At 45.0% G+C, this 72,089-nt stretch overlaps 1 protein-coding gene across 1 annotated transcript; it reads left to right on the top strand.

The window, feature by feature from the left end:
- The first annotated feature begins 23,521 nt into the window (after positions 1–23,521).
- LOC311129933 (plexin-B2-like) lies at positions 23,522–71,229 on the top strand. The gene is made up of 37 exons (XM_084162505.1): positions 23,522–24,047; positions 24,607–24,771; positions 24,951–25,205; positions 25,468–25,665; positions 25,928–26,107; positions 28,163–28,297; positions 28,422–28,522; positions 30,955–31,078; positions 31,597–31,753; positions 32,040–32,151; positions 32,974–33,085; positions 33,381–33,482; positions 33,792–33,866; positions 35,213–35,300; positions 36,297–36,460; positions 37,793–37,941; positions 41,185–41,317; positions 46,062–46,198; positions 46,430–46,612; positions 47,521–47,632; positions 48,863–49,072; positions 49,365–49,544; positions 49,937–50,073; positions 51,599–51,699; positions 52,953–53,182; positions 53,428–53,609; positions 53,812–53,878; positions 54,670–54,816; positions 55,893–56,049; positions 56,209–56,309; positions 64,275–64,359; positions 64,640–64,791; positions 66,333–66,493; positions 68,186–68,398; positions 68,633–68,708; positions 68,829–68,903; positions 69,720–71,229. Exons 1-37 carry the CDS (start codon positions 23,541–23,543, stop codon positions 69,822–69,824), a joined length of 5,568 nt encoding a protein of 1,855 aa, XP_084018631.1. The 5' UTR covers positions 23,522–23,540; the 3' UTR covers positions 69,825–71,229.
- Positions 71,230–72,089: the final 860 nt, after the last annotated feature.

Raw genomic sequence — 72,089 nt, 5'->3', positions numbered from 1 at the left:
AGGAAGGTGTAGAGAGAGAGGTAAAGAACTGTACAGAGGAAGGTGTAGAGAGAGAGGTAAAGAGCTGTACAGAGGAAGGTGTAGAGAGAGAGAGGTAAAGAGCTGTACAGAGGAAGGTGTAGAGAGAGAGGTAAAGAGCTGTACAGAGGAAGGTGTAGAGAGAGAGAGGTAAAGAGCTGTACAGAGGAAGGTGTAGAGAGAGAGAGGTAAAGAGCTGTACAGAGGAAGCTGTAGAGAGAGAGAGGTAAAGAGCTATACAGAGGAAGCTGTAGAGAGAGAGGTAAAGAGCTGCACAGAGGAAGCTGTAGAGAGAGAGAGGTAAAGAGCTGTACAGAGGAAGGTGTAGAGAGAGAGAGGTAAAGAGCTGTACAGAGGAAGGTGTAGAGAGAGAGAGGTAAAGAGCTGTACAGAGGAAGGTGTAGAGAGAGAGGTAAAGAGCTGTACAGAGGAAGGTGTAGAGAGAGAGGTAAAGAGCTGTACAGAGGAAGGTGTAGAGAGAGAGAGGTAAAGAGCTGTACAGAGGAAGGTGTAGAGAGAGAGAGGTAAAGAGCTGTACAGAGGAAGCTGTAGAGAGAGAGAGGTAAAGAGCTGTACAGAGGAAGGTGTAGAGAGAGAGGTAAAGAGCTGTACAGAGGAAGGTGTAGAGAGAGAGAGAGGACAGGGCGAGAGTCATTGAGGTAGATAGAGGGGGAAGGAGAGTGAAAGAGAGACTGATATTTGTTTCTGTTTTGGCACGGAGCAGCCATTCGTGTGTTGTAATATGAGCCCCCACTACAGGACTGTTCCCCTCAGCAGAGAATGGCCTTTCATTCCCAGTTTCCTGTGAACTGAAATGGACTGTAAACCTCCCATTGAGTTATCAATGCATCACACACACACACAGTGTATGTTATCAGTGCATGAGACCCAGACGGTTGCTGGCTGCCCATCAGTTCAGCAGCAGTATTATGGCTGTGTTTGGGAACGCCATGAAAGGGATTTGGATTGTGAGAAATTTAAACTATGGAGATATGAGCCCGGATCGTTTCCTGTGTTTTCTCTTGATCTCTGAGAGAATGGAAGGTAGAGTGAAGTCCTCTCTGGAGTCTGGACCCGTAGCTTTATCAGTCTGATAACCTTCTCAATGATAACCTGTCTGATAAACTTCTCTATGATACTGATAACCTTCTCTATGATGACCTTCTCTATGATAACCTTCTCTATGATGACCTTCTCTATGATAACATGTCTGATAACCTTATCTATGATAACCTGTCTGATAACCTTCTCTATGATGACCTTCTCTATGATGAACTTCTCTATGATAACCTGTCTGATAACCTTCTCTATGATAACCTGTCTGAAAACCTTCTCTATGATAACCTGTCTGATAACCCTCTATGATAACCTGTGATAACATTCTCTATGATAACCTGTCTGATAACCTTCTCTATCATATCCTTCTCTATGATAACCTGTCTGATAACCCTCTATGATAACCTGTCTGATAACATTCTCTATGATAACCTGTCTGATAACCTTCTCTATGATAACCTGTCTGATAACCTTCTCTATGATAACCTGTCTGATAACCTTCTCTATGATAACCTGTCTGGACCAGTCCTTCCTGTTTTGTCCTGCCTCCATCCCTCATACACACACTCCCACAGGACAGAACACGCCCACAGGACAGAACACGCCCACAGGACAGAACACGCCCACAGGACAGAACACGCCCACAGGACAGATCAATGGATGTGTACACACACATACATACACACATCCTACGAAGATTACACACACATACACATCCCTACAAAGACTACACAAATACACACACACACACACACACACACACACACACACACAAAGAATAGACCAGCATACACTATAATCTCTTTCTCCCTCACACACACTGTAATTCCAGCACTCCTCCTCCTCTTACAGTGGAGGGATTTGATCAGGGTTTATATTGTGATGGAGATTAACTCTGAGAACCAAACCTAAACCAGCAGAGAGAACATCACAATGTGTGAGTCACATGAGCTAGCTAGCCCCGTATTACCTCAGTAGTCCTATAGCCGTGCAAAGGCCTCAGCTGAATTGTCTGTGTGTGAGACATAGTGATTCGCCCCATTTAGACAACCTTTTCAATGTCTACACAGACTTATCATCATAGTCTATACATTACCACTCACATAATGACTGGAATTCAATGTGTCCGTTTTCTTGACCGACGCACTGGTTGGGAGACCTTTGTGATTGTGTGACATGTCGGGGGTGGTGGTGTGGGTTGGCTGGTGTGTGTGGGGAATGAATGTCATTCAGAATGAATGAATGAACCACAGTGGGTAGGAACACTGGGGGTTTGTCTCAGGTTGCGTCTCAAATGGCACCCTATTCCCTACATAGTGCACAACTTTTGACCAGGGCTTATAGGGCTCTTTTTCAAAAGTAGTGCACTATGTAGGGAATAGGGTGGGTTCCATTTGGGACGTAGTCATGGTGTTGACTTACTGTCTAACCAGCAGCAGGTGAGAGGAGATTTTAAAGCTGATTTCCTCCATTACTACAGAGCCTCCACATTGGAGTTGAGAGCAGGAAAGAGGAGAAGAACTGGTTCTAGCTGGTTCTAGTCTAGGTTCTATTTCATGTAAAGACATGTCTCAGTCATTTGGCTGGCGACCAAGACACATCCAGTAACAGTTATGTTGCGGTGCCTCAAGTGGTGTGTAGGTGTAGGTGTGTGTGTGTGAGAGAGACTGAGGGGAAGGCTGGATGATGAAACGTGAGAGTCATCCCCTCTCCCGGCCCCACCCCACCCAGCCCGTCTACAGAGAGCCCTATCTCACCCTGCCATGGCACCAGGCAGGATGGGAGAGTGACTGAAACCCTTTGGATGCCTGGCAGCGAGTGGAACTCAGAGATGAAACACTGTTGTCTCTCTCCCTCTCTTTCTCTCTCTCTCTCTCTCTTTCTCTCTCTCTCTCTCTCTCTCTCTCTCTCTCTCTCTCTCTCCCTCTCTGTCTCTCTCTCTCTCTCCCTCTCTCTCTCTCTCTCTCTCTCTCTCTCTCTCTCTCTCTCTCTCTCTCTCTCTCTCTCTCCTCTTTGAAACACACACACGAACACAGGCACCTATATATGTACACCCACCCTCAGCGGGGACCCTGTTGTCAGACTGTAATACCTTTACCCCTGGAGGAGAGCTGTCCATGTTTCTGATGTCATCCATTGACACTCTTAACACCCTCTCTGCTCTCCTACAGACACTGTCTGTTTGGTTCAGGCTCATTTCTCTGACAATTTGTTCTTTTCTAGATTTTCAGTCAATACATGAACATAATGGGTTGTTGTCTTTTTAATGTTTTTGTGATTTGTGTATGGTGTGTAGACATGATTAATACCAATTCCGCAGCTTGTCAGTGAGCCAGCATTGACTTTAAAGTGTGTGTGTGTGTGTTGCCTGCATGTGTGTGTGTGTACCACATCCCAGATCTGGAAATAAGCACACAGAGAGCAGCATATTAGTGGGATTTTGATTATGGTTGTTGTAATGATCATAATCCTCATCAAAATGATGCTAACAGTCAATAGAGACGGGGTGGTGTGTGTGGCTGGTGGAGGTATGAACTAATCCCCCCAGTATAATCCCCCCGGTTTCCTCTTGTTAGACGAGGGCCACAAGCCTGGGGAATGTGGGTCATGGTCGGCACCAGCCTCTGGCCACCTCACCACCCTATGGTACTGTGTGTGTGTGTGTGTGTGTGTGTGTGTGTGTGTGTGTGTGTGATAAGCATTGCCTGCTGTAGACTAGGGCTGTGATGATAAGCATTGCCTGCTGTAGACTAGGGCTGTGATGATAAGCATTGCCTGCTGTAGACTAGGGCTGTGATGATAAGCATTGCCTGCTGTAGACTAGGGCTGTGATGATAAGCATTGCCTGCTGTAGACTAGGGCTGTGATGATAAGCATTGCCTGCTGTAGACTAGGGCTGTGATGATAAGCATTGCCTGCTGTAGACTAGGGCTGTGATGATAAGCATTGCCTGCTGTAGACTAGGGCTGTGATGATAAGCATTGCCTGCTGTAGACTAGGGCTGTGATGATAAGCATTGCCTGCTGTAGACTAGGGCTGTGATGATAAGCATTGCCTGCTGTAGACTAGGGCTGTGATGATAAGCATTGCCTGCTGTAGACTAGGGCTGTGATGATAAGCATTGCCTGCTGTAGACTAGGGCTGTGATGATAAGCATTGCCTGCTGTAGACTAGGGCTGTGATGATAAGCATTGCCTGCTGTAGACTAGGGCTGTGATGATAAGCATTGCCTGCTGTAGACTAGGGCTGTGATGATAAGCATTGCCTGCTGTAGACTAGGGCTGTGATGATAAGCATTGCCTGCTGTAGACTAGGGCTGTGATGATAAGCATTGCCTGCTGTAGACTAGGGCTGTGATGATAAGCATTGCCTGCTGTAGACTAGGGCTGTGATGATAAGCATTGCCTGCTGTAGACTAGGGCTGTGATGATAAGCATTGCCTGCTGTAGACTAGGGCTGTGATGATACCAGTATCGCAATATCTTTTCCATGGCAAAATGAAAACACGAAGCAGACCGAACTCTTTGGTCCTTTAAAACCTGCTGTATGTAACATATTGTGTGCTACAGCTTGGAAAATAAATAAATGTGACTCTGGATGACAACATAATGATGTTTGTTTCCAACATTAGGGCTGTTTTCCTAAAGAAGTTAAATCTGCTTGGTGTTTCGTTTCATTGCTACGATACTAAGGAGTATGGTGATACTGGTATCATCCCAGCCATACTATAGACTGGAGGCCTTTTGCACTCTATCAACACTGGCCAGTGGTTAGTGTCTGATAGGCTAGCACCTGGTTAGAGCAGTGTCTGATAGGCTAGCACCTGGTTAGAGCAGTGTCTGATAGGCTAGCACCTGGTTAGCGCAGTGTCTGATAGGCTAGCACCTGGTTAGAGCAGTGTCTGATAGGCTAGCACCTGGTTAGTACAGTGTCTGATAGGCTAGCACCTGGTTAGAGCAGTGTCTGATAGGCTAGCACCTGGTTAGCGCAGTGTCTGATAGGCTAGCACCTGGTTAGCGCAGTGTCTGATAGGCTAGCACCTGGTTAGAGCAGTGTCTGATAGGCTAGCACCTGGTTAGAGCAGTGTCTGATAGGCTAGCACCTGGTTAGCGCAGTGTCTGATAGGCTAGCACCTGGTTAGAGCAGTGTCTGATAGGCTAGCACCTGGTTAGCGCAGTGTCTGATAGGCTAGCACCTGGTTAGCGCAGTGTCTGATAGGCTAGCACCTGGTTAGAGCAGTGTCTGATAGGCTAGCACCTGGTTAGCGCAGTGTCTGATAGGCTAGCACCTGGTTAGAGCAGTGTCTGATAGGCTAGCACCTGGTTAGCGCAGTGTCTGATAGGCTAGCACCTGGTTGGCGCAGTGTCTGATAGGCTAGCACCTGGTTAGTGCTGTGCAGGGATCATCAACTAGATTCAGCCGTGGGCCGTTTTCTTCTTGAGCGGACGGTCGGGGGGCCGGAACATAATTACAAATAATTAGTAGACTGCAAATTGACCGAAAGAAGCCCAAACAGATATAATATTTGACTAAAACATAATCATTTACATTTACGTCATTTAGCAGACGCTCTTATCCAGAGCGACTTACAGGAGAAATTAGGGTTAAGTGCCTTGCTTAAGGGCACATCGACAGATTTTTCACCTAGTCGGCTCGGGGATTAGAACCAGCGACCTTTCGGTTACTGGCACAACGCTCTTAACCACTAAGCTACCTGCCGCCCTAATTTCAAACCTTTCTTACATTTGTATACGATCACGTGTCTGTTATGTGTGGGATTACCTGGGAACAGATTTCCAAAAGTAAAATAGAATTAAAATAACTTCTCCCTGTGTTTTTACAGTATTTTATCTCCAACCATGAACATTTTTCTGTTGTTTTTTTTTGCTCAGAAAACGTAACACTACAGACACTACACCAAATTGGGCCCGCGGGTCGCCAGTTGGGGAACCATGGTGTAGTGTCTGATAGGCTAGCAGTAGAGGGTTGGTTTAGTGCAGGGATGGGCAACTTTGATGGGGGTGAGGGCCACAGAATATCTGAACTCATCATGAGGGGCCGCAGTTGCAGTTTTACAGCTAATTTAATAGAGATAAGTAACTCGTTGGGACTTCCTATTGGTTAAGGAGTGGTAAACTAGGTGAGACTTCCTATTGGTTAAAGCGTAGTCAACTGGGTGGGACATCCTAATGGTTAAGGAGTAGTCAACTGGATGGGACTTCCTATTGGTTAAGGAGTAGTCAAGAGTAGTCAACTGGGTGGGATTTCCTATTGGTTAAGGGTTACATGCAGTAACTCCATCCAGGTCACCAGAAGGGATCAGCCAATGAATTATACCCGCGAGCAAACATTCCCTAACGCCAACCTTGGCTTTATACCTGTTCAAACAACACACTCCAGGTGGCAGTATGCACCCTTTCAGTTTGTTTACCAACTGATAGAAGAAGTAGTAGTAGAAGAAGAAAATGGACTACTTCAAAATGGAGATGGCCTCAGTGGCGCTACCCGTGCTCTCACAGACGTCATAAGGGGACAGATACAATGATGCCATGTCTATCTAAGTCTATGCTCACGCTCCAACTCTCCGACTTTCTGTCTCTCTCCTACGTTTGTGCGCGCACACACACACACACACACACTCTCCCTCTCTCTCGGCCTGTTTGAGTTGTGCTTAATAAGGTGTGTATTAGCCCTCTGGTAAAAGGATACAGATAATTACAGCCAATTGCTAATGATTTAAATCATGGTGTCTGGGATGATTCTGGGGGATTTTGAAGTGAGATCAATTAGAGAAAGTATCAGAAGTGTTATCTGGGTCTGGATCTAACACAGCCTGAGGCAGAGACTGCTATTTGTCTTAGCTCTCAGCCGGTGTCTCAGGGTAGCAGACAAATGTTCAGTAGGGACACTTTTCTTTCATTCATCCTGTCTCCTCTTCTCTCTCCTCCTCTCTTCTCTTTCCTCCTCTTCTCTCTCCTCCTCTCTTCTCTTTCCTCCTCTTCTCTCTCCTCCTCTCTTCTCTTTCCTCCTCTTCTCTCTCCTCCTCTCTTCTCTTTCCTCCTCTCTTCTCTTTCCTCCTCTCTTCTCTTTCCTCCTCTCTTCTCTTTCCTCCTCTCTTCTCTCTCCTCCTCTCTTCTCTTTCCTCCTCTCTTCTCTTTCCTCTCTTCTCTTTCCTCTCTTCTCTTTCCTCCTCTCTTCTCTTTCCTCCTCTCTTCTCTCTCCTCCTCTCTTCTCTTTCCTCCTCTCTTCTCTTTCCTCTCTTCTCTTTCCTCTCTTCTCTCTCCTCCTCTCTTCTCTCTTTCCCTCTTTCTTCTCCTCTCTTGTTTCTTTCTTCACCCTCTTGACTCCTTCAATAATTGTTTTCCTATTGTTCTCCAGTCTGTTCAGCCCTCCCAGTTCTAGACTGTCTATCTACAGTACAGCTGTGTTCCAGAGGTATGGTATCGCTGCGTGCTCTCTGTCTGTTGAGACAGATGGCTAGTTATCTCTATTGAATCCCCTAATAAGGATAGTTGGAGTAAATCATTTAATCTCTAGAGGAATGAGTTTTATATTTCTATCTGTGCTGGGCAACCTGGGGGAGCAGAGGAATGAGAGTTATATTTCTCCCTGTGCTGGGCTACATGGGGGAGCAGAGGAATGAGAGTTATATTTCTCCCTGTGCTGGGCTACATGGGGGAGCAGAGGAATGAGAGTTATATTTCTCCCTGTGCTGGGCTACACGGGGGAGCAGAGGAATGAGAGTTATATTTCTCCCTGTGCTGGGCTACATGGGGGAGCAGAGGAATGAGAGTTATATTTCTCCCTGTGCTGGGCTACACGGGGGAGCAGAGGAATGAGAGTTATATTTCTCCCTGTGCTGGGCTACACGGGGGAGCAGAGGAATGAGAGTTATATTTCTCCCTGTGCTGGGCTACATGGGGGAGCAGAGGAATGAGAGTTATATTTCTCCCTGTGCTGGGCTACTTGGGGGAGCAGAGGAATGAGAGTTATATTTCTCCCTGTGCTGGGCTACATGGGGGAGCAGAGGACCAATCACTCAAATGGCGAAACATAGACAGCCTTGTTAACGTAGTGCTGTGCAGAACTCTGCTCTCTCTGTGTATCCTCTCTCTCTCTCTCTTTCTCTCTGTCTACCCTCTCTCTCTCTTTCTCTCTGTGTACCCTCTCTCTCTCTCTTTCTCTCTGTGTACCCTCTCTCTCTCTCTTTCTCTCTGTGTACCCTCTCTCTCTCTTTCTCTCTGTGTACTCTCTCTTTATCTCTCTGTACCCTCTCGCTCGCTCTCTCTATCTCTCTCTCTCAATTAAATTTCAATTTAATTCAATTTCAATTTAAGGGCTTTATTGGCATGGGAAACGTGTGTTAACATTGCCAAAGCAAGGGAAGTAGATAGTAAACAAAAGTGAAATAAACAATAAATATTAACAGTAAACATTACACTCAGAAGTTTCAAAATAATAAAGACATTTCAAATGTCAAATTATGTATATATACAGTGTTGTAACAATGTGCAAATAGTTAAAGTACAAATGGGAAAATAAATAAACATAAATATGGGTTGTATTTACAATGGTGTTTGTTCTTCACTGGTTGCCCTTTTCTTGTGGCAACAGGTCACAAATCTTGCAGCTGTGATGGCACACTGTGGTTTTTCACCCAGTAGATAAGGGAGTTTATCAAAATTGGGTTTGTTTTTTCGAATTCTTTGTGGATCGCTGTAATCTCTCTCTCTCTCTCTCTCTCTCTCTCTCTCTCTCTCTCTCTCTCTCTCTCTCTCTCTCTCTCTCTCTCTCTCTCTCTCTGTCTCTGTGTACCCTCTCTTTCTCTCTGTGTACCCTCTCTCTCTCTCTCTCTTTCTCTCTGTGTACCCTCTCTCTCTCTCTTTCTCTCTGTGTACCCTCTCTCTTTCTCTCTGTGTACCCTCTCTCTCTCTCTCTTTCTCTCTGTGTACCCTCTCTCTCTCTCTTTATCTCTGTGTACCCTCTCTCTCTTTCTCTCTGTGTACCCTCTCTCTCTCTCTTTCTCTCTGTGTACCCTCTCTCTCTCTCTTTCTCTCTGTGTACCCTCTCTTTCTCGCTCTCTTTTTCTCTCTCGTTCTCTCCACTCATTCTCTCACTCACTTTCTCTCCTCTCGCTACTCTCTCGCATTAGGACTATCAAACACAGACACACACACTCTCTGTCTGGTTCTCTGACGATTCTCACAAATATTCGTTATGAATCAGACATATTCATATCCATGCTCACACATGCCTTTCTCAGGGAGAAACGATGCTCTATTGACTTAAGGTCACACACTTATCACTAGGGTGTGTGTATGTATGTGTTTAGGCACATTTGTGGTTCTCATGGCCTGTTAGCATACTGTAGGATTAGTTCAGTGTGTGTGTTTGACCTCCCAGCCTCTGCCCTCTCTCCATCTACCTCTCTCTCTTTCCCTCTCTCTCTACCTCTCTCTTTCTCTCTCTACCTCTCTCTTTCCCTCTCTACCTCTCTCTTTCCCTCTCTCTCTCTCTCTACCTCTCTCTTTCCCTCTCTCTTTCCCTCTCTCTCTACCTCTCTTTCCCTCTCTCTCTACCTCTCTCTTTCCCTCTCTCTCTACCTCTCTCTTTCCCTCTCTCTCTCTCTCTCTCTCTCTCTCTCTACCTCTCTCTCTACCTCTCTCTTTCCCCCTCTCTCTACCTCTCTTTCCCTCTCTCTCTACCTCTCTTTCCCTCTCTCTCTCTCTCTCTCTCTCTCTCTCTCTCTTTCCCTCTCTCTCTACCTCTCTCTCTACCTCTCTCTTTCCCTCTCTCTCTACCTCTCTTTCCCTCTCTCTCTACCTCTCTTTCCCTCTCTCTTTCCCTCTCTCTCTACCTCTCTTTCCCTCTCTCTCTACCTCTCTTTCCCTCTCTCTTTCCCTCTCTCTCTACCTCTCTCTCTACCTCTCTCTTTTCCTTTCTCTCTACCTCTCTCTTTCCCTCTCTCTCTCCCTCTCTCTCTACCTCTCTTTCCCTCTCTCTCTACCTCTCTTTCCCTCTCTCTTTCCCTCTCTCTACCTCTCTTTCCCTCTCTCTCTACCTCTCTTTCCCTCTCTCTCTACCTCTCTCTCTACCTCTCTCTCTACCTCTCTCTACCTCTCTCTCTACCTCTCTCTTTCCCTCTCTCTCTCCCTCTCTCTCTCCCTCTCTTTCCCTCTCTCTCTACCTCTCTTTCCCTCTCTCTTTCCCTCTCTCTCTACCTCTTTCCCTCTCTCTCTACCTCTCTTTCCCTCTCTCTTTCCCTCTCTTTCCCTCTCTCTTTCCCTCTCTCTCTACCTCTCTCTCTACCTCTCTCTTTCCCTCTCTCTCTACCTCTCTCTTTCCCTCTCTCTCTACCTCTCTCTTTCCCTCTCTCTCTCCCTCTCTCTCTACCTCTCTTTCCCTCTCTCTCTACCTCTCTTTCCCTCTCTCTTTCCCTCTCTCTACCTCTCTTTCCCTCTCTCTCTACCCCTCTTTCCCTCTCTCTTTCCCTCTCTCTCTACCTCTCTCTCTACCTCTCTCTACCTCTCTCTCTACCTCTCTCTACCTCTCTCTCTACCTCTCTCTTTCCCTCTCTCTCTACCTCTCTCTTTCCCTCTCTCTCTACCTCTCTCTTTCCCTCTCCCCCGGTCTACCTCTCTCTCTGTCTTGTTCCTTTCTCTCTTCTTGTCTTAGTCACTGGAACAGAATTATGAACTCTGCACAATGAATAGATTAAAGTTTAATCTACACGTTTGGCTGGCTGTGGCAGTAATATCACACCTCTGAGTGGAGCGGAGTGGGAACACACACACACACACACACACACACAGGTCTATCTGGGCTGGGTTAATAGAAGGGGTGTTGCTCCAAAGTGCAGTTATTAAGCATCCATGCGTGGAGCGACAGAAAGCAATACACCAGAGAAAATTACATTTGCATAACACAGCCTTTTAATCACAGTGTGTTCTTTGTTTGCGTGTGTGTGTTAGGGATGTAACGGTTCACCAAACCCACGGTTTGGTACAAATTGCGGTTTTGGAGTCACTGTTTAGTTTTGGTACAGTGTAAAATTTAATGCCAACAGTTACTGTAGTTATTTTTTGTTTTAGAAAATCCAAAGTTGGTATTCCTGATTCCATATATGATCATGACTCATATAATACCTGATGACAGCACCATCAGGAATAACAACACTTTGGATTCTCTTAAATCAAAACACACGATTACTCATCAACAAAAACACTTAAAGTGCAATATGTGTGTGAAATCAATATGTAAACATTACTTAGACATTGTTTAGGACTATGGTATAATGTTGTGAACATGGCTTAGACATTGTTTAGGACTATGCTATAATGTTGTGAACATGGCTTAGACATTGTTTAGGACTATGCTATAATGTTGTGAACATGGCTTAGACATTGTTTAGGACTATGCTATAATGTTGTGAACATGGCTTAGACATTGTTTAGGACTATGCTATAATGTTGTGAACATGGCTTAGACATTGTTTAGGACTATGCTATAATGTTGTGAACATGGCTTAGACATGGTTTAGGACTATGCTATAATGTTGTGAACATGGCTTAGACATTGTTTAGGACTATGCTATAATGTTGTGAACATGGCTTAGACATTGTTTAGGACTATGCTATAATGTTGTGAACATGGCTTAGACATTGTTTAGGACTATGCTATAATGTTGTGAACATGGCTTAGACATTGTTTAGGACTATGCTATAATGTTGTGAACATGGCTTAGACATTGTTTAGGACTATGCTATAATGTTGTGAACATGGCTTAGACATTGTTTAGGACTATGCTATAATGTTGTGAACATGGCTTAGACATTGTTTAGGACTATGCTATAATGTTGTGAACATGGCTTAGACATTGTTTAGGACTATGCTATGATGTTGTGAACATGGCTTAGACATTGTTTAGGACTATGCTATAATGTTGTGAACATGGCTTATACATTGTATAGGTCTCTGCTATAATGTTTTCTTACAAAGAGAAAAGTATGCGCACTTGTGTGACTAATAAAGGGGGCGTGTCTGTAGGAAGTACTTCTCATCTCCCACTTTGGGGGTAAGTAATGTGATGGTCTGTCACTGTTAAGTAGCTCTCTGTGGCCCTGGAGGTCCATCTGTCTGTAGTAAGCGCAGCACAGTGTGCATTGGCCAATTCATTGACAACTTCACCTTTAGCTTGCTTATATAGAGCGGGTAATACCTATTGGCTGAAATGGGTGCGAGAGGCCGAAGTTCGAAACGTGGCTCGAGTTATTTCACGAAGTGCTGAAACCCCTTATTTTTCTCAACCACAGAGAATGGGCGCATATCCACAACTATAAATACATCTATCATTTACATTTTACATTTTAGTCATTTAGCAGACGCTTTTATCCAGAGCGACTTACAGTTAGTGAGTGCATACATTTTTCATACTGGCCCCCCGTGGGAAACGAACCCACAACCCTGGCGTTGCAAGCGCCATGCTCTACCAACTGAGCTACAACTTTGTCATTTCTTTGGCTCGGTCAGAATCAGCTGCAAAGGGCTGCTTGAATGCAGAGGGGAGACAAAGCTGTTGATTCTTTTGCATTTCCTTCTTGCTCCGCTGGTAGGAATACTGGGGTGACGTCGGAGTAAATGTGTCTACCTGTTTGAGGTGTTGGCAGCTGCATAGGCTATTCTCATTGAGCAGTGGTGACATACTCTCTGTCCATTTCAGTTGTAATCCGCTGGGGAGCCAAAATGTTCCCAAACGGAAGATTTAAACGATGACGGAGCATCCTCCTGGTGTATCGACCACACTGCTCTCCATCATACAGAACTAGTTCCCGGCTGCGCCTCACAAAAGGACAGTTTGAAATGTGCCAATTAAGATTAGAATTTTGATTACAACGTGCTCTAGTTGTTTTAACGGAATAGCCTGAAATGTTTTTTCAGCTCCGATTTATTCAAGAGGCCTACAACGCAGCGTTGGCATAGCCTATAGGCCTAGTGTTTTTTAATGTATTAATTAGAGTTCACAGTGCAGACTGAACCAAGGTCCCCGTAGCGAACGGTTCAGTACTCATATGTGTACTGTTACACCCCTAGTGTAACATGTACAAATGACTTGCGGTAGATATGTTTGTCTTGTATCAGACAGAGGTTGGAGAGATAATGAGTGATGCTGTGCTCTTCAGCTAACCATCGGGGGTAGTTCCAGCTTTAAATAGCTACATCCATTGTCTGAGCTACCGGTATGAATGATGCTATTCAGAGAAACTGCAGTCGACAAAAATGTTCATTATCAAACCTTGTTTTTACAATCCTACATGGAGGCAGGGGGGCTTGGTGTCGTCAGTACCCAGGATAAAGGCAGCGATGCTAGGTATCGACACAGACATGGTCGCCTGTCTTAATCCAGAGCTCCATCCCTCCAGTAGGCTCTCTCTATAGAATGTGATTATCCTGGTGTAGGCTCCATATGGATTGAGATCAAAGGGGATACTGGGAACAGACCCTAGAACATTCCCTGCTTAGGCTAACCTCTCCTACACAACCCTGACTGGGAATCCTGATCTGGCTCCATTGGGAATGGATCTGGGAATTGTTTGTGATTATCAGCAGAGGGCTGTGAGTGATGAAAGGGTGGTACCAGGACAGACAGACAGACAGGTCATTCCATGTCATTTCAGCAAGCCATGACACCAACATCTCAGATTGTTCTGAAATCGTTTCTGTTAGAAACGGATAAGATTAGCTTTCCTGCAACATTATTTTGTTGAAATATAATGTAGGATGGGACATACGCCTAAAAGCTTCAATGACTAATTTCTCTGAACAGGGAAAAAAAGTATCATCAAATTCACTGGAAATACATTACATAGGATAGGATGAAGAAACAATACTCAGAGCCGCAGCTCTATACTATTGGTCAGACAGAGAGAACTGATACTGTATAGTGGTTGTTGGGGTGGGATTGGATTGGATTGGATTGGAGTGTTGGTCTGTGGGTGGCTTTTGACCATTCCAATGTTTCCTTATGTCTAACTCATTGTTAGAAAAAAGTTTATTAAAATCGGATGTTAGGTACTATATTTATTGAAGATTATACAGTGAGGGAAAAAGGTATTTGATCCCCTGCTGATTTTGTACGTTTGCCCACTGACAAAGAAATGATCAGTCTATAATTTTAATGGTAGGTTTATTTGAACAGTGAGAGACAGAATAACAACAAAAAAATCCAGAATAAAACGCATTTTAAAAATGTTATAAATTGATTTGCATTTTAATGAGGGAAATAAGTATTTGACCCCCTCTCAATCAGAAAGATTTCTGGCTCCCAGTGTCTTTTATACAGGCAACGAGCTGAGATTATGAGCACACTCTTAAAGGGAGTGCTCCTAATCTCAGTTTGTTACCTGTATAAAAGACACCTGTCCACAGAAGCAATCAATCAATCAGATTCCAAACTCTCCACCATGGCCAAGACTAAAGAGCTCTCCAAGGATGTCAGGGACAAGATTGTAGACCTACACAAGGCTGGAATGGGCTACAAGACCATCGCCAAGCAGCTTGGTGAGAAGGTGACAACAGTTGGTGCGATTATTCGCAAATGGAAGAAACACAAAATAACTGTCAATCTCCCTCGGCCTGGGGCTCCATGCAAGATCTCACCTCGTGGAGTTGCAATGATCATGAGAACAGTGAGGAATCAGCCCAGAACTACACGGGAGGATCTTGTCAATGATCTCAAGGCAGCTGGGACCATAGTCACCAAGAAAACAATTGGTAACACACTACGCCGTGAAGGACTGAAATCCTGCAGCGCCCGCAAGGTCCCCCCGCTCCAGAAAGCACATATACATGCCCGTCTGAAGTTTGCCAATGAACATCTGAATGATTCAGAGGAGAACTGGGTGAAATTGTTGTGGTCAGATGAGACCAAAATGGAGCTCTTTGGTATCAACTCAACTCGCAGTGTTTGGAGGAGGAGGAATGCTGCCTATGACCCCAAGAACACCATCCCCACCGTCAAACATGGAGGTGGAAACATTATGCATTGGGGGTGTTTTTCTGCTAAGGGGACAGGACAACTTCACTGCATCAAAGGGACGATGGACGGGGCCATGTGCCGTCAAATCTTGGGTGAGAACCTCCTTCCCTCAGCCAGGGCATTGAAAATGGGTTGTGGATGGGTATTCCAGCATGACAATGACCCAAAACACACGGTGAAGGCAACAAAGGAGTGGCTCAAGAAGAAGCACATTAAGGTCCTGGAGTGGCTTAGCCAGTCTCCAGACCTTAATCCCATAGAACATCTGTGGAGGGAGCTGAAGGTTCGAGTTGCCAAACGTCAGCCTCGAAACCTTAATGACTTGGAGAAGATCTGCAAAGAGAAGTGGGACAAAATCCCTCCTGAGATGTGTGCAAACCTGGTGGCCAACTACAAGAAACGTCTGACCTCTGTGATTGCCAACAAGGGTTTTGCCACCAAGTACTAAGTCATGTTTTGCAGAGGGGTCAAATACTTATTTCCTTCATTAAAATGCAAATCAATTCATAACATTTTTGACATGCGTTTTTCTGGATTTTGTTGTTGTTATTCTGTGTCTCGCTGTTCAAATAAACCTACCATTAAAATTATAGACTGATCATGTCTTTGTCAATGGGCAAACGTACAAAATCAGCAGGGGCTCAAATACTTTTTTCCCCTCACTGTATGAATCCTATAAATGAAAATGGACAATTTGGCGATTAAAATTATATTTCAACAAAATAATGTTGCAGGAATGCTAATCTTATCTGTTTCTAACAACAGAAAGGATTTCAGAACAATCTGAGATGGTGTGTGTGTCGATATCCTCTTTCTTGGGCTTTTTGAGACGGAACGACCCTATAAGGTGGTGTGAAACCGGACCGAACTGGTTTCTTTACAGGAAGCGTAATCACTTTAACCTTTGTGTGTGTGTGTTGATTGGAAGCAGCTGTCTCTCACACATTACAGGACATTAGAGGCTAACGGCATGGCAACGGGGCTAATAACCTCAGCCCAGAGAGTATATAGAATAGCTTTACACAGTAGTAAATCATAGATAACACTGACACAGAGAGCACATGGACACACACACACACACACTTGAACACACAATGTATGTTGAAGACACACACGCTGTACGGCGATGTGCGCAAGCGCACACATACACACACATTGTGAGCACACAGACACACACACAGAAACCGACAGGCCGAATCTCTTAAACCCACAACGCCAATCTCCCCAAACCCCAGGCAGTCAGATGATCATGTTGCAATATGAGAAACCACATCACATGGTTTCTATGACTTATATTATGACTAAAATATGTATGCTGTGTGTGTTCTTCTGGAGTTGTGTGGGGGGAGAAGAGGGAGAGAGAGAGAGTTGAAAGAGGAATCAAATGGTCAGCCTTGTGCTGATGAAGGAACACACACTGATGAGTAACAGTCGTCACGCAGCAAAGCACTGCACAACACTCTCGTGATGCTGACAATAACTAATGCAGCCCCATCATGTGACACACGCAATGCTGTGCAGGCATCTTAGGAGACATCTCCCCATAGCACTGATGACGTGAGGCAGGGAGGGGATGCAGGGATGGTGTGTGTGGAACAGGGAGTTCTTTCTTAGAGTGGATTTCATGGGACAGTTACCCAGCTCTAATCTGGAACTGGACTCCAACAATCATAAGTCCCAGTGAGAGCTGCCACTGTGGTGTCTAGCTCTACTATTTCATCATAACAAGGTCCCAGTGAGAGCTGCCACTGTGGTGTCTAGCTCTACTATTTCATCATAACAAAGTCCCAGTGAGAGCTGCCACTGTGGTGTCTAGCTCTACTATTTCATCATAACAAAGTCCCAGTGAGAGCTGCCACTGTGGTGTCTAGCTCTACTATTTCATCATAACAAGGTCCCAGTGAGAGCTGCCACTGTGGTGTCTAGCTCTACTATTTCATCATAACAAAGTCCCAGTGAGAGCTGCCACTGTGGTGTCTAGCTCTACTATTTCATCATAACAAGGTCCCAGTGAGAGCTGCCACTGTGGTGTCTAGCTCTACTATTTCATCATAACAAGGTCCCAGTGAGAGCTGCCACTGTGGTGTCTAGCTCTACTATTTCATCATAACAAGGTCCCAGTGAGAGCTGCCACTGTGGTGTCTAGCTCTACTATTTCATCATAACAAAGTCCCAGTGAGAGCTGCCACTGTGGTGTCTAGCTCTACTATTTCATCATAACAAAGTCCCAGTGAGAGCTGCCACTGTGGTGTCTAGCTCTACTATTTCATCATAACAAAGTCCCAGTGAGAGCTGCCACTGTGGTGTCTAGCTCTACTATTTCATCATAACAAAGTCCCAGTGAGAGCTGCCACTGTGGTGTCTAGCTCTACTATTTCATCATAACAAGGTCCCAGTGAGAGCTGCCACTGTGGTGTCTAGCTCTACTATTTCATCATAACAAAGTCCCAGTGAGAGCTGCCACTGTGGTGTCTAGCTCTACTATTTCATCATAACAAAGTCCCAGTGAGAGCTGCCACTGTGGTGTCTAGCTCTACTATTTCATCATAACAAGGTCCCAGTGAGAGCTGCCACTGTGGTGTCTAGCTCTACTATTTCATCATAACAAAGTCCCAGTGAGAGCTGCCACTGTGGTGTCTAGCTCTACTATTTCATCATAACAAGGTCCCAGTGAGAGCTGCCACTGTGGTGTCTAGCTCTACTATTTCATCATAACAAGGTCCCAGTGAGAGCTGCCACTGTGGTGTCTAGCTCTACTATTTCATCATAACAAGGTCCCAGTGAGAGCTGCCACTGTGGTGTCTAGCTCTACTATTTCATCATAACAAAGTCCCAGTGAGAGCTGCCACTGTGGTGTCTAGCTCTACTATTTCATCATAACAAAGTCCCAGTGAGAGCTGCCACTGTGGTGTCTAGCTCTACTATTTCATCATAACAAAGTCCCAGTGAGAGCTGCCACTGTGGTGTCTAGCTCTACTATTTCATCATAACAAAGTCCCAGTGAGAGCTGCCACTGTGGTGTCTAGCTCTACTATTTCATCATAACAAAGTCCCAGTGAGAGCTGCCACTGTGGTGTCTAGCTCTACTATTTCATCATAACAAAGTCCCAGTGAGAGCTGCCACTGTGGTGTCTAGCTCTACTATTTCATCATAACAAAGTCCCAGTGAGAGCTGCCACTGTGGTGTCTAGCTCTACTATTTCATCATAACAAAGTCCCAGTGAGAGCTGCCACTGTGGTGTCTAGCTCTACTATTTCATCATAACAATGTCCCAGTGAGAGCTGCCACTGTTGTGTCTAGCTCTACTATTTCATCATAACAAAGTCCCAGTGAGAGCTGCCACTGTGGTGTCTAGCTCTACTATTTCCCTCATAATGGTTTCTCAGAGAGCTTACTTTACTTGGGCGTTTGTGAGGAGACCGGAGGGCAGAGCCTGAGTCACAGTTTCTGTTAGAATGATTCTCACTCTGCCCCTCTGTTCTGTCCTCATTAAATATTTTGTTATGCACTGATTCATACTGTAGATCATCAACATCATCTGAGCTCTAGCACCATGTATGGAGCTTTTAGAAGGACTGTTTTCTTCCAGACTGAGTTAGAGCTAGTACGGTGTGTGTTTCTAACAGGCTAGACAGAGGTTAATGAAGTTATCAAAAAGAAAGGAGGACCAAGGCACTCTTCATATAATTAATTAAAATGCCTTTTATAATTATATGAAGAGTGCCTTGGTCCTCCTTTCTATTTGATGACTAATTCACCCCTTTGACCAAAGAGCACCTTCTGTCTACCAACATTTACTATTGTGTACCTTTAGTAGCGCTTCCCTTCCTCCTCTTTCTACTAGAGGTTAATGAAGACTGAGATCAGTGGGAGATTCTGAGCTGTCAAACACACACACACACACACACACACACACACACACACACACAGCGGTTAGCTGTCACTCAGTGTCAGATAGCTCTACGTAAAAGTTGCCCTTAGGCACCGGTCTAAGATCAGCTTACTTACATACCTTCCTTAACTTCCATTAGGAAGAAAAATACCAACTGACCTTAAATCAGTGTGTAAGTGTGACTTCATTCTACTCATGGGCTAAACAGTGTCCTGAAAAACCCCCAGAACTCACTGAGCTATTATCACTTTGTTCCCACAGAGGTATTTCTGGAACGGACTGAAGTAATATATGGGTTGCCTTGGGTAAGAACACACTGTCTTACTAATACTGAACAGAAGAGAACAGGACAGGACAGAACAGAAGACGGGAACAGAACAGAAGAGAGGGTAACAAAAAAAGAGAGGGGAACAGAACAGAAGACAGAACAGGACAGAAGACAGAACAGGACAGAAGACTAGGGGGCGACAGAAGACTAGGGGGCGACAGAAGACTAGGGGGCGACAGAAGACTAGGGGGCGACAGAAGACTAGGGGGCGACAGAAGACTAGGGGGCGACAGAAGACTAGGGCGACAGAAGACTAGGGCGACAGAAGACTAGGGCGACAGAAGACTAGGGCGACAGAAGACTAGGGCGACAGAAGACTAGGGCGACAGAAGACTAGGGCGACAGAAGACTAGGGCGACAGAAGACTGAACACGACAGAAGACAGAACACGACAGAAGACAGAACACGACAGAAGACAGAACAGGACAGAAGACAGGGCGACAGAAGACTAGGGCGACAGAAGACTAGGGCGACAGAAGACTAGGGCGACAGAAGACTAGGGCGACAGAAGACTAGGGCGACAGAAGACTAGGGCGACAGAAGACAGAACACGACAGAAGACAGAACACGACAGAAGACAGAACACGACAGAAGACTAGGGCGACAGAAGACTAGGGCGACAGAAGACTAGGGCGACAGAAGACAGAAGACAGGGCGACAGAAGACAGAAGACAGGGCGACAGAAGACTAGGGCGACAGAAGACTAGGGCGACAGAAGACTAGGGCGACAGAAGACTAGGGCGACAGAAGACAGAACACGACAGAAGACAGAACACGACAGAAGACAGAACAGGACAGAAGACAGAACAGGACAGAAGACAGGGCGACAGAAGACTAGGGCGACAGAAGACTAGGGCGACAGAAGACTAGGGCGACAGAAGACTAGGGCGACAGAAGACTAGGGCGACAGAAGACTAGGGCGACAGAAGACTAGGGCGACAGAAGACTAGGGCGACAGAAGACAGAACACGACAGAAGACAGAACACGACAGAAGACAGAACAGGACAGAAGACTAGGGCGACAGAAGACTAGGGCGACAGAAGACTAGGGTGACAGAAGACAGAAGACAGGGCGACAGAAGACTAGGGCGACAGAAGACAGAAGACAGGGCGACAGAAGACTAGGGCGACAGAAGACAGGGGAACAGAACAGTGTGTTTCTCTGTTGAGCTGTTCTAGTATAGTTCAGTTGGTACTGGCAGAACATCAGGTGTGTATAAACCTTCAGTACCTACTCCCCTGAGAGAGAGAGAACTTAAGCCAGGCAGTGTTGGTATATTGTAAATGTCTTCATGGCTGGTTTGCATCAGTGCCTGGGGAGGAGCCATCGTTAGGACCAATAAGGCCTGTATTGTCCCCTTCGGCCCCCTCACTCCAGCCGCCTTCCTGCTGAATGGTTAATCATCTGGAAGTTTGGAGCAAAGTATCAATTACTGACTTACTCTGGTCCCAGATCTGTCTTAGCCTGGTCCCAGTTACTCTCTATTTTCATCCCTTCTAACAGAAGAGATGAAGAGGTTTATGTAAATGTTAAAATGCTAATAGAGGAGCTACAGAGATCATGGTACTGTTGTGGTCTGAATTTACATTTACATTTTAGTCATTTAGCAGACGCTCTTATCCAGAGCGACTTACATGAGCAATTAGGGTTAAGTGCCTTGCTAAAGGGCAATCGACAGATTTTTCACCTAGTCGGCTCGGGGATTAGAACCAGCAACCTTTCGGTTACTGGCACAACGCTCTTAACCACTAAGCTACCTGCCGCTTCATTTAACATGTTGTCTACTGAGAATGTTGGTTTGGCCAGTTCACTGGGTCAGGACCCTATTGGCCATTTCACTGGGTCAGGACCTTATTGGCCATTTCACTGGGTCAGGACCTTATTGGCCATTTCACTGGGTCAGGACCCTATTGGCCAGTTCACTGGGTCAGGACCCTATTGGCCAGTTCACTGGGTCAGGACCCTATTGGCCAGTTCACTGGGTCAGGACCCTATTGGCCAGTTCACTGGGTCAGGACCTTATTGGCCAGTTCACTGGGTCAGGACCTTATTGGCCAGTTCACTGGGTCAGGACCCTATTGGCCAGTTCACTGGGTCAGGACCTTATTGTCCAGTTCACTGGGTCAGGACCCTATTGGCCAGTTCACTGGGTCAGGACCTTATTGGCCAGTTCACTGGGTCAGGACCTTATTGGCCAGTTCACTGGGTCAGGACCCTATTGGCCAGTTCACTGGGTCAGGACCCTATTGGCCAGTTCACTGGGTCAGGACCCTATTGGCCAGTTCACTGGGTCAGGACCCTATTGGCCAGTTCACTGGGTCAGGACCCTATTGGCCAGTTCACTGGGTCAGGACCTTATTGGCCAGTTCACTGGGTCAGGACCCTATTGGCCAGTTCACTGGGTCAGGACCCTATTGGCCAGTTCACTGGGTCAGGACCCTTTTGGCCTGTTCACTGGGTCAGGACCCTATTGGCCAGTTCACTGGGTCAGGACCCTATTGGCCAGTTCACTGGGTCAGGACCTTATTGGCCAGTTCACTGGGTCAGGACCCTATTGGCCAGTTCACTGGGTCAGGACCCTATTGGCCAGTTCACTGGGTCAGGACCCTATTGGCCAGTTCACTGGGTCAGGACCTTATTGGCCAGTTCACTGGGTCAGGACCTTATTGGCCAGTTCACTGGGTCAGGACCCTATTGGCCAGTTCACTGGGTCAGGACCCTATTGGCCAGTTCACTGGGTCAGGACCTTATTGGCCAGTTCATGGGTCAGGACCCTATTGGCCAGTTCACTGGGTCAGGACCTTATTGGCCAGTTCACTGGGTCAGGACCTTATTGGCCAGTTCACTGGGTCAGGACCTTATTGGCCAGTTCACTGGGTCAGGACCTTATTGGCCAGTTCGCTGGGTCAGGACCTTATTGGCCAGTTCGCTGGGTCAGGACCTTATTGGCCAGTTCGCTGGGTCAGGACCCTATTGGCCAGTTCACTGGGTCAGGACCTTATTGGCCAGTTCACTGGGTCAGGACCCTATTGGCCAGTTCACTGGGTCAGGACCCTATTGGCCAGTTCACTGGGTCAGGACCCTATTGGCCAGTTCACTGGGTCAGGACCTTATTGGCCAGTTCACTGGGTCAGGACCTTATTGGCCAGTTCACTGGGTCAGGACCCTATTGGCCAGTTCACTGGGTCAGGACCTTATTGGCCAGTTCACTGGGTCAGGACCCTATTGGCCAGTTCACTGGGTCAGAAGGACTGTGTCGGAAAGGGTTCCTTTTGGGTCACATCCAAACGTGTTTGGTTAGGTCTCACAACAACCCAGCCAAAAGGTTTGGAGAAAAGTTTGTGAATCACTGTGTGAGGGTTTTTACCAAGAAGAGTTTCTCTGCTCCCGTGCCGAGGGCGTACCCATAATGCAACAGGACACCTTTGTTACCTTGGCACACACCACCTCTCCTCCTCTCCTCTCAACCTCTCCTCGAATCCTTTTGAAGCCTATTTGACTTCCGCCATCAACTACCCAAAAACTGTAGGCAGGGATGAAAGGATGAGGGGAGGAGAGGAGAGGAGAGGAGAGGAGCTTGCCCGCGAAGTGAATGCTGCATACGCTTCTTTCTTTTGAACAAAAAAAAGTGTTATTTTATCGTCTGTGTCAAATTCAGTGATCCACATCTCAACATCTGAGGGGAGTTAGGGGAGCGAGTGAATTGATTTTCCCTCCTTTATATTTAGTGGGAAGGATGAGGATGAATAATAATGAAGAAGTGGAAGGTAGGAACGCTTTAGTAGAACTGAATAACTTTGTGCTAAAAAAAACATTTTTTAGAAGGAGATGTTATTGAACGTTGTAAATCTTAATGTCTTCATGTTTATTTCATGTCTTTTTTATCAGCTGTTGAAACGTCCCCTCAGGCCTGTCTGTGAATACAAAGAGACAGGGACTAATAGAATAGAATGATTAAGATTAGGAACTAATTATATTTTCTCCTTCTCTGTATTTTTCCTCCTCTCTCTCTCCTACCCTCCTCCCTCACTCCCTCATCTCTCTCTCTCTCCCCCTTTCTCCTCGATCTCCTTCAGTCTCTCTCTCTCTCTCATACCCTCCTCCTCCCTCTTCTTCTCCCTCCTCTCTCTCTCTCTTTCTCTCTCTACCAAGTTACAAAGAGACATAAAGAGTAACATAATAATAGTTTTCTCTCCCTCTCCTCCAGAGATGGTGTGGCAGTGGGTCCTGGCTGCCATCTTGGCGACGCAGTCTCTCTCCCTCCTCGGCTCCGCCCACAACGAGTTCACCTCCGACACCCTCATCAACAACGTAGTCCAGGACCCAATCACCGGTCGGCTGTACGTGGGCACGGTCAACGCCATCTACCAACTGAACCAATCCCTGAACACCGAGGCCCACACCAAAACAGGACCCAGATTGGACAACCGCCAGTGTACCCCGCCCGTGACGGGCTCCTGCGAGGAAGCGGTGGAGACCGACAACCATAACAAACTGCTCCTCATCCATCCATCCAAAGACACCTTGATAGTGTGTGGGAGTCTGTACAGAGGAATCTGTTCTCTGAGGAGCCTGTCTAATGTAGAGCAGCTGCTGTACTTCAACGATACTAAAGGAGAGAGGACGTACGTGGCCAGTGCTGAGGAGAGTGTGTCTGTAGTAGGGGTCATGTCTTACTACGTCAGCAAGGACAGTAAGAACTTCACCGTCTTCCTGGTAAGTGGACTAACCACACCGTGATATGTCACAGTAATAATAATATGTCATTTAGCAGACACTTTTATACAAAGCGACTTGTATAAATGTTCTACGTATGGGTGGTCCCAGGAATTGAACCCACTATCCTGGCGTTGCAATTGCCATGCTCTACCAACTGAGCTACAGAGGACCACAGGGTTGTTCTGGTTTTTAATCTGCTATTGTGACGTAGAGATCTATAGATGGTCTCTACCAACTGAGTTACAGAGGACCACAGGGTTCTTCTAATCAGCAATGGGGACATAGATGGTATCATATTTATCACTATTCACTGGGACTCAAATGGAACTCCACTCCACTGAATGTCCTGCAACCTTGTTGTGATGTTTTTGATGATATATGGGGATTTTAAATGGTAAAGGTACTAGATAAGTCAATTTCACATGTTCTATTCCCTCTGTCTTGTCCTAGGTGTGTAAAGGTTATGGCAGCCACGACTGCACCAAGCTGAAACATGTTGTATTTACTTCCTGGTCACCATGGTATCTGGTATTTGCCCCCTCTCTGTTCTCTTCAGGTGGCTAAGGGCTACGGCAGCCATGACAGCACCAAGCTGATCAGCACCCGTATCCTCCAGGACCATGGTGACTGGGTGTTGTTCGACAGTATCATCGAGGCCTCGGCCGTCCAGTCCAACCCCTTCACACTGCGTTACCTCCACGACTTCAAACACGTCTTCAAGGTAAGAAAGACGGAGAAAAGCCTTTTGCACACACAGCAGTGTGAGACGTCCCCTTGGGCTGGTCTGTGATTACAGCGTTACCAAGAGACTGAAAGGGGAATAGAATGATTAATCTCACTCTTTTCCGCTCCTTTTTTTTCACTTTCTCTCTCTCTCTTTTTATGTCTTTCTTCTTCCAGGATGAAGGCTTTGTCTACTTCCTGTTCTCCAGAACCCTGGGCGCCCAGGATTCAGGAACCAAGAACTTCACCTTTATCTCCAGGATGTGTGAGAACGACCACAACTACTACTCGTACACAGAGCTCCAGCTGAACTGCAGCGCGGGGAACAGGTACAACAAGGTCCAGGCAGCCTACGTGTCCCTTCCAGGAGAAGCCCTGGCCAAAAATATGAGCTCCTCTGGCCAGTACGAACCGGTTGGAGCCCTGGATAAGGTATGTATTTCAACTTAATCCGCTATCCAGTTCAATTCTATAGCCCAATTCAATTGTATAACCCCTAATAGAATTGTTCGAAGGGGACAAATAGTTGTTTGAATTAGATTGAATCCCACAAAAATGTGTTTGGACAGTTGAAGCAGGTATTTTCTTTAGGAAAATGACTTTTTGTAGTTTTCCATTTCACCATTATTTAACCAGGCAAGTCCGAACCATCAGAACAGTCTGTTAAGAACAGTGACTTCTGTATTGCTGTCAGGTTCTGTTTGTGGTGTTCAGCTCGGACGATGACAGCTCCAGCTCGGCAGTGTGTATGTACCCACTGAGGGCCATCAACAAGAGACTGGTGGAGATCATAGGAGCCTGCTACAGCAACAAGGGACACATTAACGGGACGCCTGCCGTCTACTCACCGTACTCCTCCAAGTCAGATGAGCTGTGTAAAACTGAAAAGGAGGTTTGTAGCCTTACCAGCACATCCAGTCAAGGGCAGTTGTACTGTATGTCCTCTGGTAAGAGGATGGAGAATGTATCTGGTGTTAGCTAGCAGGTCAGTTTTGAAGCAATTGATGGTTTTATAGTTTACCTTGAAGTTATGGTTGTTGCTCTTCTACAATTAACTTTACAAGAGGATGTAGATATGATCTAATAACTGTTACATTATCACATCTACCTACTAATGAAATAATGTATCTGACGTTGATTCCTCCCCTCTACAGAATGGCATGGTGATCTCCCAAAAGTGTGGTGCTGAGTTCCTGCCCTCCCCACTTGCCAGTAGGGCAGAGTTCGCCCTGGCAACCAAACCCATCTTCACCAAGAAGGGCCTGATGACCGCTGTGGCCGTTGCTGTGGAAACGGAGCACACCGTTGCCTTCCTGGGGACTGCTTTAGGAGAGGTACTAGCTAATAGTGATGGGCATTCCCAGTCTTTTCGGTGAGCCAGATCTTTTGGCTCCCAATGGATCTTTGTTCAGTAGTCCTTACAAATGGATGAAAAACCATGACAAATATAAAAAGGTCTCATGTAAAGGCTGAAGGGTTGCCTACCATTATGTCAGATTGTGACGCGAGTTCAATTAAATTGTTTACCTGGCCAAATTAAATCCCTTGAAATGTATGTAATTTTTGTGTGGACCACAATGAGGTTTTCTTCTGAGAATGTTTTTTTTAAACTGAACTCCAGATGATGGTTTAGGAGGTGCAATCTTCAGAGAATGTTTTTCTAACTGAACTCCAGATGATGGTTGAGGAGGTGCAATCTTCAGAGAATGTTTTTCTAACTGAACTCCAGATGATGGTTGAGGAGGTGCAATCTTCAGAGAATGTTTTTCTAACTGAACTCCAGATGATGGTTGAGGAGGTGCAATCTTCAGAGAATGTTTTTCTAACTGAACTCCAGATGATGGTTGAGGAGGTGCAATCTTCAGAGAATGTTTTTCTAACTGAACTCCAGATGATGGTTGAGGAGGTGCAATCTTCAGAGAATGTTTTTCTAACTGAACTCCAGATGATGGTTGAGGAGGTGCAATCTTCAGAGAATGTTTTTCTAACTGAACTCCAGATGATGGTTGAGGAGGTGCAATCTTCAGAGAATGTTTTTCTAACTGAACTCCAGATGATGGTTGAGGAGGTGCAATCTTCAGAGAATGTTTTTCTAACTGAACTCCAGATGATGGTTGAGGAGGTGCAATCTTCAGAGAATGTTTTTCTAACTGAACTCCAGATGATGGTTGAGGAGGTGCAATCTTCAGAGAATGTTTTTCTAACTGAACTCCAGATGATGGTTGAGGAGGTGCAATCTTCAGAGAATGTTTTTCTAACTGAACTCCAGATGATGGTTGAGGAGGTGCAATCTTCAGAGAATGTTTTTCTAACTGAACTCCAGATGATGGTTGAGGAGGTGCAATCTTCAGAGAATGTTTTTCTAACTGAACTCCAGATGATGGTTGAGGAGGTGCAATCTTCAGAGAATGTTTTTCTAACTGAACTCCAGATGATGGTTGAGGAGGTGCAATCTTCAGAGAATGTTTTTCTAACTGAACTCCAGATGATGGTTGAGGAGGTGCAATCTTCAGAGAATGTTTTTCTAACTGAACTCCAGATGATGGTTGAGGAGGTGCAATCTTCAGAGAATGTTTTTCTAACTGAACTCCAGATGATGGTTGAGGAGGTGCAATCTTCAGAGAATGTTTTTCTAACTGAACTCCAGATGATGGTTGAGGAGGTGCAATCTTCAGAGAATGTTTTTCTAACTGAACTCCAGATGATGGTTGAGGAGGTGCAATCTTCAGAGAATGTTTTTCTAACTGAACTCCAGATGATGGTTGAGGAGGTGCAATCTTCAGAGAATGTTTTTCTAACTGAACTCCAGATGATGGTTGAGGAGGTGCAATCTTCAGAGAATGTTTTTCTAACTGAACTCCAGATGATGGTTGAGGAGGTGCAATCTTCAGAGAATGTTTTTCTAACTGAACTCCAGATGATGGTTGAGGAGGTGCAATCTTCAGAGAATGTTTTTCTAACTGAACTCCAGATGATGGTGGTCTGGAGCTCAAACTGCAGCAGTAGCAGGGAGCCAAATGAACAGCTCAGGTCTCGACGTTCACCAAAAAGAGCCGTTGGTTGGCGGACGACCCGCCACTACTAGTTAACACCTTACTATTGCAATACGGTCATTCTTACACTAACACTCACACTTGTCTTTCTTACTAGCACTCTAACTGATTTAGCTAATAGATGCTTTTTTGAAGAAAGTTTTACTTGAGGAAAGCAATGACTGTGATGTGTGGTTGGTCTTACCTATAAGAGCGTCTGCTAAACAGAAAGGCGTCCTGCTGAAATGTTATTCAATAGGCTGCTCGGACTTATATAGGTTGTCCTTAGTAGTTGACTAATGTCTTCTGCGTCGACCTGGCCACCTTTTCTGTCTTCTTTCTGCTAATGAAACGTAGGTGCTGAAGCTGCACCTGTCGGCCAGTCCAGAGGTGTACGGCCGCGCCCCGGGGGAGAACACCGGTGACAAGGTCAACAAGAACCTGCTGTTTGACACCAGCCTCACACACCTCTACATCACTACAGAGAAGAAGGTGAGCCGTGAACATATCTAGAACTTTATTCGATAGCGTAGATTTTTATCGGTGTGAGGCACTCCATGCATTTTGGTTAGTGTGATATCAATGTTTGAATCACCCATGATTGTTTTTCTCATAGATCACCAAGGTGCCAGTGCAGGCGTGCCACCTGAAGTCAGACTGCCAGTCCTGCGTGTCACAGAAAGACCCCTACTGTGGGTGGTGTGTGCTGAAGGGCAAGTGAGTACAGTACCAGTTATGCTATAGCCAATGTTCCCTCTAAGCTGCCGCGCAGAAGAAATATCAGCCCGCGCAGAGAAGCACGAGATTGAACTTCATTCAATTTTCTAGAGTTTTCCCCTTAGTTAACCACTATCAGTTTTTCCCTTTACTGTGGGAATTGTGATTGAATCAACGCTTTCAATGCAACATACAGAAACAAAATGAACTATGCAAGAGATTTTGTTGTAGGCAGAACACATTGGAGTAGGATTCTATTGCGTTGACAGGCACTACTCAGCCCCTACTCTACACAGACCAGTGCGCCATAACCAATCAGAGCTGCATGTAGCCACTTGTGCACATTTTGTTCATATCCTTTCCTAGTTAGTGAGTTATTAGCCCAGTTATAGATCATTTGTAGTCAGCAATAGGGGAGTGATTGCTTCCTACAAGAGTACAAAACGTATACATTTCTAGACATCTTTGAAAAGCAAGTCAGGTAAAGATAGGTTTTTGTCTTAAAGGGGCAGTGTTGTATTTTGTGACAGGCTTGAATAAGTTAAGTTGACAATAGGCAGAGGGTAGCATAATTTGTCTGATTCTCTGTAATAATGGTATGGGAATAATAATGCATTATATTTTGTAAAGTGGTTTCTTGCATCAAACAACACAACAACGTTTTCAGTCACCTCCTTGTCTGAAGGAAAAGTGGATAAACAGGTTAATGTCAAGCCCTGCATGTTTTTTTTCAAAAGTCTCATGGAATGTAGGCCTACATTGAACACCCCACATTGGCTGCTACTGTAGGCTGAATGATAGAACAGCTATTTGCTCAGTGCCCAACAAATTTGAGGGAACATTGGTTATAGCTGCAATATTTCCTGCTGTTCATTGATCTTTCAATGAATAATAAAATATAACTTATAAATGTCTTATGAGCTTAGTACTGCCTTCTCCTATTATAGATGGTCCAGGACTATTTTCTCTCTTTAGCTCCTATCATTTATGAACCGGGCATGGATACAGGTAGCAGACTCCTGGTTAGCTGTAGTCTAGGGTTAGGGTTAGCTGTAGTCTAGGGTTAGGGTTAGCTGTAGTCTAGGGTTAGGGTTAGCTGTAGTCCAGGGTTAGGGTTAGCTGTAGTCCAGGGTTAGGGTTAGCTGTAGTCCAGTGTTAGGTGTAGTCCAGGGTAAGGGTTAGCTGTAGTCCAGGGTTAGGTGTAGTCCAGGGTAAGGGTTAGCTGTAGTCCAGGGTTAGGGTTAGCTGTAGTCCAGTGTTAGGTGTAGTCCAGGGTAAGGGTTAGCTGTAGTCCAGTGTTAGGTGTAGTCCAGGTTAAGGGTTAGCTGTAGTCCAGGGTAAGGGTTAGCTGTAGATCAGGGTTAGCTGTAGTCTAGGGTTAGCTGTAGTACAGGGTTAGGGTTAGCTGTAGTCCAGGGTTAGCTGTAGTCTAGGGTTAGGGTTAGCTGTAGTCTAGGGTTAGGGTTAGCTGTAGTCTAGGGTTAGCTGTAGTCCAGGGTTAGGGTTAGCTGTAGTCCAGGGTAAGGGTTAGCTGTAGTTCCGGGTTAGCTGTAGTCTAGGGTTAGCTGTAGTCCAGGGTTAGGGTTAGCTGTAGTCCAGGGTTAGGTGTAGTCCAGGGTAAGGGTTAGCTGTAGTCTAGTGTTAGGGTTAGGTGTAGTCCAGGGTAAGGGTTAGCTGTAGTCTAGTGTTAGGGTTAGGTGTAGTCCAGGGTAAGGGTTAGCTGTAGTCTAGGGTTAGGGTTAGCTGTAGTCTAGGGTTAGCTGTAGTCCAGGGTTAGGGTTAGCTGTAGTCCAGGGTTAGGGTTAGCTGTAGTCTAGGGTTAGCTGTAGTCTAGGGTTAGCTGTAGTCTAGTGTTAGGGTTAGCTGTAGTCTAGGGTTAGGGTTAGCTGTAGTCTAGGGTTAGGGTTAGCTGTAGTCTAGGGTTAGGGTTAGCTGTAGTCTAGGGTTAGGGTTAGCTGTAGTCTAGGGTTAGGGTTAGCTGTAGTCTAGTGTTAGGGTTAGCTGTAGTCTAGTGTTAGGGTTAGCTGTAGTCTAGTGTTAGGGTTAGCTGTAGTCTAGTGTTAGGGTTAGCTGTAGTCTCGTGTTAGGGTTAGCTGTAGTCTAGTGTTAGCTGTAGTTCAGGGTTAGGGTTAGCTGTAGTCTAGGGTTAGCTGTAGTCTAGGGTTAGGGTTAGCTGTAGTCCAGGGTTAGCTGTAGTCCAGGGTTAGCTGTAGTCCAGGGTTAGCTGTAGTCCAGGGTTAAGGTTAGCTGTAGTCCAGGGTTAGCTGTAGTCCAGGGTTAGGGTTAGCTGTAGTCTAGGGGTAGCTGTAGTCTAGGGTTAGCTGTAGTCTAGGGTTAGCTGTAGTCCAGGGTTAGCTGTAGTCCAGGGTTAGCTGTAGTCTAGGGTTAGGGTTAGCTGTAGTCCAGGGTGTGACTGGTCTGTTCTCCTCCAGGTGTACCAGGAAGGGAGACTGTCCCGGGGTTGATGACAACAGGTGGCTGTGGAGCCCCAACCAGCAGTGTGTTCAGATCCAGGCCTTTAGCCCACCCAACCTCAGCTGTATGAAGACCCAGCAGGTACTGAGTCTGAGTGGTTGAGTTTCCCTGTCATTGGCAGCTGTCCTCTCCAGTGTGAAAGTAGCCTCATCTGTTGTGCTGGGTTTGCTTCATTCTGAATTCATTCGTTCTGAGTTTAACTCTAGTCAATTCCACTAAGCTCTGCTCCCTTCCAGTGCATTTCACACACACACACACACACACACACACACACACACACACACACACACACACTCTAAAATTAGCTTTCTTGGGCAGTTCTGGATTAATGAACTGTGTACATTTAAACTGCACACCTGAATATCAGTCACTTCCCTTTGTTTCACCCCATTTCATCTGTTCTCTCCAGCAACTTGAGTTTTTGTCACATAACCACTCCTGTGAATCAAAAAAAATAATGGCATTGAGATGATTTCCTCAATGGACCTCTTTGTATTCAAGAGGGAGTTTATCTTGTTTCTCTGTCACTCTCTGTCTCTCTCTCTCCCTCCCTCCCTCTCTTCCACTCTCAAAAACCTCTCTGTTTATCTCCTGTCCAGGTTGAAATCGACATCCCCACCCTCCCCAGGATCAGCCGTTCTGACGTTATAGAGTGCAGGTTTGGTTTGTTCAGTAGTGGAGCTGTGGTGATTGATCAGAAGGTCACCTGTACTCTCCCTGACCCTGTGGACATCCCCCCTACACCTGACAAGCAGGGTGAGTCCTCCTGAATACTAGTCCTCCTGAATACTAGTCCTCCTGAATACTAGTCCTAACCCCAGTCCTTAGGTCCTTGGGTAGTAGATGGGTACTGTATACTGTTTTTAAGCCTGGATATCAGTCTGTTTCTTTTTTAACCAACTTGTCTTTATCTTGCCAAAACAAGGCAACAATGTAGTGTTTTTATTCAATACAGAATCAGTCAGGTGACCAGGCTAACATTTCCTCTCAGGGTAATGGACTGTTTTGTGGGAACTGTGATATTCTGTGATATTCTGTTCAGACTTTGTGACGGTGCCAGTGAGGATCCTGGTCAACGATAGCATCGAGGTGACGTCCAGTGAATACAAGTTCTACAACTGTGCAGCCACCGTCAGGAAGTCAGAGAACACACCGTAAGTGGCGCCAGTTGAACCCTTTATGGTCATCAACCTTTTCTGAGGCAAGATCACTTTTGGAGTCAAAAAGCAAGCTGAGATCTACCACTCAGATTTTTTTTTAAACATGGCCTGTCAATATTTTTCTTCTCAGACCATATTATGTTTCAAAACTGGAGCTTTGATAACAAAATAGATCAGTTGTATCATTTGCGAGGCACAGCTGAGCATAAATTGAAATTATACTATTTAAATTATATTATTTAATTTTACTGGAGTTGATGGTACCTACATATGATGGTCAGTCTCAGCGGAGGGAGAGCGCAGCAGAGGGTCCTCCTCTCATGGTCCCTGCTCTCTCCTTTTCTCCGGTAAGACTGACCAGAGAGAGGGGACACCATCTTCCACCTGATGGCGAAACCCGAGTCGCACCACATTATTTCTGCCTCATTCACAAATTCAGCTATCCGATTGACCCGCACAGTAGGCACACTTGATTTAGCTCTCCTGGTCCGCCAGGATGGCGGAGTTTGTCCCTTCAGACAAAAGAAATGGTTCAAAATGGGAACACTTTGCCTACCCGGCGCCCAGCACGTCTGAATCAAGTGCAAGACTAATAAAATAAGTGGAGTGCAAGGCTTTGTCGTTGGCTTTTCAGAAATGTTTGGTGATCGACCAGTAGGTGACCACTGCTTTATGGAAACAAACCGTTAATCTGACAGTTATTCTCAGTGCTCTGTTCAGTCATTTTACACTGAACACTTTTGTGGATCTCTGTGCTCATTGGCTATATAAACTCTGACTCCCTAACTCTTCCTCCTATTGGCTGATTGTCCCCAGGTGTATAGCGTGTGTGACCAGTGAGTGGCAGTGCCAGTGGAATGGCCAGGACCACACCTGCAGTGACAGCGATGACGCTGTAGAGGGAGCTCACGTCATCAAAGCCCAACAAGTAGGAGGAAGCGCTGTCTCAGTGAACTTGACATCTTGGCTCAATCTCCTTTAGTCTTTCCACAGTTCCTCGCGTCCTCTCTCCCCGCCTCCTTCTCAAGAAGAAGGTCCAATACTTTTTGATAAGAGAGGATGTGAGGAGTTGAGGGAAGATTAATTGATAAAGAGCCATTGTCTCTGAGCCATCTTGTATCTGTTACAGACTTTCTGCCTTATAGGTGGCAACTGGCAAGCTCTTCCTGTCTGTCTGCCTGTCTGATTAAACCAGCTATAACCACCTTCTGTTCTCCCTCCAGGCTGATAGCTGTCCTCAGTTTGAGAACCCAGATCCTCAGCTCATCCCTGTAGGCTACCGCATCCCCATCAGCTTCCAAGGGAAGAACCTGGACATTTACAAGGTGAGATAGACACAGCTCTTAGGCTTCGTCCCAAGTGACACCCTATTACCTATACAGTGCACTATGTAGGGAATAGGGTGCCATTTGTGATTCCGCCTACGAGCCTTCCGGTCTTTTTCTTACTCTTTAATTTAGTTACAAAGAACTGCACTAAATCTACCTTTAATCAGAAGAAGTGCTGAATATTCAATTTGGGGTATGGTAATTATTTATCTAGTGTATTAATAATGATTGGCCCCCTGGAGTGACTATTGGTGATTAGGTATGAAGAAAAGGTTCATTAGCGATCATAAGCAATGTTAGTCTTAGCCGGAGCTCATGAAACACACAGAGGAAGAGTTCACCTTTGATGAGGGGTCAAAGTTCAACTTCAAGGGTTATGAGGTCAGTAATATCCACCTCTCTAGTTGAGAAAACACAGGTTTTAGATCACAGCGCGCCACATGAGCAGTAGAAGTTCTGTCTTTTCCCTCAGTCCCAAAGCCGGTGTTGTGAAATGCAGGATATTCACCTCAAGCCTCCAGCCAGTATTCCAACTCTTTCTCTCTCTCTCTTCTCTCTCTCTCTCTCTCTTTCTCTCTCTCTCTCTCTCTCTCTCTCTCTCTCTCTCTCTCTCTCTCTCTCTCTCTCTCTCTCTCTTCTCTCTCTCTCTCTCTCTCTCTCTCTCTCTCTCTCTCTCTCTCTCTCTCTCTCTCTCTCTCTCTCTCTCTCTCTCTCTCTCTCTCTCTCTCTCTCTCTCTCTCTCTCTCTCTCTCTCTCTCTACTGATCTGTTTTCATACTGAGTTTGAGAGGCTGCCAATATGGAGTTAAAGTATATTGAGCTGCGAACCACAGCACTGCTACCCACTGTGGGGGGAAGTCATTGGGTTTAATAAAAAACACATCAGATGGGGAGTCTATTTTGGGAGAGAAAAAACCCAAAGTTCCCCAGAAAAATTCCCTAGCTTGTTGTGTGTGTGCATGCGTGCATGTCAGCGCTTCCGTTAGGAAAATGTGGTGTAGGACATTTGACAGGAAGCATTAGAATTTAAGCCTTTTGAGAAATTTACCGGACCCATATGCGTAACCTGATTAGGGTGCTTAGAATGACAGAAATCACATTTTGATTATGGTAATTCATCTTAACAGAATATGCAACTCAAGGATGCAACGATGTGCAGTTTGAAGATGTTAGAATAACTGTCCACATTTACTTTTCTTCAGCCAACAAGACGAGTAACGAACAGCAAAATCACTAGCCTATGTCAATCTAATATCCCCCATAGTAGAAAAGTTGTCCTTGTGGTTCTGTGCAAGAAAGAAATGGCCTATTCCAAACAGACTCTGGGACAGTTGAGGGACGATGGATCCCAAATTCATACAACCACTAGGCTACGTCATTATTATTTATTTATTTATTTTTAAGAAATGAGTCTGATGCAACAGATCAGAACGTTTAGCTTCCCGTTAGAAGCACAGCAATGCTCACATGGCAGTAGGCTACGTGCGGTTATTAGTTCAATAATGCAATTAGCAGTAAAACACTGTTCTTCTCCCGGACAATTGTCCGGCGCCAGTTTTATTTATCGCTTTTCCTTTATTTATTTTATTTTTTAAGCCAGCGATAACCAGCTAACAGAAACCCTGGTGTGTGTGTGTGAGTCTCTGTGAGTGCGAGAAAGAGAGGGTTTTGCCATGTCTCTGGCCCTCAGATGTCAGTTTTCTCTGTTGTGTATATCCTGTGTGTTAGTTTGCCTACGACAAGGAGCAGGAGGTCAATGTGTCCTTCCACATCAAAGACAGAGACACAGAGAAGAAGATTGACAGCACTCTGACTGGTGAGTCAGGTCCTCTAACACACACTGGAGTTGATTCAGCACTGCTGTTCAATGCTGTGTTCAAACAACTATGTCAGTGTCTGAATACAACCAGGATTATTCCGCTGGAACTGTTAATCCATTTGAACTCTTTCACCTTAATGGACCTGCTTTGGATAACCGGAGTATCAGACATATTTATTATTCATTCATTATTATTATTTATACATTTTTTGGACAAAGGTCAAGCTTATTTGTATAAGATGTGAACCCTGTACAGACTGGTGGGTTATTGGTATTAAGTTGATGTTTGTTCTCTTTCCCCTCCTCAACCTCCTCCCCCCTCTGCTTCTCTCACCTCCCCTCTCCCCCTCCTCAACCTCCTCCCCCCTCTGCTTCTCTCACCTCCCCTCTCCCCCTCCTCAACCCCCTCCCCCCTCTGCTTCTCTCACCTCCCCTCTCCCCCTCCTCCCCCCCTCTGCTTCTCTCACCTCCCCTCTCCCCCTCCTCAACCTCCTCCCCCCTCTGCTTCTCTCACCTCCCCTCCCCTCCTCAACCTCCTCCCCCAATCTGCTTCTCTCACCTCCCCCTCCTCCTCTCCTCAACCTCCTCCCCCCTCTGCTTCTCTCACCTCCCCTCTCCCCCTCCTCCCCTCCTCAACCTCCTCCCCCCTCTGCTTCTCTCACCTCCTCAACCTCCTCCCCCCTCTGCTTCTCTCACCTCCCCCTCCTCCTCTCCTCAACCTCTTCCCCCCCTCTGCTTCTCTCACCTCCCCCCTCTGCTTCTCTCACCTCCCCCTCCACTTCTCCTCAACCTCCCCCCCCCTCTGCTTCTCTCACCTCCCCCTCCTCCTCTCCTCAACCTCCTCCCCCCTCTGCTTCTCTCACCTCCCCCTCCTCCTCTCCTCAACCTCCTCCCCCCTCTGCTTCTCTCACCTCCTCTCTCCCATTCTACCTCCTCCTCCTCTCCTCTCTCCACCTCCTCCTCCTCCTCCTCCCCCTCCTCTCCATCTCTTAGTGGTGCTGTATAACTGTTCTCTGGGTCGTGAGGACTGCAGCCTGTGTAAGAACGCCGACCCCAAATACAACTGTGTGTGGTGTGCCAATATGAAGTCCTGTGTCTACAGGGAATTGTGCCAGTCCCAGGAACCAGCGCAGTGCCCCAACCCCAAGATCACTGACGTGAGAACAGTCTCTCTCTATGATCTGGTGCACTCTTCCTTCCTGTCTTCTTCTTTCCTCTAACTGTCACTGTCTTGTTTTACTCTTCTCTCACACTGCTGTCCTCCTCAACTTGCTCTCTCTTTCTCGCTCTCCCTCCCGCTCTCTTTCCTCTTTCCTCCCATCTCTCTCACTCTCCTCTCTCGCTTCCCCCTCTGCCTATCTCTTTCTCTTCTCTCCCCCTCTTTCGTCCCCTCTTTCTCTTTCTTGCCCTCGCTCCCTCCCCCCTCTCTCCCTCCCCTCTCTCTCTTTCTCTCCCCCAACTCCCTATTCCTCTCCTCTCCTCTCCTCTCCTCTCCTCTCCTCTCCTCTCCTCTCCTCTCCTCTCCTCTCCTCTCTCTCCCCTCTCCTCTCCACTCTCTCTTTCTCCCTACTATATACACACTGAACTACTACTGTAATGACTGTTAGCTACTATATACACACTGAACTACTACTGTAATGACTGTTAGCTACTATATACACACTGAACTACTACTGTAATGACTGTTAGCTACTATATACACACTGAACTACTACTGTAATGCTGTTAGCTACTATATACACACTGAACTACTACTGTAATGACTGTTAGCTACTATATACACACTGAACTACTACTGTAATGCTGTTAGCTACTATATACACACTGAACTACTACTGTAATGACTGTTAGCTATTATATACACACTGAACTACTACTGTAATGACTGTTAGCTACTATATACACACTGAACTACTACTGTAATGACTGTTCACTACTATATACACACTGAACTACTACTGTAATGACTGTTCACTACTATATACACACTGAACTACTACTGTAATGACTGTTAGCTACTATATACACACTGAACTACTACTGTAATGACTGTTCACTACTATATACACACTGAACTACTACTGTAATGACTGTTCACTACTATATACACACTGAACTACTACTGTAATGACTGTTAGCTACTATATACACACTGAACTACTACTGTAATGACTGTTAGCTACTATATACACACTGAACTACTACTGTAATGACTGTTAGCTACTATATACACACTGAACTACTACTGTAATGACTGTTAGCTACTATATACACACTGAACTACTACTGTAATGACTGTTAGCTACTATATACACACTGAACTACTACTGTAATGACTGTTCACTACTATATACACACTGAACTACTACTGTTATGACTGTTAGCTACTATATACACACTGATAGCAGTGACCATTTATATTCTAGTCTAATCTACCACACTCATCTAAATCATCCCTTCTCTCTCTCTCTCCTCCGTCTAATCCCCAGATCATCCCTCGTTTCGGGCCTCTGAACGGTGGGATAGCGGTGACCATTAAAGGGTCTAACCTGGGCATAAAGAAGGAGGACATTAAGAAGGTGACGGTGGCTGGAGTGGACTGTGTTCACCAGGGGGACAGATACTCTGTATCCACCAGGTATAGTACAGTGATTGTTGGGGGGCAGGGTCACATCCATGTAATCACGGCCGGCCTGCTCATTAGGCAGGATTAAGCGTCCACCTATGGCGGCAGATTGACAAGGGCAGCATTTTCTGAGCTAAACTGACCAAGACACACCAACAACAACACACAAAACCTCACATAATTCTTCCCAAAATCAGTGACAATTTCTCTCAACCAGTGGTATATGGGCTTTTTAGGTGAGCGCTGATGCCACCTTGTAATAAACAGTGTCCACTTTGTCAAAGGCAGGGTCACTAAATATTTTGCTTGTCCTTTCCCAGCACGCCTCTCCAGGGCGCTGTTGGAGAGACGCATCGCTGCAGCGCTCCACCAACGTTCAGTCAAAAAATGAATCTAACATAAATAATGTAGCTGATATAGGATATGGTAGAAAGAGTATGTGGCCTTTTCTGTAGCCTACAGGCTGGAGATAAAATGTATGACAACGTAATGAAACGGACACTTTTTACATCATGCAGGTTTCTCTGATCAAATAGTGATCAAATAGCCGAACCTACATGGAAACCAATCAAATACAAAATGAGCTGTCATGGTAACAAACAACATATCCTAAAAACAGGACAGGTCAAAGTCAAATGGACAATATGGAGTGGACAATCACAACTGTTGTCCAGGAGTTCCATCTCATTGTCATGATCAGTGGTTTCAAGTTTGTATCTGTCAATTTGATCATAGTGTAAAATAAAATACTTCTGCATTTCCCGCTGTGTAAACACCTTGCAAATAGGATCCTGATAACTCCTGATAAAGTTGGGTAGCTGATATTCAAGGCTTAAATAGCCAAATTGATTAGTCACAGTAATCAGAACTAAAAAAGACAATGTAACGGCCTGTTTTACACACGGTGGGCCTACCATGTGGATGGGCATTCATAACATTCCATTGTGGCAGACATGATGGGCTACACCCCAGTAAGCACGAGCCGACATCTTTTAGATGTCTTTTTTTGGTCCTGTTTGGATGTCGTTTTTTTGGTGTTTTACAAACGGTAGGCTTACCACATACAGTGGGGAGAACAAGTATTTGATACACTGCCGATTTTGCAGGTTTTCCTACTTACAAAGCATGTAGAGGTCTGTAATTTCAAAAATCCAGAAAATCACATTGTATGATTTTTAAGTAATTAATTTGCATTTTATTGCATGACATAAGTATTTGATCACCTACCAACCAGTAAGAATTCCGTCTCTCACAGACCTGTTAGTTTTTCTTTAAGAAGCCCTCCTGTTCTCCACTCATTACCTGTATTAACTGCACCTGTTTGAACTCGTTACCTGTATAAAAGACACCTGTCCACACACTCAATCAAACAGACTCCAACCTCTCCACAATGGCCAAGACCAGAGAGCTGTGTAAGGACATCAGGGATAAAATTGTAGACCAGCACAAGGCTGGGATGGGTTACAGGACAATAGGCAAGCAGCTTGGTGAGAAGGCAACAACTGTTGGCGCAATTATCAGAAAATGGAAGAAGTTTAAGATGATGGTCAATCACCCTCGGTCTGGGGCTCCATGCAAGATCTCACCTCGTGGGGCATCAATGATCATGAGGAAGGTGAGGGATCAGCCCAGAACTACATGGCAGGACCTGGTCAATAACTTGAAGAGAGCTGGGACCACAGTCCCAAAGAAAACCATTAGTAACACACTACGCCGTCATGGATTAAAATCCTGCAGCGCAGGCAAGGTCCCCCTGCTCAAGCCAGCGCATGTCCAGGCCCGTCTGAAGTTTGCCAATGACCAACAGGATGATCCAGAGGAGGAATGGGAGAAGGTCATGTGGTCTGATGAGACAAAAATATAGTTTTTTGGTCTAAACTCCACTTGCCGTGTTTGGAGAAAGAAGGATGAGTACAACCCCAAGAACACCATACCAACCATGAAGCATGGAGGTGGAAACATCATTCTTTGGGGATGCTTTTCTGCAAAGGGGACAGGACAACTGCACCGTATTGAGGGGAGGATGGATGGGGCCATGTATCGCGAGATCTTGGCCAACAACCTCCTTCCCTCAGTAAGAGCATTGAAGATGGGTCGTGGCTGGGTCTTCCAGCATGACAACGACCCGAAACACACAGCCAGGGCAACTAAGGAGTGGCTCCGTAAGAAGCATCTCAAGGTCCTGGAGTGGCCTAGCCAGTCTCCAGACCTGAACCCAATAGAAAATCTTTGGAGGGAGCTGAAAGTCCGTATTGCCCAGCGACAGCCCCGAAACCTGAAGGATCTGGAGAAGGTCTGTATGGAGGAGTGGGCCAAAATCCCTGCTGCAGTGTGTGCAAACCTGGTCAAGACCTACAGGAAACGTATGATCTCTGTAATTGCAAACAAAGGTTTCTGTACCAAATATTACATTCTGCTTTTCTGATGTATCAAATACTTAAGTCATGCAATAAAATGCAAATTAATTACTTAAAAATCATACAATGTGATCTTCTGGATTTTTGTTTTAGATTCCGTCTCTCACAGTTGAAGTGTACCTATGATAAAAATTACAGACCTCTACATGCTTTGTAAGTAGGAAAACCTGCAAAATCGGCAGTGTATCAAATACTTGTTCTCCCCACTGTAGATGGGCATTCATAAAATAAAATTTCAGGCAACACTGTAGGCATCTCAGTAAGCACGGACAGACGCCATATGGACGTATTTTTTTGGTGCAGTCCGGACCGGCCTTGATTTCCACATCCACGGACATTAATTTTTGGTCCTGTCTGGACCAAATCTAAAACAATCATAGACATCTATGTTTGGTTCAGATTTTGTCCAGTCTGGACCAGCCTTGATTTGGCCCAAACATAGATGTCTATAAATTACGTATTTTCACCTTTAATTCAGAACCGAAAATGAACCTGATTTCAATGTCCGGAAAATACATATTTTCAATGTCTTGGAAAATATGTATTTTAAACGTCCAGAAAGTACATATTTTCACCTTTCATTCAGAACCTAATTTAAACCTAACTTCAATGTCTGGAAAATACTTATTTTAGACGTCTTTTCAACATTATTTAGCTTACTGGGACTATTCTAGGTTTGTGAAGGCCCTGCCTGTAATGTACTTTTCTGTCCAGCGAATGAAGAAGAAAATAACAGATTTAATTAAACACAACATTTCAATGCACGGTATGTCTGCTTGTGTGTGTGGTGGAGAAACGGGACCTTTGTCTTACCCCAACTGCTCTCTGTCTTCTCCAGTATTGTGTGTGAGATCGGTCCGGCCCGGCATCCTGCTCCAGTGGACCTCCCAGGTCCCATCAACCAGGGGGAAGTGGAGGTAGAGGTGGAGGGGGGCAGGAGAGGACGTTCAGAGGTCCTCTTCACCTATAGGGTAGGTTTCATACAGTTACAGTGGTATTCTTAACCCTAAACCTAACATTAATCCTAACTGTTGCAAGAGTAGGCCCCACACTGTGCAGGAGTGATTTGACGTTTCATATTGTACATTGCTCTTAGTTTGGTTAGAGCTCTGCTCAGTACTCATTCGGCCACTATGTTAGTCTTACTCTGCTGCTTTTACATCTCCACATTCATGAATGTACTTAGTTCTTAGAAGATGCTCTTAGAATTCAGAATAGCATCTGTTGAAAGGATACATAGAATTTAATGGGGGAGAAGAGTATATGGACTTAATAAAAAAATCTATTCCGGGAGCCTATTTTACTTTAGGGTAAATATTTGCACTCATTTATTTTGGGGTTCATATTTTCTTGTTTGTTTGTTTCTGCCAAAATAACAATGTCCCCATGAGAATGTACTAAGCTTGAAAAGCTATTTTGATTTAATATAGATTTGATCAAAGCTTCAGATTTTCTAGGGTACATAACATTCTTTTGTCAATATTGTCCTTCGTGTCAGCCGGGACACCGCTGCCTCTCTCACGCTCTCTCTCTCGCTTTCTCTTTCTCTCACTCGCTCTCTTTCTCTCGCTCTCACTCTCACTTGCTCTTTCTCGCTCTCTCTCTGGCTGGCTGTCTGCTCCCAGTATTTTCTCATCAAACAGTACTGTTGTTCAGTAGCTGTGTTGTGATGATAAAGTACTAAGTGGTGTTCAGTAGCTGTGTTGTGATGATAAAGTACTAAGTGTTCAGTAGCTGTGTTGTGGTGATAAAGTACTAAGTGTTCAGTAGCTGTGTTGTGATGATAAAGTACTAAGTGGTGTTCAGTAGCTGTGTTGTGGTGATAAAGTACTAAGTGGTGTTCAGTAGCTGTGTTGTGATGAAAAGTACTAAGTGTTCAGTAGCAGTGTTGTGGTGATAAAGTACTAAGTGTTCAGTAGCGGTGTTGTGGTGATAAAGTACTAAGTGTTGTTCAGTAGCTGTGTTGGGATGATAAAGTACTAAGTGATGCTGTGTTATGGTGATAAAGTACTAAGTGTTCAGTAGCGGTGTTGTGATGATAAAGTACTAAGTGTTCAGTCGCTGTGTTTTGATGATAAAGTACTAAGTGTTCAGTAGCTGTGTTGTGGTGATACAGTACTAAGTGTTCAGTAGCAGTGTTGTGGTGATACAGTACTAAGTGTTCAGTAGCAGTGTTGTGGTGATACAGTACTAAGTGTTCAGTAGCAGTGTTGTGGTGATACAGTACTAAGTGTTCAGTAGCGGTGTTGTGATGATAAAGTACTAAGTGTTCAGTAGCAGTGTTGTGGTGATACAGTACTAAGTGTTCAGTAGCTGTGTTGTGATGATAAAGTACTAAGTGGTGTTCAGTAGCTGTGTTGTGATGATCAAGTACTAAGTGTTCAGTAGCTGTGTTGTGGTGATAAAGTACTAAGTGGTGTTCAGTAGCGGTGTTGTGATGATAAAGTACTAAGTGTTCAGTAGCTGTGTTGTGATGATAAAGTACTAAGTGTTCAGTAGCAGTGTTGTGATGATAAAGTACTAAGTGTTCAGTAGCAGTGTTGTGGTGATAAAGTACTAAGTGTTCAGTAGCGGTGTTGTGGTGATAAAGTACTAAGTGTTCAGTAGCGGTGTTGTGGTGATAAAGTACTAAGTGTTCAGTAGCGGTGTTGTGGTGATAAAGTACTAAGTGTTCAGTAGCTGTGTTGTGATGATAAAGTACTAAGTGTTCAGTAGCTGTGTTGTGATTATAAAGTACTAAGTGGTGTTCAGTAGCTGTGTTGTGATGATAAAGTACTAAGTGTTCAGTAGCTGTGTTGTGATGATAAAGTACTAAGTGTTCAGTAGCAGTGTTGTGATGATAAAGTACTAAGTGTTCAGTAGCAGTGTTGTGGTGATACAGTACTAAGTGTTCAGTAGCAGTGTTGTGGTGATACAGTACTAAGTGTTCAGTAGCAGTGTTGTGGTGATACAGTACTAAGTGTTCAGTAGCGGTGTTGTGATGATAAAGTACTAAGTGTTCAGTAGCAGTGTTGTGGTGATACAGTACTAAGTGTTCAGTAGCAGTGTTGTGGTGATACAGTACTAAGTGTTCAGTAGCAGTGTTGTGGTGATACAGTACTAAGTGTTCAGTAGCGGTGTTGTGATGATAAAGTACTAAGTGTTCAGTAGCAGTGTTGTGGTGATACAGTACTAAGTGTTCAGTAGCTGTGTTGTGATGATAAAGTACTAAGTGGTGTTCAGTAGCTGTGTTGTGATGATCAAGTACTAAGTGTTCAGTAGCTGTGTTGTGGTGATAAAGTACTAAGTGGTGTTCAGTAGCGGTGTTGTGATGATAAAGTACTAAGTGTTCAGTAGCTGTGTTGTGATGATAAAGTACTAAGTGTTCAGTAGCAGTGTTGTGATGATAAAGTACTAAGTGTTCAGTAGCAGTGTTGTGGTGATAAAGTACTAAGTGTTCAGTAGCGGTGTTGTGGTGATAAAGTACTAAGTGTTCAGTAGCGGTGTTGTGGTGATAAAGTACTAAGTGTTCAGTAGCGGTGTTGTGGTGATAAAGTACTAAGTGTTCAGTAGCTGTGTTGTGATGATAAAGTACTAAGTGTTCAGTAGCTGTGTTGTGATGATAAAGTACTAAGTGTTCAGTAGCGGTGTTGTGGTGATAAAGTACTAAGTGTTCAGTAGCTGTGTTGTGATTATAAAGTACTAAGTGGTGTTCAGTAGCTGTGTTGTGATGATAAAGTACTAAGTGTTCAGTAGCTGTGTTGTGGTGATAAAGTACTAAGTGTTCAGTATCTGGGCTGCTGCTGTTGTGATGATAAAGCAGTGAAGGGTAATGGGGCGTGACATGAGGTGTAACTGGTGGTCCCAATGGGCTCAGTGGGTTGTTAGAGCATGGTGTTTGTGACACCAGAGTTTGTCAAGGGACACATTCAGTATATTGTACAGTATATGTACAGTGGGGGAAAAAAAAGTATTTAGTCAGCCACCAATTGTGCATGTTCTCCCACTTAAAAAGATGAGAGAGGCCTGTAATTTTCATCATAGGTACACATCAACTATGACAGACAAATTTAGAAAAAAAAATCCAGAAAATCACATTGTAGGATTTTTTATGAATTTAGTTGCAAATTATGGTGGAAAATAAGTATTTGGTCACCTACAAACAAGCAAGATTTCTGGCTCTCACAGACCTGTAACTTCTTCTTTGAGGCTCCTCTGTCCTCCACTCGTTACCTGTATTAATGGCACCTGTTTGAACTTGTTATCAGTATAAAAGACACCTGTCCACAACCTCAAACAGTCACACTCCAAACTCCACTATGGCCAAGACCAAAGAGCTGTCAAAGGACACCAGAAACAAAATTGTAGACCTGCACCAGGCTGGGAAGACTGAATCTGCAATAGGTAAGCAGCTTGGTTTGAAGAAATCAACTGTGGGAGCAATTATTAGGAAATGGAAGACATACAAGACCACTGATAATCTCCCTCGATCTGGGGCTCCATGCAAGATCTCACCCCGTGGGGTCAAAATGATCACAAGAACGGTGAGCAAAAATCCCAGAACCACACGGGGGGACCTAGTGAATGACCTGCAGAGAGCTGGGACCAAAGTAACAAAGCCTACCATCAGTAACACACTACGCCGCCAGGGACTCAAATCCTGCAGTGTCAGATGAGTCCCCCTGCTTAAGCCAGTACATGTCCAGGCCCGTCTGAAGTTTGCTAGAGTGCATTTGGATGATCCAGAAGAGGATTGGGAGAATGTCATATGGTCAGATGAAACCAAAATAGAACTTTTTGGTAAAAACTCAACTCGTCGTGTTTGGAGGACAAAGAATGCTGAGTTGCATCCAAAGAACACCATACCTACTGTGAATCATGGGGGTGGAAACATCATGCTTTGGGGCTGTTTTTCTGCAAAGGGACCAGGACGACTGATCCGTGTAAAGGAAAGAATGAATGGGGCCATGTATCGTGAGATTTTGAGTGAAAACCTCCTTCCATCAGCAAGGGCATTGAAGATGAAACGTGGCTGGGTCTTTCAGCATGACAATGATCCCAAACACACCGCCCGGGCAACGAAGGAGTGGCTTCGTAAGAAGCATTTCAAGGTCCTGGAGTGGCCTAGCCAGTCTCCAGATCTCAACCCCATAGAAAATCTTTGGAGGGAGTTGAAAGTCCGTGTTGCCCAGCGACAGCCCCAAAACATCACTGCTCTAGAGGAGATCTGCATGGAGGAATGGGCGAAAATACCAGCAACAGTGTGTGAAAACCTTGTGAAGACTTACAGAAAACGTTTGACCTGTGTCATTGCCAACAAAGGGTATATAACAAAGTATTGAGAAACTTTTGTTATTGACCAAATACTTATTTTCCACCATAATTTGCAAATACATTCATAAAAAATCTTACAATGTGATTTTCTGGAGAAAAAAAATCTCATTTTGTCTGTCATAGTTGACGTGTACCTATGATGAAAATTACAGGCCTCTCTCATCTTTTTAAGTGGGAGAACTTGCACAATTGGTGGCTGACTAAATACTTTTTTTCCCCCACTGTATACATACAATGTGTTAACTGTAAAACACTTTGGATGAAAGCATCTGCTAAGTAACCAAACAGTATGTTATAAGGTCAGGACAGGAGTTTTTCCTTGTCAGGTCATGCAGTCAGGAAAAACCCCAGGACCTAAGTATGTTACCTTATCACTGATGTCCCATCTCTTACCCCTTCCAGGACCCCATCCCTGAGACCGTTTCCCCCCTGAAGGGCCCTAAGGCTGGGGGAACAGTCATCACTATCTCTGGGAAAAACCTGAATACGGCAAACAAGGATGATGTTATTGTCACCGTGGGGGGAACGCCCTGTAAAGTGTAAGGATGCTTACACTTCAGTCTTCCAACCCCTACAGTTTGCTGTCTGTACAGGTTGCCTAAGTCATGTCGTATTCAGTTGTTCTCTCAAGGCCAACCTCTGAAATATATTAGCCATACGGTATATTGAGTTTGACTTGTTGTTCCTTTGGAACGACCTTCTCTCCCCTCAACACTACGACCCCTGTTTGACCTTTCCCATAATGCTCTCTGTCCCTGTTTCTCCCTCAGGTTGTCGTTTGGCAGTGAGATCACCTGTGAGACAGGTGTATACAAGGGCCAGAAGGTTCCATCGGAGCCCCTGATAGTCTCAGTGAGGTATGGGAAGACCACCTCCAAGGACGTCCCTGTCCCCTTCCAGTACTCTGAGAACGCCAAACTCACTGACTACAACCCCAAGACCAGCTTCGTATGGTGAGGAAAGTCCAGCCACAATGTTCCAGAGAGGGTTGAAATCAAAGCACCTCTTTTTCTTTAAACGAAGCTTGGGTTGAATGCAAAACAGTTTGAAGCGCATAATGAAATTACTGTTTCTTATTGGACAAATTCAGGTAGTGTCTCCCTCTTTCAAAACATTTCAAAAGTTTTCTCCTGTTTTGTGCTTACTAACATGACCCTGATATATGGTGTCGTCTGGTGTTTCAGTGGAGGCAGGAGGATTACATTTTAGTCATTTAGCAGATGCTCTTATCCAGAGCCACATAGTTAGTGCAGCCATCTTAAGATAGCTAGGTGGGACAACCACATATCACAGTCATAGTAAGTACATTTTTCCTCAAAGTCTCTATCTGCAAAGTCAGCGCTAGTAATAGAGGAAAGAGTCAAGTGCGAGTGTTAGTTCACAAAATATGTTTTCAGAAGATTGGTAGGGATTCTGCTGTCTTAGCTTCAGGGGGAAGCTGGTTCCACCATTGGGGTGCCAGGACAGAAGAGCTTGGACTGGGCTGAGCGGCTGAGCTGCCCTCCCGTTGGGGTGGGAGGGCCATGAGACCAGAGGTGGCAGAATGGAGTACTCGGATTGGGGTGTAGGGTTTGAGCATAGCCTGAAGGTAGGGAGGGGCAGTTCCTATTGCTGTTCCGTAGGTAAGTGCCGTGGTCTTGTAGTGGATGTGAGCTTTGACTGGAAGTCAGTGGAGTGTGCGGAGGAGCGGGGTGACATGGGAAAAGTTAGGAAGTTTGAACATCAGGCGGGCTGCTGCGTTCTGCTAAGTTGCAGAGGGTTTGATGGCACAAGTGGGGAGCCCAGCCAACAGCGAGTTGCAGTAGGATTGTGTGTGTTGTGTTGTATTGAGAGCTGACGTGTGTGTTGTCTGGTGTTTCAGTGGAGGCAGGAGGATCGTGTGTGTGGGCAGTGGTTTTGACCTCATCCAGAGAGCCACCATGAAGGTGCTGCCCTCTGCTGACGACTTCTCTCAGGAGGCCCCTCCCATTGAGGTTAGTACACACTACTTCTATTATACAGTACACTACGTGTTATCCATTCTATAGTCCACTCCTATTATACAATACACGGTAACCATTCTATAGTCCACTCCTATTATACAATACACTACATGGTATCCATTCTATAGTCCACTCCTATTATACAATACACTACATGGTATCCATTCTAGAGTCCACTCCTATTATACAATACACTACATGGTAACCATTCTATAGTCCACTCCTATTATACAATACACTACATGGTATCCATTCTAGAGTCCACTCCTATTATACAATACACTACATGGTATCCATTCTAGAGTCCACTCCTATTATACAATACACTACATGGTATCCATTCTAGAGTCCACTCCTATTATACAATACACTACATGGTATCCATTCTAGAGTCCACTCCTATTATACAATACACTACATGGTATCCATTCTATAGTCCACTCCTATTATACAATACACTACATGGTATCCATTCTATAGTCCACTCTTATTATACAGTACACTATATGGTATCCATTTTATAGTCCACTCCTATTATACAATACACTACATGGTATCCATTCTAGAGTCCACTCCTATTATACAATACACTACATGGTATCCATTCTAGAGTCCACTCCTAATATACAATACACTACATGGTATCCATTCTATAGTCCACTCCTATTATACAATACACTACATGGTATCCATTCTAGAGTCCACTCTTATTATACAGTACACTATATGGTATCCATTTTATAGTCCACTCCTATTATACAATACACTACATGGTATCCATTCTAGAGTCCACTCCTATTATACAATACACTATATGTTATCCATTCTAGAGTCCATTCCCATTGAGGTTAGTATACCATTCAACAAGTTCTCTGTTTCCTGCCAGTAGTGTATTCTAATCCCTCTAGTGTACAGTACTCTTGCTGTGGTATTATCCATGGCAGGTAGCTAGCATGTCAACAGTGACTCAGTGACCTTAATGTTCTTTGTCTGTGACTACAGACTTCTCTGTGAGACTAAACACAAACAGTGTCCTGCCAGGAATGAAATTGACTTGGATTTCAAACTATCTTTGAATCTCTCTCTTTCTGTGTCTCTCTGTCTTTTCTCTCTCTCTCTTTTCTCTCTCTCTTTTCCACTCTCTCTACCACTCTCCCTCCCCCTCTCCCCCTCCCTCCTCTCTCTATGCCCCCCTCTCCATCCTACTCTCCCCCTCTCCAGTTCATCCAGTATGCCCTACATAAGAACGACACAGTGTTGCTGTTTGACAGTCCAGCGGTGAACAGGTCCTATGAGACCCAGTCCTTTAAGACCTTGCTCCAGCTAGACAACGAAGTAGAGGAACTGAAGACCTTTGACTACCACCCCGACCCGTTGTTCAATGAACTGACCAAGAACATCATCACTGAAACCTCCATCATCATCGTCACGGTAAATAACAGTAACACTACTCTTATGGGATTGTGTTGTCATGGTGACTGTTTAGTTGTTATTTGGTTATTTCTGGTAATACTCGCTTATCGTTTTCTGTGGACCATTGTGGCTTAAATGTTATTCTGCTTTGTGACGATGTCCCCCCGCAGAGAAAAGACAATTATAGTGCATTGATATTGATATAATTCATATCAATATTGATGTAATCATATCTGGTATTACAAATGATTGCATGTCCCTCCCTGCAGTCCAGAGGTTAACAGCCAGCCACCTCTCTCTCCCTCCCCAGGGTCGTGGTTTCAGCAAGGGCATGACAGCTGAAGAAGCCCAGGCGTTCGTAGGAGATGCCTCCTGCAAGGTGACCATCCTGCAGGATGACAAGCTGTTCCTGGAAGCTCCGTCCACCCAGCCCAGAGCCCGCTCCAAACGCCAGCGCAGAGACACCAGCTCCGACCCTTTGGACCTAACGGTGACAACACTGGCCTTCTGTCTAAAACCATGGCAACGAGAGATATGCTTCAGGCATTCGCACTGGACAATCTGAGGTCTCTCTGGCTCTCATGTATTTCAGATATAAATGTACTAAGACACTGGAATCCTGGAACCTATCTAAATCAGGGGTGTCCAGTCTTAATGGAATGTCCTGTGTTGTAGTCATTCACTTCAGTCAAAGCACACCTGATTCAACCATACAATAATCATAGTCTTCTGACTGGGACCACTCAGTTCTGACAGAGAAATATCAGCATCAACACCTTGATGTATATCTGGCTCTCCACAATTATACACGTCTTGTAGTTTATTCACTTTATTCTGTTTGGCTTAACTGACTCTCTCTCTCTCTCTCTCTCTCTCTCTCAGATAAAGTTTGGTAATGGTGAGTGGGTGGTGGGCTCAGTGAACTATGAGAGGAAGTATGAGATTCCTTTGGCTATCATCATCCCAGCTGTCATCGTCCCTATGCTACTGTTCATAGCTGTGTCCGTCTACTGCTACAGGTACACAACTACACTTCCCATCAAGCACCACTCATGTAGTTCTGATGGGTGAATTGTTTTTACTTAACCCAGTGAAATGGGTGTCTGGAGTTTACACTTTAGGACCAATGGAATAATCTCAAATGTGCAAACTACAGATTCACATAGTGGAACAGTTCTTTAATTTAATGGACTGTTCCTATGTGTTAATGTCTATAATCTAATGGATGGTTCCTATGTGTTAATGTCTGTAATCTAATGGACTGTTCCTGTGTTAATGTCTATAATCTAATGGACTGTTCGTATGTGTTAATGTCTATAATCTAATGGACTGTTCCTATGTGTTAATGTCTATAATCTAATGGATGGTTCCTATGTGTTAATGTCTATAATCTAATGGATGGTTCCTATGTGTTAATGTCTATAATCTAATGGACTGTTCCTGTGTTAATGTCTGTAATCTAATGGACTGTTCCTGTGTGTTAATGTCTGTAATTTAATGGCCTGTTCCTATGTGTTAATGTCTATAATCTAATGGATGGTTCCTATGTGTTAATGTCTGTAATCTAATGGACTGTTCCTGTGTTAATGTATGTAATCTAATGGACTGTTCCTATGTGTTAATGTATGTAATCTAATGGACTGTTCCTATGTGTTAATGTATGTAATCTAATGGACTGTTCCTATGTGTTAATGTCTGTAGTGTAATGTACTGTTCCTGTGTTAATGACATGCCTGAGTGGCGCAGTGGTCTAAGGCACTGCATCACAGTGCTAACTGTGCCACTAGAGATCCTGGTTCGAATCCAGGCTCTGTCGCCGCCGGCCGCGACCGGGAGACTCATGGGCAGCGCACAATTGGCCCAGCGTCGTCCAGGGTAGGGGAGGGAATGGCCGGCAGGGATGTAGCTCAGTTGATAGAGCATGGCGTTTGCAACGCCAGGGTTGTGGGTTCGATTCCCACGGGGGGGGCAGTATAAAAAAAATATATATATATGTATTCACTAACTGTAAGTCGCTCTGGATAAGAGCGTCTGCTAAATGACTAAAATGTAAATGTAAATGTAATGCCTGTAATCTAATGGACTGTTCCTGTGTTAATAGTCTAATGGACTGTTCCTATGTGTTAATAGTCTAATGGGCTGTTCCTGTGTGTTAATAGTCTAATGGGCTGTTCCTGTGTGTTAATAGTCTAATGGACTGTTCCTATGTGTTAATAGTCTAATGGACTGTTCCTATGTGTTAATAGTTGAATGGAGTTGTTCCTATGTGTTGTCTGTAGTCTAATGGACTGTTCCTATGTGTTGATGTCTAATGGACTGTTCCTATGTGTTAATAGTCTAATGGGCTGTTCCTGTGTGTTAATAGTTGAATGGAGTTGTTCCTATGTGTTGTCTGTAGTCTAATGGGCTGTTCCTATGTGTTGATGTCTAATGGACTGTTCCTATATGTTAATAGTCTAATGGACTGTTCCTATATGTTAATAGTCTAATGGGCTGTTCCTGTGTGTTGATGTCTAATGGACTGTTCCTATGTGTGTATGACAGGAGGAAGAGCCAGCAGGCAGAGAGAGAGTATGAGAAAGTAAAACACCAGTTGGAGAATCTGGAGGAGAGCGTGAGAGACCGCTGCAAGAAGGAATTCACAGGTATGTGCACACTATCACACACTATCACACACCACATACACTGCTATAACATCACACACACTATCACACACCACATACACTGCTAAAACATTACACACACACACTATCTTGTTGTGTTCTGGTTCTCCTAGGAGCTAGTCTTGTTGTGTTCTGGTTCTCCTAGGAGCTAGTCTTGTTGTGTTCTGGTTCACCTAGGAGCTAGTCTTGTTGTGTTGTGGTTCTCCTAGGAGCTAGTCTTGTTGTGTTCTGGTTCACCTAGGAGCTAGTCTTGTTGTGTTGTGGTTCACCTAGGAGCTAGTCTTGTTGTGTTCTGGTTCTCCTAGGAGCTAGTCTTGTTGTGTTCTGGTTCTCCTAGGAGCTAGTCTTGTTATGTTCTTGTTCTCCTAGGAGCTAGTCTTGTTGTGTTCTGGTTCTCCAAGGAGCTAGTCTTGTTGTGTTCTGGTTCTCCTAGGAGCTAGTCTTGTTGTGTTCTGGTTCTCCTAGGAGCTAGTCTTGTTGTGTTCTGTTCTCCTAGGAGCTAGTCTTGTTGTGCTCTGGTTCACCTAGGAGCTAGTCTTGTTGTGTTCTGGTTCACCTAGGAGCTAGTATTGTTGTGTTCTGGTTCTCCTAGGAGCTAGTCTTGTTGTGTTCTGGTTCTCCTAGGAGCTAGTCTTTTTGTGTTCTGGTTCTCCTAGGAGCTAGTCTTGTTGTGTTCTGGTTCACCTAGGAGCTAGTCTTGTTGTGTTCTGGTTCTCCTAGGAGCTAGTCTTGTTGTGTTCTGGTTCACCTAGGAGCTAGTCTTGTTGTGTTCTGGTTCACCTAGGAGCTAGTCTTGTTGTGTTCTGGTTCACCTAGGAGCTAGTCTTGTTGTGTTCTGGTTCTCCTAGGAGCTAGTCTTTTTGTGTTCTGGTTCTCCTAGGAGCTAGTCTTGTTGTGTTCTGGTTCACCTAGGAGCTAGTCTTGTTGTGTTCTGGTTCACCTAGGAGCTAGTCTTGTTGTGTTCTGGTTCACCTAGGAGCTAGTCTTGTTGTGTTCTGGTTCACCTAGGAGCTAGTATTGTTGTGTTCTGGTTCTCCTAGGAGCTAGTCTTGTTGTGTTCTGGTTCTCCTAGGAGCTAGTCTTGTTGTGTTCTGGTTCACCTAGGAGCTAGTATTGTTGTGTTCTGGTTCTCCTAGGAGCTAGTCTTGTTGTGTTCTGGTTCTCCTAGGAGCTAGTCTTTTTGTGTTCTGGTTCTCCTAGGAGCTAGTCTTGTTATGTTCTGTATCTTCCTCCAGACCTGATGATCGAGATGGAGGACCAGACCAATGACCTGAGTGAGGCCAGGATCCCCTTCCTGGACTATAAGACCTACACAGACCGGGTCTTCTTCCTACCCTCTAAAGACGGGGACAATGATGTCATGATCACTGGCAAGCTGGAAATCCCCGAGGGACGGAAGGTCATCGTAGCTCAGGCCCTCAACCAGTTCTCTAACCTGCTCAACTCCAAGACCTTCCTCATCAATGTAGGTTTTACTCAGCTTGCTGAGATGGCTGGATGGCTGACTGTTTCTCTCCCTGTCGGTCTGACTCTGTCTGTATGTCTGTCTATTAGGTTGACTGCCTGGCTGCCTGTCTACAGTACTTGTGCCAGATACAGTTTCAGAGTATTGACATAGAGTCGATACTCGTTCTATACCTACAGATGTTCTATTGATTTAAACAGGAGTTGCTAACCCCATCTCTCTGTTGGGTCTCTGTGTGTTCTTAGTTCATCAAGACCTTGGAGGGCCGTCCAGACTTTAACGCCAGGTCCAGGGTCTACTTTGCGTCGTTACTAACTGTGGCTCTGCACGGGAAACTAGAGTACTACACAGACATCATGAGAAGCCTACTGCTGGAACTGATGGAGGAATATGTGCACAGCAAGAACCCCAAACTCATGCTGCGCAGGTGAGACACACACAGCCTTCCAATCAGGCCTGTCTTAATGAAAACCAGCATTTCTTATTGGGCAAGTTTAGATGGTACCCCTCTGTGTTTTCTTATGTTTCGTGCCTAGTAAACACAACACAGGTGGATCACAAGATAACAGTAGATCACAAGAAAGCAGTTAATTAATTGAATTGTTTAATTGATGAATTTGTGTGTGCAGGTCAGAGACTGTGGTGGAGAGGATGCTGTGTAACTGGATGTCCATCTGTCTCTATCAGTTCCTCAGGGTAAGACTCACACGTTGTTTATTCAAACCTGCTCTTTCTTTTAAACCCTCTTTTTCTCTCCATCAATCTCTCACAATCTCTCTCTCTCCTTCTCTCACTGTCTGTCTTTCTCTTTCATTCTCTCTCTCTGTCTCTTTCTGTCTGTCTCTTTCTGTCTCTGTCTCTCTCTGTCTCTGTCTGTCTCTTTCTGTCTCTGTCTTTCTGTCTCTGTCTCTCTGTCTCTTTCTGTCTGTCTCTTCCTGTCTCTGTCTTTCTGTCTCTCTGTCTCTCTCTGTCTGTCTCTTTCTGTCTCTCTCTGTCTGTCTCTTTCTGTCTCTCTCTCTGTCTCTCATTCTGTCTCTCTCTGTCTCTTTCTGTCGCTCTCTGTCTCTCTCTCTCTTTCATTCTGTCTCTCTCTCTCTTTCTGTCTCTCTTTTTCAGTCTCTCTCTTTTTCAGTCTCTCTTATTTTATGTATTGATTCTGAAGTCTTCACATTCTGATTCACATTCTTTCCATCTCTCCACCACTCTTTCTGTCTCTCCAGTTTCCCTCTCCTTTGCTCCCCAATGTCTCACTTTTGTCTTCTAATGTTTCAGATGAAGTGTTTGGTTTGAGACGTTCCAATGAGACCACCCTGGGGAAAACTTATTTATTTGGTCTTATAGATTTGTGGATTAAAGCACTCTTTAAATAATCAATTGTGTGACAGTGAACACGTGGCTGTGTCTTCAGTAATTACACTGAAAGAGAAGAGAGAATGGTCTCATTAGTACTGATGAGCTCACTCCCCTCTGTGTGTGTGTGTGTGTAGGACTCTGCGGGCGAGCCCCTATACAAACTGTTCAAGGCCATCAAGCACCAGGTAGAGAAGGGTCCAGTGGACGCTAAGATGAAGAAGGCCAAGTACACTCTGAACGACACGGGGCTCCTAGGGGACGATGTGGAGTACTGCGTCCTGGTGAGTACACTCTATACTGCACCGCTCAAATAATTACAATTAATAGAAGAGATATTCCTATTCAAAGCAGCACTCTATGGTGGGTGAACCAGCAGCCATTTTGAGTGAACTGGATTTTCCAGCTATATCCACTCTACTACCGATTTTGTAATTCTACGACACAAGCCCTCAATACAAGAACACTAGCTGTCTTATCAAGTCTAACCATCTCCTCTGGCTCCTGTGATCTAGTCCTAATGCCCTCTACTCACACTGGTACCTGCTTCTCTATGGACTATCTCACTCTCTCAGTGTATTATTGTGATGCGTACGTGACCCAGGACACAGGGGGTGGTAGCGAATGGGCCCCTAGTCACTGTAGATGTCCAATAACATCACATGTAATGGAATAACGACTTTGAGCAGAGGGTCTCAGATCTCAGTGAGGAGAGAGAGAGAGCATTGAGAGAGAGAGAGCATAGAGAGATAATTGAGAGAGAGGGAGTGGTGAGAGCGAGGGAGTGGTGAGAGAGAGAGAGTGGTGAGAGAGAGGGAGTGGTGAGAGAGAGAGGGAGTGGTGAGAGCGAGGGAGTGGTGAGAGAGAGAGAGAGGGAGGGAAAGCTCAATAAGGGCAGAGAGACGGGCTAGAGGTTAATGTTTCCATCAGACTCAATCACTGATAAGGTTGGTTTAACAGACCCTGTAATACGATTGGCTCTCGTAATGGACCTTCTAATACGATTGGCTTTCGTAACGGACCCTGTAATATGATTGGCTCTTGTAACTGACTTTTGTGAAAACAGCGTGTTATCATCTGGAAGAGAAATCAGCTCAGTGATTTATGGGAAAACTGATAGAGAGAGACATCATGTTTCAAGTCTTCTCTCCCCATGCTGTTTTTCATTCATTTAGGCAATAAATTGTATTTTTGGTCAAATAATCAATACACACAAGGCAAATTAATCTACAGAATGCTGTTTTAGACAGCTGTACCCAGCATGTTGCTATCATTTACCAAAACAAATAGGTGTGGCCTAATCATGAGGTCAGAGATCAGTGTGACTCTGGACGATTGACATCTGTGTGTGTCCAATCAGACCCTGCAGGTGCTGGTGCACGGGGAGGGGCCAGACGTGACGCCGGTGAAGGTGCTGAACTGTGACACCATCTCTCAGGTGAAGGAGAAGATCATTGAACAGGTGTACCGCAACCTGCCCTACACACAGAGACCGAAGGTGGACAGTGTTGCTCTGGGTGAGAATGCACACATGCGCACACACACGGTTCTACCATTGTTATCCAATGCTAAGAGTTGGGGAACAACCGGAAGTTTCATGTTTTTGCATGTACGTTAGTCTACATACCTTTAAGTAATATTAGAATGCTAAGGTGCACTTCCCCCCCCGTCCACAGAGTGGCGCCCCGGCTCTACAGGGCAGATCCTGTCAGACATGGACTTGACGTCACAGAAGGAGGGCAGGTGGAAGAGACTCAACACACTGGCACATTACAACGTGAGTGGCTGTCCGAGGACTTCAGCCTTATAGTAGTGATCTCTCTGAATAGCTTCTCAACATATGTATAGTTCATGTGAATATCTATCAGGGCTGGCTGTCTTTATTCATTAATGTTGAATTGTTCTTGGACTTCAGATGTTCCATTGAAATGTTGGGTTTTGCAATCCACAGTTTAGTGAAACTCCAACTATATATGGTTATTTTGTTCTTTTGGTACGTTTGCCCACTGACAAAGACATGATCAGTCTATAATTTTAATTGTAGGTTTATTTGAACAGTGAGAGACAGAATAACAACAAAAAAATCCAGAAAAACGCATGTCAAAAATGTTATAAATTGATTTGCATTTTAATGAGGGAAATAAGTATTTGACCCCTCTGCAAAACATTACATTTACATTTAAGTCATTTAGCAGACGCTCTTATCCAGAGCGACTTACAAATTGGTGCATACACCCTATAGCCAGTGGGTTAACCACTTTACAACAAATTTTTTTTTTTGGGGGGGGGGGGGGGGGGGGGGGGGGGCTAGAAGGATTACTTCATCCTATCCCAGGTATTCCTTAAAGAGGTGGGGTTTCAAATGTCTCCGGAAGGTGGTGAGTGACTCCGCTGTCCTGGCGTCGTGAGGGAGCTTGTTCCACCATTGGGGTGCCAGAGCAGCGAACAGTTTTGACTGGGCTGAGCGGGAACTATGCTTCCGCAGAGGAAGGGGAGCCAGCAGGCCAGAGGTGGATGAACGCAATGCCCTCGTTTGGGTGTAGGGACTGATCAGAGCCTGAAGGTACGGAGGTGCCGTTCCCCTCACTGCTCCATAGGCAAGCACCATGGTCTTGTAACGGATGCGAGCTTCAACTGGAAGCCAGTGGAGTGTGCGGAGGAGGGGGGTGACGTGAGAGAACTTGGGAAGGTTGAACACCAGACGGGCTGCGGCATTCTGGATGAGTTGTAGGGGTTTAATGGCACAGGCAGGGAGCCCAGCCAACAGCGAGTTGCAGTAATCCAGACGGGAGATGACAAGTGCCTGGATTAGGACCTGTGCCGCTTCCTGTGTAAGGCAGGGTCGTACTCTCCGAATGTTGTAGAGCATGAACCTGCAGGATCGGGTCACCGCCTTGATGTTAGCGGAGAACGACAGGGTGTTGTCCAGGGTCACGCCAAGGCTCTTCGCACTCTGGGAGGAGGACACAACGGAGTTGTCAACCGTGATGGCGAGATCATGGAACGGGCAGGCATTCCCCGGGAGGAAGAGCAGCTCCGTCTTGCCAGGGTTCAGCTTGAGGTGGTGATCCGTCATCCATACTGATATGTCGGCCAGACATGCAGAGATGCGATTCGCCACCTGGTTATCAGAAGGGGGAAAGGAGAAGATTAGTTGTGTATCGTCAGCGTAGCAATGATAGGAGAGGCCATGTGAGGATATGACAGAGCCAAGTGACTTGGTGTATAGGGAGAAAAGGAGAGGGCCTAGAACTGAGCCCTGGGGGACACCAGTGGTGAGAGCACGTGGTGCGGAGACAGCTTCTCGCCACGCCACTTGGTAGGAGCGACCGGTCAGGTAGGACGCAATCCAGGAGTGAGCCGCGCCGGAGATGCCCAGCTCGGAGAGGGTGGAGAGGAGGATCTGATGGTTCACAGTATCAAAGGCAGCAGACAGGTCTAGAAGGACAAGAGCAGAGGAGAGAGAGTTAGCTTTAGCAGTGCGGAGAGCCTCCGTGACACAGAGAAGAGCAGTCTCAGTTGAATGACCAGTCCTGAAACCTGACTGGTTTGGATCAAGAAGGTCATTCTGAGAGAGATAGCAAGAGAGTTGGCTAAAGACGGCACGCTCAATAGTTTTGGAAAGAAAAGAAAGAAGGGATACTGGTCTGTAGTTGTTGACATCAGTGGGATCGAGTGTTGGTTTTTTGAGAAGGGGTGCAACTCTCGCTCTCTTGAAGACGGAAGGGACAAGGCCAGCGGTCAAGGATGAGTTGATCAGCGAGGTGAGGTAGGGGAGAAGGTCACCGGAGATGGTCTGGAGAAGAGAGGAGGGGATGGGGTCAAGCGGGCAGGTTGTTGGGCGGCCTGCAGTCACTAGTCGCAAGATTTTATCTGGAGAGAGAGGGGAGAAAGAAGTCAAAGCATAGGGTAGGGCAGTGTGAGCAGGACCAGCAGTGTCATTAGACTTAACAAACGAGGATCGGATGTCGTCAACCTTCTTTTCAAAGTGGTTGACGAAGTCATCCAGAGAGAGGGAGGAGGAGGGGGGGGGGGGGGGGGGGGGGGAGGATTCAGCAGTGAGGAGAATGTGGCAAAGAGCTTCCTAGGGTTAGAGGCAGATGCTTGGAATTTAGAGTGGTAGAAAGTGGCCTTAGCAGCAGAAACAGATGAAGAAAATGTAGAGAGGAGGGAGTGAAAAGATGCCAGGTCGGCAGGGAGTTTAGTTTTCTTCCATTTCCGCTCCGCTGCCCGGAGCTCTGTTCTGTGAGCTCGCAATGAGTCATCAAGCCACGGAGCTGGAGGGGAGGACCGAGCCGGCCGGGAGGATAGGGGACACAGGGAGTCAAAGGATGCAGAAAGGGAGGAGAGGACGGTTGAGGAGGCAGAATCAGGAGATTGGAGGGAGAAGGATTGAGCAGAGGGAAGAGATGATAGGATGGAAGAGGAGAGAGTAGTGGGAGAGAGAGAGCGAAGGTTGCGGCGGCGCGTTACCATCTGTGTAGGGGCAGAGTGAGTAGTGTTGGAGGAGAGCGAGAGAGAAAAGGATACAAAGTAGTGGTCGGAGACATGGAGGGGAGTTGCAGTGAGATTAGTAGAAGAGCAACATCTAGTAAAGATGAAGTCAAGCGTATTGCCTGCCTTGTGAGTAGGGGGGGACGGTGAGAGGGTGAGGTCAAAAGAGGAGAGGAGTGGAAAGAAGGAGGCAGAGAGAAATGAGTCAAATGTAGACGTAGGGAGGTTGAAATCCCCCAAAACTGTGAGGGGTGAGCCATCCTCAGGAAAGGAACTTATCAAGGCGTCAAGCTCATTGATGAACTCTCCAAGGGAACCTGGAGGGTGATAGATGACAAGGATATTAAGCTTAAATGGGCTAGTGACTGTGACAGCGTGGAATTCAAATGAGGAGATAGACAGATGGGTTAGGGGAACAATTGAGAATGTCCACTTGGGAGAGATGAGGATTCCTGTGCCACCACCCCTTTGACCAGATGCTCTCGGGGTATGCGAGAACACATGGTCAGACGAGGAGAGAGCAGCAGGAGTAGCAGTGTTTTCAGTGGTAATCCATGTTTCCGTCAGCGCCAGGAAGTCGAGGGACTGGAGGGTAGCATAGGCTGGGATGAAGTCAGCCTTGTTGGCGGCAGAACGGCAGTTCCAGAGGCTGCCTGAGACCTGGAACTCCAGGTGTGTGGTGCGTGCAGGGACCACCAGGTTAGAGAGGCAGCAGCCACGCGGTGTGAGGCGTTTGTGTAGCCTGTGCGGAGAGGAGAGAACAGGGATAGGCAGAGGCATAGTTGACAGGCTGCAGCAGATGGCTACAATAATGCAGAGGAGATCGGAATGAGATGAACTAAACATCTGGGAAAGGAGAGAGCAGGCCTCCCTCACCAAAAAAATATATAACTCTCCCAACTTCCACCTCAGAAACTATAATTGTTTCACTGAACCACCCGAATAAAACTCTCCCAACTTCCACTTTAGAAATTAGAATTGTTGTAAACTACAGCAGACTGTTATCAGTAGCTGTAATTAAGTACAGCAGCTACCAACCACCTAACGTTAATGCCTCGGATAATGAGGTTAGAAAAACACCTGAATGGTGGCAGCTAGCTGGCTCAATCACAGGTACTCTTAAGCATGAAATAACATTGGAAACAACTAACCACAGTTGCTAAAAGTTACCAGTAGCTACCCGCTAGCTAGCTAGCTAGCTTTGTTGGTCCAAGTAGTGGGTAAGCTAGCCTCGTGCTTCGCCGGGGTCCGCCGAATACAATACTTACCTACAATAATTACCTACAATAACCTACAATAACTACCTGAGTAAACTACCTATAATACCTAACTACAATACCTACCTACAATCTAAATACATGGTTTAAGCTTTACTCAACACCATATAAGAAGCCAAGCTTACCTTTCATAAGGCAGCAATGATTAAACGTGACTTAGTACTTGGTGGCAAAACCCTTGTTGGCAATCACAGAAGTCAGACGTTTCTTGTAGTTGGCCACCAGGTTTGCACACATCTCAGGAGGGATTTTGTTCCACTCCACTTTGCAGATCTTCTCCAAGTCATTAAGGTTTTGAGGCTGACGTTTGGCAACTCGAGCCTTCAGCTCCCTCCACAGATTTTCTATGGGATTAAGGTCTGGAGACTGGCTAGGCCACACCAGGACCTTAATGTGCTTCTTCTTGAGCCACTCCTTTGTTGCCTTGGCTGTGTGTTTTGGGTCATTGTCATGCTGGAATACTCATCCACGACCCATTTTCAATGCCTGACTGAGAGAAGGAGGTTCTCACCCAAGATTTGACGGTACATGGCCCCGTCCATCGTCCCTTTGATGCGGTGAAGTTCTCCTGTCCCCTTAGCAGAAAAACACCACCAAAGCATAATGTTTCCACCTCCATGTTTGACGGTGGGGATGGTGTTCTTGGGGTCATAGGCAGCATTCCTCCTCCTCCAAACACGGCGAGTTGAGTTGATGCCAAAGAGCTCGATTTTGGTCTCATCTTACCACAGCACTTTCACCCAGTTCTCCTCTGAATCATTCAGATGTTCATTGGCAAACTTCAGACGGCCCTGTATATGTGCTTTCTTGAGCAGGGGGACCTTGCGGGCGCTGCAGGATTTCAGTCCTTCACAGCGTAGTGTGTTACCAATTGTTTTCTTGGTGACAGCTGCCTTGAGATCATTGACAAGATCCTCCCGTGCAGTTCTGGGCTGATTCCTCACCGTTCTCATGATCATTGCAACTCCACGAGGTGAGATCTTGCAAGGAGCCCCAGGCCGAGGGAGATTGACAGTTCTTTTGTGTTTCTTCCATTTGCAAATAATCGCACCAACTGTTGTCACCTTCTCACCAAGCTGCTTGGCGATGGTCTTGTAGCCCATTCTAGCCTTGTGTAGGTCTACAATCTTGTCCCTAACATCCTTGGAGATCTCTTTGGTCTTGGCCATGGTGGAGAGTTTGGAATCTGATTGATTGATTGCTTCTGTGGACAGGTGTCTTTTATACAGGTAACAAGCTGAGATTAGGAGCACTCCCTTTAAGAGTGTGCTCCTAATCTCAGCTCGTTACCTGTATAAAAGACACCTGGGAGCCAGAAATCTTTCTGATTGAGAGGGGGTCAAATACTTATTTCCCTCATCAATTTATAACATTTTTGAAATGCATTCTTCTGCATTTTTTTGTTTTTATTCTGTCTCTCACTGTTCAAATAAACCTACCATTAAAATTATAGACTGATCATTTCTTTGTCAGTGGGCAAACATACAAAATCAGCAGGGGAACAAATACTTTTTTCCCTCACTGTATATATGGTACTGTACTGTGTTAACTATACATGGTACTGTACTGTGTTAACTATACATGGTACTGTACTGTTTACTATATATGGTATTGGACTGTGTTAACTATATATGGTACTGTACTGTTTACTATATATGGTATTGGACTGTGTTTACTATATATGGTACTGTACTGTTTACTATATATGGTACTGTACTGTGTTAACTATACATGGTACTGTACTGTTTACTATATATGGTATTGGACTGTGTTTACTATATATGGTACTGTACTGTTTACTATATATGGTATTGGACTGTGTTAACTATATATGGTACTGGACTGTGTTAACTATACATGGTACTGTACTGTTTACTATATATGGTATTGGACTGTGTTAACTATATATGGTATAGTACTGTGTTAACTATATATGGTATAGTACTGTTTACTATATATGGTACTGTACTGTGTTTACTATATATGGTACTGTACTGTTTACTATATATGGTATTGGACTGTGTTAACTATATATGGTACTGTACTGTGTTAACTATACATGGTACTGTACTGTTTACTATATATGGTACTGTACTGTTAACTATACATGGTACTGTACTGTTTACTATATATGGTATTGGACTGTGTTAACTATATATGGTATAGTACTGTTTACTATATATGGTACTGTACTGTGTTTACTATATATGGTACTGTACTGTTTACTATATATGGTATTGGACTGTGTTAACTATATATGGTATAGTACTGTTTACTATATATGGTACTGTACTGTGTTTACTATACAGTGGGGAGAACAAGTATTTGATACACTGCCGATTTTGCAGGTTTTCCTACTTACAAAGCATGTAGAGGTCTGTAATTTTTATCATAGGTACACTTCAACTGTGAAATCCAGAAAATCACATTGTATGATTTTTAAGTAATTAATTTGCATTTTATTGCATGACATAAGTATTTGATACATCAGAAAAGCAGAACTTAATATTTGGTACAGAAACCTTTGTTTGCAATTACAGAGATCATACGTTTCCTGTAGGTCTTGACCAGGTTTGCACACACTGCAGCAGGGATTTTGGCCCACTCCTCCATACAGACCTTCTCCAGATCCTTCAGGTTTCGGGGCTGTCGCTGGGCAATACGGACTTTCAGCTCCCTCCAAATATTTTATATTGGGTTCAGGTCTGGAGACTGGCTAGGCCACTCCAGGACCTTGAGATGCTTCTTACGGAGCCACTCCTTAGTTGCCCTGGCTGTGTGTTTCGGGTCGTTGTCATGCTGGAAGACCCAGCCACGACCCATGTTCAATGCTCTTACTGAGGGAAGGAGGTTGTTGGACAAGATCTCGCGATACATGGCCCCATCCATCCGCCCCTCAATACGGTGCAGTCATCCTGTCCCCTTAGCAGAAAAGCATCCCCAAAGAATGATGTTTCCACCTCCATGCTTCACGGTTGGGATGGTGTTCTTGGGGTTGTACTCATCCTTCTTCGTCCTCCAAACACGGCGAGTGGAGTTTAGACCAAAAAGCTCTATTTTTGTCTCATCAGACCACATGACCTTCTCCCATTCCTCCTCTGGATCATCCAGATGGTCATTGGCAAACTTTAGACGGGCCTGGACATGCGCTGGCTTGAGCAGGGGGACCTTGCCTGCGCTGCAGGATTTTAATCCATGACGGCGTAGTGTGTTACTAATGGTTTTCATTGAGACTGTGGTCCCAGCTCTCTTCAGGTCATTGACCAGGTCCTGTCGTGTAGTTCTGGGCTGATCCCTCACCTTCCTCATGATCATTGATGCCCCACGAGGTGAGATCTTGCATGGAGCCCCAGACCGAGGGTGATTGACCGTCATCTTGAACTTCTTCCATTTTCTAATAATTGCGCCAACAGTTGTTGCCTTCTCACCAAGCTGCTTGCCTATTGTCCTGTAGCACATCCCAGCCTTGTTCAGGTCTACAATTTAATCCCTGATGTCCTTACACAGCTCTCTGGTCTTGGCCATTGTGGAGAGGTTGGAGTCTATTTGATTGAGTGTGTGGACAGGTGTTTTTTTATACAGGTAACGAGTTCAAACAGGTGCAGTTAATACAGGTAATGAGTGGAGAACAGGAGGGCTTCTTAAAGAAAAACTAACAGGTCTGTGAGAGCTGGAATTCTTACTGGTTGGTAGGTGATCAAATACTTATGTCATGCAATAAAATGCAAATTAATTACTTAAAAATCATACAATGTGATTTTCTGGATTTTTGTTTTAGATTCCGTCTCTCACAGTTGAAGTGTACCTATGATCAAAATTACAGACCTCTACATGCTTTGTATGTAGGAAAACCTGCAAAATCGGCAGTGTATCAAATACTTGTTCTCCCCACTGTATGGTACTGTACTGTGTTAACTAGATAAGGTACTGGACTGTGTTAACTATATATGGTACTGGACTGTGTGTTTCAGGTGAGAGACAATGCCACGCTGGTGCTGTCCAGAGTGCTTCACACCCATCGCCAGTTCCACCAGAACCAGGACAGCCATGAAGAAAGTGAGTTATCCCGAAGCACAGATCTAGGATCGGCCTACCTGTCCCCCAATCCTAACCTTAATTTATCAGGGTGGTGAATGCACTACTGACCTGAGATCAGCATCTAGGAAAAACGTCTCAACTTTTGGTCATGTTCATTATGGCCAAACATTTTGCAAGGGGAAACGAAAAAGAATTTAGGGAGTCCCACCCTGTTTGAGTCTGTTATCTTCTATCTGATGCCTACTGAACATGTCCCTGGTGTCTCACCCTGTGTTGTGTGGTCTGGCGTCCCCTGTAGAAAACGCCCTGTTGGAAGATGACAAGGTGTTCCACCTGGTGCGGCCAGCAGACGAGCTGGATGAGGTCAAATCTAAGAGAGGAAGTTTGAAGGCTAAGGCTACGACTAAAGCCATCGCTGAGATCTACCTGACACGACTGCTCTCTGTCAAGGTTAGTCAGTCTGATAACTACACTACATACAGCTGTTATAGCACTCCGTATAGAAGTTATAGCGCTATGTCTAGCAATTATAGCACTAGTAGGAACAGTTACAGCACTACGTATAGCAGTTATAGCACTACTAAGAACAGTTACAGCACTACATATAGCAGTTATAGCACTACTAAGAACAGTTACAGCACTACATATAGAAATTATAGCACTACTAAGAACAGTTACAGCACTACATATAGCAGTTATAGCACTACTAAGAACAGTTACAGCACTACATATAGAAATTATAGCACTACTAAGAACAGTTACAGCACTACATATAGAAATTATAGCACTACTAAGAACAGTTATGGTACTAGTAGGAACAGTTATAGCACCACATATAGCAGTTATAGCACTACTAAGAACAGTTACAGCACTACATATAGCAGTTATAGCACTACGTATAGCAGTTATAGCACTACTAAGAACAGTTACAGCACTACATATAGCAGTTATAGCACTACGTATAGCAGTTATAGCGCTACTAAGAACAGTTATAGCACTACATATAGCAGTTATAGCACTACTAAGAACAGTTATAGCACTACATATAGCAGTTATAGCGCTACGTATAGCAGTTATAGCACTACGTATAGCAGTTATAGCACTACATATAGCAGTTATAGCACTACCGATAGCAGTTATAGCACTACTAAGAACAGTTATAGCACTACATATAGCAGTTATAGCGCTACGTATAGCAGTTATAGCACTACGTATTGCAGTTATAGCACTACATATAGCAGTTATAGCACTACTAAGAACAGTTATAGCACTACATATAGCAGTTATAGCGCTACGTATAGCAGTTATAGCACTACGTATAGCAGTTATAGCACTACATATAGCAGTTATAGCACTACCGATAGCAGTTATAGCACTACGTATTGCAGTTATAGCACTACGTATAGCAGTTATAGCACTACGTATTGCAGTTATAGCATTATGTTTAGCAGTTATAGTACTAGTTATAATAGGCTTATAACACCTTTAGCACAAGTGCAGAATTACTCATTCATTACTCATTTGACCCGGAAAATATAAAATGTAGAATATGTAGCGCTGATTGTGTGGGTGGAGAGGAGATGGACTCATTGTGTGGGTGGACAGGAGATGCACTCATTGTGTGGGTGGACAGGAGATGCACTCATTGTGTGGGTGGACAGGAGATGCACTCATTGTGTGGGTGGACAGGAGATGCACTCATTGTGTGGGTGGACAGGAGATGCACTCATTGTGTGGGTGGACAGGAGATGCACTCATTGTGTGGGTGGACAGGAGATACACTGGAAGTTGTGTGGGTGTAAGTGTGTGTTGTGGTACTTAATGTGAGCTGATGTTTTATGCCTCTGTCAGATACTATCTACTGACTACCTAATATGATATGTGGTTGTTCCACCTAGCTCTCTTAAGATGAATGCAATAACTGGAAGTCTCTCTGGATATGTCCTAGTGTGAGTGTCCTAATATGTGTGTGTGTCCTGTGTGTGTTGCAGGGTACTCTGCAGCAGTTTGTGGATGATTTCTTCCGCAGTGTGTTGTGTTCTGGAGCGGTGGTTCCTCCTGCTGTTAAATACTTCTTTGACTTCCTGGATGAGCAGGCTCTGAAACACGACAACGTTGAGGAGGAGACTGTCCATATCTGGAAGACCAACAGGTACACACACATAGACACAAACACACACACACAGATATGCACACTGTATACACACACGTATAAACACAATAGTTCAGTACCTCCAACCTTCTTCTACACTTGACTGTTCTTACCATGTTGTAGTCCTAGGGTCTGACTCCTTTTTACCATGTTGTAGTCCTAGGGTCTGACTCCTTTTTACCATGTTGTAGTCCTAGGGTCTGACTGCTTCTTACCATGTTGTAGTCCTAGGGTCTGACTCCTTCTTACCATGTTGTAGTCCTAGGGTCTGACTCCTTTTTACCATGTTGTAGTCCTAGGGTCTGACTGCTCCTTACCATGTTGTAGTCCTAGGGTCTGACTGCTTCTTACCATGTTGTAGTCCTAGCGTCTGACTCCTCTTTACAATGTTGTAGTCCTAGGGTCTGACTGCTTCTTACCATGTTGTAGTCCTAGGGTCTGACTCCTTTTTACAATGTTGTAGTCCTAGGGTCTGACTGTCCTACCTTCCCTGGAAGTTATCAGAGTGAATTATTTAACTCCTGTTGATGGGAACTATTAAATATAGATACTGCTTGTGATGTATATTTGATTGACAGGTGGGAATGAGTGTCAGAGTAAGAGCTGTAGTCAGGATGAGGAGCTGAAAGACTGACTTCATTAGACTCTAGAGACATCTCTCTCACTATCTATCTTCTCCTCTTTCACTCACTCCCTCTCTTTCTTCCCCTGTTTCTCTTCTCTCCATTCTCAGTCCCTTCCTCTTTATCTAACTCTCTCTCTCTCTCTCTCTCTCTTTCTCTCTCTCCCTCCCTCTCTCTCTCTCTCCCTTTCTCTCTCTCCCTCTCTCTTTCTCTCCCTCCCTCTATCTCGCTCTCCCGCTCTCTATCTCTCCCACCCCTCTCCTACATATCAGCAAGAGGAGATATCAGCAAGCCAATTAAATGAGGGCTTCCAGTGAATGTGTTATGTGATGCAGCTAACAAAGCTTGATAATTATACCCCGCTATCCTTGGATAATGTTCCCCAGGCCTTATCTCCAGTAAAGAATAGGTTTTTAGGGGTTAGAGCTGTTGTGAAGCTGAGCTGGCTAGAGGGGAGAGAGGGAGAGAAAGGAAAGAGAGAGCGAGCGAGCATCCAGCGAACAAATATAAATTCTTAAAGAGGCTCTAGCTCGGTGTACGCTGAGGTGACCTGGAGGAGAAGACACACACACACACACACACACACACACACACACGCACACAGACAGACCGCAGACTCATTAGGAATTCACTCGACCAAGGCTAATTCAGAGGTAGATGGAGATCTGATGACCCCTGTAGGCTCCTCCAGTCAGCATTCTAATAACACAGAACTCAAGTCCTTCTCAAAGGAGTAGAATCTCACCACTTGAATAGGATTTCTATATGGGCTGAGGCTGGAGGACTCTGGCAGGTGGTGGGATTATTAGGCTTTATTCAGCCTTACTCACACTTGTTTAGTTGTGGTTTCCTGTGTTGAGTTAAGATGTCTGGGTTTGAGTGACTCAGCTGGTCTGTGAGGGAGAACGAAAAGGGATCTGTTATCTTGTTAAATTAGATGGGAAGGAGTTGGGCTTTAGTTTGGACAGCCTGCAACTGTTTCACCTTGCTCTTATGCTGGGTTAAGCTGTGCTGCTCTGTGCGGTTGTGTGTGTGTGTATATACTAATGTGTGTGTTCTCCTTCCCCAGCCTGCCCTTGCGTTTCTGGGTGAACATCCTGAAGAACCCTCACTTCATCTTTGACGTGCACGTGACGGAGGTGGTGGACGCGTCGCTGTCCGTCATTGCTCAGACCTTCATGGACGCCTGCACCAAGACGGAACACAAACTGAGCCGGGAATCTCCCAGCAACAAGCTGCTCTATGCAAAGGAGATCTCCACCTATAAGAAGATGGTGGACGAGTGAGTTCTCTCATATTCATCCCAGAACATATGATGATGAGGATTGGATTGACTGCCAATCTAATGAGCCGATACTGCAGTACTCTTGACCAATATAGAGAATAGGTTGCAGTCCGAACACACCAGATGTAGTATTATCTCTTCTAGTGCATCATAAACAACACAGGGGATAGGTTGGTAGGACCTGTCAGCCAATCAGACATCTCATCTCGCTCTCCTTCTGTCTCTCCTCAGTTACTACAAGGGAATCAAGCAGATGGTCCCAGTCAGTGACCAGGACATGAACACACACCTGGCTGAGGTGTCCAGGGTACGTACCTGTGTGTTCACGTGTGACCTCACATCTGTTTGTGGTTGTGTGTGGGCAGTCTTCTATTGCATCATCAGAATACACCAATAAGATTCATCCTTCCTTCTTTGTCCTCTCCAGGAACACACAGACAAGCTGAATACCCAGGCGGCCTTGCACCAGCTCTACCAGTATGCCAGCAAATACTATGACGGGGTAAAAACCTTACTACTCACTTCCTTGTTTGGTGGTTTGAAGGCCCTATCCACTTGGTTAAGAACCTTAGGACTCACTTCCTTGTTTGGTGGTTTGAAGGCCCTATCCACTTGGTTAAGAACCTTAGGACTCACTTCCTTGTTTGGTGGTTTGAAGGCCCTATCCACTTGGTTAAGAACCTTAGGACTCACTTCCTTGTTTGGTGGTTTGAAGGCCCTATCCACTTGGTTAAGAACCTTAGGACTCACTTCCTTGTTTGGTGGTTTGAAGGCCCAATCCACTTGGTTAAGAACCTTAGGACTCACTTCCTTGTTTGGTGGTTTGAAGGCCCTATCCACTTGGTTAAGAACCTTAGGACTCACTTCCTTGTTTGGTGGTTTGAAGGCCCTATCCACTTGGTTAAGAACCTTAGGACTCACTTCCTTGTTTGGTGGTTTGAAGGCCCTATCCACTTGGTTAAGAACCTTAGGACTCACTTCCTTGTTTGGTGGTTTGAAGGCCCAATCCACTTGGTTAAGAACCTTAGGACTCACTTCCTTGTTTGGTGGTTTGAAGGCCCTATCCACTTGGTTAAGAACCTTAGGACTCACTTCCTTGTTTGGTGGTTTGAAGGCCCTATCCACTTGGTTAAGAACCTTAGGACTCACTTCCTTGTTTGGTGGTTTGAAGGCCCTATCCACGTGGTTAACTACCTCTGCATTGTCCCTACATCCTGTAGGAAATTAGACAAATGAATGGCACTTGCTGTCGCAGAAAATCTGTTTACTACTGTCTCTTCTGTGTCCTCTCTCGTTTACCCTCCCTCCCTCCCTCCAGATCATCCAGTCTTTAGATGAAGACCCAGCCGCCCAGAGTAAACAGCTGACCCTGCGGCTGCAGCAGATAGCCGCCGCCCTCGAGAACAAGGTCACTGACCTTTAACCTCTGACCCCCAGAGAGGTGGGGCCAGATATAGGGGGAGGAGCTATGGGACCACTGTAGACCAAGATGAGGGGGACCGGAGACTGAGGCAGAACTCGTTAACTTCAGACTATTACAGTACCAACCATGAAGAGTTACACATATCAATCTTCCGCCTAGAGACAGGATGTGGGAAACTATGGCGTTTGGGGAAAATACTTGTGAAGGAGCAGAACTACAGGGCCAAACTTGGACAGGATGATTCCTAATCACTCCATCTCCCTCTCTCTCTCTGACTCTATGGATCCTATAGACTCTGAATGAGCAAGGGCCTACAGTATAGTCCCTGAGTGAGCTAGCAGACTGTAAACCCCGACAGAGGATATACGGTACACCGCCACTGACCAACCATAGCAACTATACCTGTCAGCCTCATGACATACAACCTGGTGTTGATGACTTCCAGCTTGTACAGATAATCAGATGTTTAATGTGCTCCAGAGTTAAGAGTAGTATTGTATGTACATATATTTTTATGGCGCAGGCTTTATGCAAAAGACGCTTTACATACCCAGATGAAATTATTTTTTAAACGGATGGATGGGCACAACTAAGTTTGTTAATTTGTGTTTTTAAAACGTTTCTAGAAGCGAAGAAACAGGGTGTTCCATGATGTCATATATCCTGTGTTTAATCGATTGGTTGCTTACTGTGTAATCTGCGTTGCCATTGGCTAGTTATGACTGGTTAATGATGTTGTTATTCTAAAAATGGCCGAACTTTGTTTTTGCCGTGATTTTTATTTGTCATTGATATATTTTTTCATTCAGTTCTCCTGTGTAGTGCAGTATGTAGGGGAATAGGGTGCAACAGCCTGAACCACTTCATATGAATGACTGTGTCACTATTCAGGGTCAGCTCTCCCCTAAACAGTAGTAAAACACACCAACAAGACCAGTACTAAAAGATGAAGCACATTCATACTGTACCATTGATATCAACGTCTCACTGAAACTAACTGACGGACCAAGTTAGAGCTCTCTCACACACTAGCCTTTGGTTTGACTAAGTGCCAATCGACAGTAGAGCTGAAGTGAACATCTTCTCATTTTTATTCAAGCAACACATCATTTGCCTTAATTTTTCCATCTTGGGTCCAGAAACGGTGCATATGTGGATAGATGAATCAGTGCTTGTTAATCTGAAATGTAACCACTTTAGCTCGATGCTAATAATACAAAATGTTTGCTGTTATGTGCTATGCCATAATTGTTTTTTTGTATAATTTTTTTAACTGTTTATTTCAAAATGGCTCTTATTGTTTGTGTGTGAAACAAGAGACTAGATATTGAAGAGAGAAATGCTAAAATGATCATTACATATGTATATAATTGAATGGTACTTTTATAAATCATTGAACTGTGAACCACCATGACTCGTGGAGGTTGTCAACTCGGTACAGGTACTGCCTTTTTCTATTGAGCAATTCTTCTGAAACCATTTGAATGGATTTCAAACGTCATCCTTAAATAATTTGCCAAATAGTTTTCCCCATTTGCTTTATTTGCTATGCAAACTGCCGAATCATTTTCAATCACTCCTCAAATATATTTGAATACTAAACCCATGTGTTGTCATCCTGAAGCTATACGGGGGTAGATGAATAGAATTTGTCTATGGCGCATGATGTGATGCTACATATTCCCTCAATCTCCCATACAGTGTGCATATCCTCACACATTGACCTGGTGATCTATTTAAGGGTGCGTGCCAAATGGGGCCCCAAAAAAGTGCACTATCAAGGCAATAGTGCCATTTGGGACGCAACCTAAGTGTGTCGGAGTTCATCTGAGCATTGTTAGGTTGTTCCTTACTGCGTTCACCACATAGGGTCAAATGGGGACACTTGTGAAACTCTATCATAAATATTAATTCATCTTTTAAATTGAAATTCGAGCTCTTTCCTCAAGTACAGGATTCGTCTCAGTTCATCTGAGGATGCTGGTTTCTCCATGCTTGCCACCTATATGGGCGAATGAGGACCAATCCTAATATGGGATATGACTAAGCACCTAATGCAGACACCTAACTCTGTCATTAATATTAATACGACTTGAGAGGAAAATGAGACTCTTTCCTCAAGTTGTGATTCGTCTCAACCCCTCTGTTACCATAGCAGGTGGCTAAGGCCTGATTGAGGATGCGTCCCAAATGGCACCCGATTCCCTATAGGGCCCTGGTAAAAAGTAGTGCACTATATAGTGAATAGGGTGCCATTTGGGACTG

Source organism: Coregonus lavaretus (assembly GCF_964263955.1).
Source record: "Coregonus lavaretus genome assembly, chromosome: 5".
NCBI classification, from domain to species: domain Eukaryota; kingdom Metazoa; phylum Chordata; class Actinopteri; order Salmoniformes; family Salmonidae; genus Coregonus; species Coregonus lavaretus.
Note: the sequence above shows the minus strand (reverse complement) of the source record. Positions and strands in the feature narration are given on the sequence as shown.

Coding starts and splice junctions, on each gene's coding strand:
- LOC311129933 (XM_084162505.1), top strand. CDS start 23,541: ATGGTGTGGCAGTGGGTCCTGGCTGCCATCTTGGCGACGCAGTCTCTC. Junction 46,199..46,429: donor GGGGGAACGCCCTGTAAAGT/GTAAGGATGCTT, acceptor TTTCTCCCTCAG/GTTGTCGTTTGGCAGTGAGA. Junction 49,545..49,936: donor CCGACCCTTTGGACCTAACG/GTGACAACACTG, acceptor TCTCTCTCTCAG/ATAAAGTTTGGTAATGGTGA.